At 35.1% G+C, this 72089-nt stretch overlaps 3 protein-coding genes and 1 non-coding gene across 4 annotated transcripts; 1 reads left to right on the forward strand and 3 right to left on the reverse strand.

Annotated features, from left to right (window-relative positions):
* Positions 1-5877: 5877 nt before the first annotated feature.
* On the reverse strand, positions 5878-26710 carry LOC116137521 (replication protein A 32 kDa subunit A-like). Its single transcript, XM_031423224.1, has 9 exons — positions 26584-26710; positions 20695-20822; positions 20467-20564; positions 20199-20240; positions 19984-20061; positions 19581-19620; positions 19111-19173; positions 6610-6719; positions 5878-5890 (listed from the first exon to the last, which is right to left on the reverse strand). Exons 1-9 carry the CDS (start codon positions 26708-26710, stop codon positions 5878-5880), a joined length of 699 nt encoding a protein of 232 aa, XP_031279084.1.
* Positions 26711-31028: 4318 nt separating this feature from the next.
* LOC116137529 (mechanosensitive ion channel protein 10-like) lies at positions 31029-36064 on the forward strand. The gene is made up of 5 exons (XM_031423230.1): positions 31029-32266; positions 34715-34838; positions 34953-35246; positions 35370-35572; positions 35663-36064. The coding sequence occupies exons 1-5, from the start codon at positions 31038-31040 to the stop codon at positions 35916-35918; spliced, it is 2106 nt and encodes a 701-aa protein (XP_031279090.1). The 5' UTR covers positions 31029-31037; the 3' UTR covers positions 35919-36064.
* A 231-nt stretch (positions 36065-36295) lies between these two features.
* LOC116137530 (isoflavone reductase homolog) lies at positions 36296-38331 on the reverse strand. Its single transcript, XM_031423231.1, has 4 exons — positions 37970-38331; positions 36914-37154; positions 36615-36818; positions 36296-36536 (listed from the first exon to the last, which is right to left on the reverse strand). Exons 1-4 carry the CDS (start codon positions 38297-38299, stop codon positions 36367-36369), a joined length of 945 nt encoding a protein of 314 aa, XP_031279091.1. The 5' UTR covers positions 38300-38331; the 3' UTR covers positions 36296-36366.
* Positions 38332-52155: 13824 nt separating this feature from the next.
* Positions 52156-52262, reverse strand: LOC116137536. The gene has a single exon (XR_004129200.1). It is a non-coding gene; the product is annotated as a small nucleolar RNA R71 (small nucleolar RNA).
* Between the last annotated feature and the right edge of the window lie 19827 nt (positions 52263-72089).

Below are 72089 nucleotides of genomic sequence, written 5' to 3' on the forward strand. Positions count from 1 at the left end.
GGTAGCGAAATAAAAGGAGAGACACTTGAAGGAGTCTCCAAACGTGCATAAGATTTCTAATCCTTGAATGGAATAATTTTATTTTGTACAAAAATTTTGTTTTTAACATATAAACAATATAATCAATACCCGGATCTTGGTAAATACGCAATTGTTATATCCTTTAAATTTATTTTTTCACTGCGTTTGGTAGATTGATTCCTTAAAAACACATCCCCAAATACAAATATGCCGACGACTAGTTGGCGACAACGACACCCCAAATATAACCTCAATCGTCCCTTGAGCCAATTCCCCTGAAAATCTACCCAAGATCTAGCCGAAATAGGTTCAATTTCGGCCAAATCTCACCGACGTCAGCAAGGCATTCTAGGCCAAATCTCACCAAAGCTGGCATTGACAACCTTTCCCATCACCCCAAAAATACTCCTCTCTTCCTCTCGACCAAAACCCACCTCACCCCACCCCTGTTAGCCTCACCAACCGTTGGTAATAGCTAATTGTTGCCACTGCCAGATTTTATCGATTTCCAGTCGATTAACTCACCAGAAATCAACTCCGTTACCACCATTGCACTCACCAGCATTTTCTTTTCAAAAGCCCCAACATCTCAATCTTTAATTGTTTATCGATCATCATTCCAAATTCTAGGGTTTTGGGTGAATAGGAAAAATGTAAACCCGACACAGTGAGGCTTCCGAATCTTGATTAAACCGACCAGGCCGAGATGGGTTTTAAAACAATGGTTTTGAGAATGGATTTTTTTTAAATTTAGGGCTTCGAGAATAGATTTTAAAAAAATTAGGGTTTCGAGAATGGATTTTTTTTTTTTAAATTTAGTTTAGGGTTTTGAGCATGGATTTTTTTTTTTTTTTTAATTTAGGGTTTCAAAAATTGATTTTTTACTAATTTTTTTGAAAAAAAAAATCCATTCTCTAAACCCTAAATTTCTTTTTTTTTTAAATCCATTCTTGAAACCCTAAAATTCTTTTAAAAAAATCCATTCTCAAAACTTTAAATTTCTTTAAAAAACTCTATTCTCAAAACCCTAAATTTCTTTTTAAAAAATTCATTCTCTTAACCCTAAATTTCTTTTAAAAAAATCCATTCTCAAAACTCTATATTAAAAAAAAAAAAAAAAATCTATTTTCAAAACCCTATTTTTTTTTTTTCCAAAAAGGGTCATTTTTATATGCTAAATTATTTTGCAAAAGTAGTCATTTTTAAACTGTAAATATTTTTCCAATTATAAAGGCCTAAATATGTTTTGCAAAAATAGCCAATTTTAAAACATTATTTTTTCTTAAAAAAAAAAAAACCTTTTTAAAACCATAAATATATTTGAGGAACCTTAAATAACTTACATATTCATTTTTAAAATCCTAATTATTTTTGAAAAATCAACCATTTTTAAAACACTGATTCGCTTTCTAAAAAATAGTCATGTTTAAGAATAATAATTTAGTGAGACTCATTTGTAATTGTAGTGACTCAACTTCATCACTATAAATTGGTAAAGTTTGTTGAGGTATTAAAGAATTTGCTATTTATAAACCAAAAGCAAATCAAGTTCCTACTTTTGGCACTATACCTTCTGAATCATATTTATTTATTTTTTTTATTTTTTTTTTGAATGGTAAGAATTTTACCTTCTGAATCATCTACAGTAGAAGATTTCAACTCTCAACTTCATCACTATAAGTTGGTAATTTTGTCGAGGTATTAAATAATTTGCTATGTATAAACCAAAAGAAAATCAGTTTCCTATTGTTTTGTAGGTATCATTTAACTTTGCAATTTGTCATCATGTTCACATTAGTATTAGCTTTGAAAATTCACATCTAATTTTCAAAGAAGGGGTTTTTGGGTTTTCAGTGAGTGCTTTATGTTTTATAACTTATTTCTACTTGTCAACATTGTCCTTGAGAATTTTTTTCTAGATGCTATTGCATGGGTTTGTAATTGATCTAACCACTTTGCTTACATTTTTCCATTAGCAAAGGGTCCAATGCATGGAGAAAAATTAACATTTTTGTGAATGTTTTCCTTTTGTGTTTGTTATTAATTTGCTATGTAATTCGTTTGATTGCATTTATTAAAATTCATGTACAATTTTTATTTTTACATGTAGATTAGTATACTACACAATGACATTGCGAGAATCCAACTTGAGTTTATTATGATGATTCAAGAAATTTTTACATCTTCCGAATCACCAATAATAGAAAATTTCAACTCTCAAACTTCCATTATTACAAATTACTAAGTTTTGTTGAGTTTTATATAATTTGCTATTTATAAACCTAAAGAAAATATATTTCCTACTTTTTTAGGGTTTAAAGTTGAGGTTTAGGGTTCCTTTTCGAAAATAAATCATTTTTCAAACTCTAAACAGTTTTTTTGCAAAAATAACCACCTTCAAAACGCTAATTTCTTTGACAAAGATAACCTTTTTTAAACCTATTTGTAAAAATTCATCAAAAGTTAAAAACCCTCAACATTTTCAAACATATCAAAAATTATCAGGCTTTGTTAGGACTTGGAACATTGTTACTTATTTCAAAGACACATTCCATTAATTGTTCAAACGTTTAAGCGTTTGATTAATTGAAATCAACAACCTTTAACCCATGATTACAAAGTTCAACGAATATTATTTTTATTTAAAACTATTGTGTATAAATTCTATATACATCATACCACCAAACAAGACCACAGGGGCCACTCTTGTATACAAAACATACAATTTGAGCACACATACATTAGAGTTGACACTAATACTTGGCTCATATACAAATCCTTGGCCAAACTAATCTAAATTATACGGTAATACCAATTTTGTACTGAAATTCAGTCCAATTAAATCTTATGACAATAACGTAAAGTTTACATAAGACCACTGAAATATTTATCAATATCGTAGAAAACTAAAGACAAAAGAAAGGAGAAATTGGAGATAGTTAAATGATGACTATGTATGATAATGCTTTTTATCTTTTTGTGGGTAGATGCTAGGGAGTCTTCACCATTTTATGAAAGTTGCAAGCACTCTAGATTGTTTAATCTGAAACCTGTTATGAGTTTATAAAATGAAGAGAAAATGCCGATGTAAAAACAATTTATTTGCAATGGCTTTTTAATGCTACTATAAATAGGTGTGACGAGTGAATAGTTTTTTTATAATGAGGAATTCTTATAGCTTTAAACTTGCACCAAATATGGAAGATTTTTTTGTGTAACTTATAAAACAAATGCTTTAATCAAGGAGTGAAAGATTAACATGAAATCAAAATCACTTAAGAAAATGTAGAATTTAAGTTACGACCTTCAAACTTGATCTGCATGTTCTCGAAGATCATGCTACCAACTGCTACAGTTGTTTGTACTAACAATAAAATAAACAAATTTAAATAAAATGTGGAACTATTATATAGTTGCAAGCCTCACATAACGATTTATGGGCCTAAAATCATTAACCAATTAAAAATTGTTAGAATAAATCTGTAATTTCAGTTAGGCAAAGGCCAAATCTGTAATTCTAGTCTGACTAACCAGTTGACTTGTTGACTGGGGTCAGTTTGCTTTTTAACACACTTTTGTAACAGTATTCGTTAGTTACTTTTTGCACAGAAATATTCAGGCTTATTTTCTCTCAGTTTCTCGCGTTTTCTCACACTTTCTTGGAAGTCTCAAATAATCTTCGCTGTTGGCTCACACAATCTTGAGGAACATCTCACTGGTTTGGTTTCTTGCCCAGCTCCTTTCGTTAGAGTTCAATCAGAAACAGAGGTAATCAAGAAACCTAATCCTGAGTATGCTTTGTGGAAGAAAACTGACATGCTCGTAGGGTGGTTTTTGTCTTCGATTTCTGAATCAATTTTACTATAATGCTAAATGTCAACATGCCACTAAAATCTGGACATTAGAAAAGGAATTCCTTACGAATCTAGAGCCAAAAATTACATGTTAAAAGCTTGTTACAGAATACAAGAAGGATAGTTTAGCATGCATGCCTATTTTCTTAAGAGAGAAAGGATTGCAAGAATTGACTGCTAGTGGGGTTAGTGTTACGGATGAGGAATTACTGAATAATATTAGATGGTCTTGACTCAGATTATGACGCTGATGTAGTAATATAACCTCTAGGTTAGAGTCTAGAATAGAACCAATCTCTATTCAAGAAGCTCAAATTATCCTGCAAAAATTTGAGCTAAGATTGGAAAAGACAAATCTGCCCTGAATTCAGTTATCCATATGAGTTCCATGGAGTCTCAGCTAATATTGCCAATCTTGCTATTGACACCAGTAATAAGAAATCTCAATTACCTCAAGATGCTCAAAACCTTGTTGGAAAACTTCAGTATAATACCCTACCTCAAAGTGATCAACTCATAGTTCTCCTTCATCATATGCCCCACCTACTCAAATCAAACCATGTTTAACACCTGGATATGCTCAGAACTCATACATAGTCAACAGTTTCATAATGGTCCTGGTGGTAGAGATAGAGGTAGGATGGAGGAAGAACAGATTTGTTTGCCAAGTTTGTGGAAAAACTGGGCACCTTGCACTAAACTGTTACCATAGGGTGATGTTCACTTTACAGGACAACATTCTCCCTCTCCTGGTTTTACAAACAGTTCACCTAACTTCATACATAACTCTGGTTCTGCTAATATTGCTGGTTTCCAGATCCCATGAGTATAGCCAAAACAACTACTCACCCAGCCCATCATACTTACTCACAGAATGCTAATCGGACCTTCAGTACACTCTCCAGGAAACATTTCCTCAACACACAATAATGTCACATACATCCATCCTAATATTGGTTCTCCATCTAGTATAGGTCCTACAGGAGGGTAGAACCAGGCTTTATAACACAATCACACCCTATTTGCCTACCCCCGTAGCAATCAACTAATAGCTACACCTTCACTGTTCAGGATGCTGCGTGGTATATGGTTTGGAGCTACAGACCATGTGACCTCTGATTTTTGCACAATTGACAGCAAGCTCTAGCTACACTGGTGGTGAGCAGCTCCAAGTGGGTAATGGGAGTTTTATCTATTTCCCATAGGTTCAACTGTTACCTACTGCTTTCCAGTCTTTACACCTTAGGAATGTGTTATGTGTACCCACTATTACCAAAACTTGCTAGTGTGTCTAAGTGACTAGGGATAATCCTGTGTTTGTTGAGTTTTATACTAACTATTGTGGGTTAAGGACATAACCTCCAGGACAATTCTACTTCAAGGGGTAATTAAGGCTGGTCTGTATAACTTCAAGTTCCAGCTCAGTCATCTCTTCATTCCTCTCCAAGCTTGGCTGCCTCTTTTAATCCAAGCTTGCTAATAAACCTGATGTTTCTTTGTCTATCAGCTTACTAAGTCTAATAGTGTTACTTCAAATAATAAATCTGTTTTAGCTCCTATTTCGAATATGTTCATTCAGATTGTAATACTTAGTTTACTCATTTGAATAATGCATGCACTGAAACATTAATGACTAGCAATGTATCCAATTCTGATGCTGTAACTGTAAATAAAGTCATACTTTTGAATCTTTTCCTGTTCAAAAAACTGATATTATGTTATGGCACAATAGATTAGGACATCCTAACATTCAGCTTTTACTAAAATCCTTAAGGACTTGAATCTACCATATTCAGTCACAAATTCTGTTTCTTCGTCTAGCCTGCCAGTATGGTAAATTACACCAGTCCGTGATCCTAGGTCTACTTTTCAGGCCCTTAAGCACTTGATATCGTGTACTCTGACCTTTGGGGACCTTCTCCAGTACCTACACCTGAAGGTTTCAAATAATACATACAATTTGAGTGATCACAGTAGGTTTACATGGATTTTCCATTAAAAGCTAAGTCTGAAACCTATACAGATTTACAACAGTTTCATAAGTTAGTGAATGACAATTTGACACTACTCCAAATGTGATCAAACTGATTGGGGTGGGGAATATAGAAGTCTAGTACCTTACTTTAAAACTCATGGAATCATTTTAGGCACCCCTGTCCTCACACTCATCAACAAAATGGAAGGGTTGAGAGGAAACATAGACAAATTGTAGAACAAGGCTTGACTCTACTTGCCCAAGCTAGTAGCCTCTCAAATTTTGGTGGCATGCTTTCCAAACTGCCCCCAATCTCACAAATAGGCTGCTTCACCAGTGCTGTCTAATCAGTCACCTTTTCAGATATTGTTCATAAGAATCCCAATTATTATGATATTAAAGTGTTTGTTGTGCTGTATATCCCTTTCTTAGGCCATATAGCTCACACAAATTCAACTTCCATACTTCCAATGCACTTTCATTGGCTATAGTCTGCATCATAAAGGATACAAATGCTTAGATGTTTCTGGCAGGATTACATTTGCAAAGGTGCTAAATTGATGAACTTGATTTTCCTTTTAAACATTCCTGCCCTATTATTGTTCCTATTTCTTCTAATAACTCATCAAATCCTCCTCTTTATAATGCTTGGATGTACCTCTTCCATCCTTAAACTCCTCTCACAAACAGCCCACTAAATGTCTGTCCTCTGGTTGTTCGCCATACAATTTCAGTCTAATTCTCAGTCAACATTCTCACCTGAATCCATATCTCATATTTAGGTTCCCTTGCATCCAAAACAGAACACCAAACACAGCCCCAAACAGAGCACCAAACACAGCCCCAAACACAACAGGTCTTAGCTTCCCCTGCATCCAAATAGAACACCAAACACAGCCCCCAACACAGCAGGTCTTACCTTTCTACATCCAAAACAGAGCACCAAACACAGCCCCAAATACAGCCCATACCTTAATGTTTCTCCCATCTCTTCACCAAATCTCTCCCATCAATACTTCATTTGATACTGTTCCACTGGTAGTTGAGTTTATCTATCCTCAGCAGTTGTTCAGCAGAAAACATTCACCCCATGATCCAGGTCAAAGCTAGGGCACACAACACAGCTTTAGTAACCTCCTCCTATGGATTCTAAGGAACCAACTACAGTTACAGAGGCTCTTTCTCATCCATCTTGGAAAGCTGCAATGCAAGCTGAGTTTGATGCCGATGGCTAACCATACCGGGAATTAATTCCAGCCACTTTAGATATGCATACTGTCGGTTGTAAGTGGGTGTTAAGGTTAACATAATCCTGATGGCACTATTCAGAGGTTTAAAGCAAGGCTGGTAGCTAAGGGTTTCAGCAAACACCTGGGTTGATTACCTAGAAACCTTTAGTCCTGTTTTAAAATCCCCTACTATTAGAGTAATCTGGTTTTGGCTGTGAGTATGGTTGGGATATTCAGAAGTGGATGTTGATAATGCATCTCCAATAGAGATCTACGGAGCAAGTGTATATGGTTTAGCCTGAAGGGTTTGCTAGCTCAAAATTTCCCATCATGTATGTCGTTTAACCAAGGCTTTAATGGTCTTAAACAGGCCCCTAGGGCCTGGTTTGATAAGTTGAAAAAGGCATTTCTTGAATGGGGTTTTGTCCTCAATTGCTGATCCTAGCTGTTATTTACCAAAATAAGAACACCATATTGTACGTGTTAGTCTATGTGGGGACATTCTACTTACCGGTAATGATCCTCAATTGGTTCAAGAAACTGTTCAACACCTGAATACTCAGTTTGCCTTGAAAACATTAGGGTCTTTAAAATATTTTCTTGGTTTTGAAGTTTCGCGAGATGAATTTGGTCTCCATAGAGTCAAGAAAGATAGCTAAGGATCTCTGGTTTAAAACCATATGATTGACTGAATCCATGTTCTACACCTATGTCGGTGGTGCTAAACTCTCCTTGGATGATAGTGATCCTATGAAAATCCAGCCCTATACAGGAGCACTGTTGGTGCTCTCCAGTATCTTACTTTGTCCAAACCAGATATATTATGCAGTGAACAAATTGAGCTAATTTTTGAAGGCTCCCACCCAAAGCATTGGCAAGCCTGCAAGAGACTGCTCCGATACATTAAAGGACCATGAATTTTGGTCTCTTTTTTAGCAAAACACAGAGATTTAATTTAGAATGTTTTACGGATGCTGATTGGACCAGCAGTCTGCATGACAGAGATCGACCGGGGTGTGTGTTTTCCTGGGTAATATATACTGCAGTGGACTTCCGAAAACAGAAAGTGGGCTCTTTACCTCCACTGAAGCTGAGTATAGAGCATTGGCTCAAGGAGCTACTGAAATAACTTGGTTCTGCAACCTATTTACTGAAATTGGTCTCCCAATTAGTGAAGTTCCTGTTATATGGTGTGACAACCAAAGTGCAGGATCCTTAGCTCAAATCCTGTTTTTCACGGAAGAACTAAACACATTGAGTTGGATGCCTATGTGCGGGAACAAGTTACAACCAAAACTTAAAGTTCAGTATGTGTTACTGAATATCAGAAGGCTGATATATTTACTAAAGCTTCCCATGTCCAGGTTTGAAAATTTGAGGGATAATCTCACCATTCGAGCTGCTCCTGTCTCTCTTTCAAAATCACCTGCTGATATTTCAAAGTCACCTACTGATATACCTGCTAGGTGAATTGAATACTTTTGCTGATTTCTGGTTGAGCAGAGTTTTTTTAACTGAAGTGCTCATTGTTCTGGTTTGCTGAAGGTGACTGGAGGTGATATATTACTTTGTTTACTGAAAAATATATACTGGTGCTGGTTGTGTTTGACTGGAGGAGAGTAGTTGATATGTTTCTGGTTTGACTGGAGGGAATAATTGATATGTTTCTGATTGAGCGAGTTTTTTTTTAAGAACTGAAGTGCTCATTGTTCTGGTTTGCTGAAGGTGACTGGAGGTTTAATATTACTTTGTATACTGAAAAATATACTGGTGCTGGTTGTGTTTGACTGGAAGAGAGTAGTTGATATGTTTCGGTTTGACTGAGGAGAATAATTGATATGTTTGGTTGAGCAGAATTTTTCTGGTGTGCTGATTGATTTTTTTTATGCTGTTGATTGTTGGTGCTTTGACTGGAGGTGAGTGATTTGTTATTTTTGGTTGAAGTTTTTTTTTAGTTTAAGCGCTGCCTGATGTAGTATAATGGCGGATGAATGTTCTGTGTTGGATGAAAAGTTTGTGTTGTTCTGAGTTTGAGAGCTGCGACTGGTGCTGCTACGCTGGAGCATGAGCTGAATTTTTTTGAGAACTGTTGAATGAATGTTGTTGTGTGCTGCAGAATGAATGTGGCTGAGTGTTCTGGATTGGTGAATAAGTAAATAGAACTGAAGTGCTTATTGTTCTGGTTGCTGGATAAAATCAAATGGGCTGACATATTGTGGCTGGAAAGTTTTCAATGGTATTATGCTGCAGAATGGGTGTTTTGGTTGTTGGTGACAAAGGTTGCTGGTTGCTGAATGAATAAAATTGAGCTGTGGTGTGCTGAAAAAAAAAAAAAAAAAAAATCAAATTGGACTGATGATTATTGTGACTGGAGAGTTTACTGGTATTATGCTGCATGATGAATGTTTTTGGTTGCTCTGGTTTGCTGAATGAATAAATTGGGCTATTGATCATTATGGCTGGAAAGTTTTCAGTGGAGGTTGAGTTTACAAGGGAATGTTAGAATAAATCTGTAATTTCAGTTAGGCAAAGGCCAAATCTGTAATTCTAGTCTGACTAACCAGTTGACTTGTTGACTGGGGTCAGTTTGCTTTTTAACACACTTTTGTAACAGTATTCGTTAGTTACTTTTTGCACAGAAATATTCAGACTTATTTTCTCTCAGTTTCTCGCGTTTTCTCACACTTTCTTGGCACCTTTCTTAGCTACCTTTCTTTCAATTTCAAGCTCTCATTAAAATCAATCAGTATAAAATGAAACACTCACAACTCACATTTTGAAACACATCAAATTGATTAAGTACCCCTAAATCTTACTTCGTCTTCTATGTCTTTATAAATATACATATTTTATCTTCTAATATAATATTAGTGTACTATCTTTGAAGCTTGAACGTAGCACCACACTATCAAACCTAAGCATAACGTGGTCAGTCTACTATTGAATTCCCTTAAGCTAAATGTTTCTTGCCATTATCTTCATTTACCACTTTCGAGGATGACAATCAACTTTAATATAACAAGGTTCTACAAGAATTTATTTTGCTCAATTCTTAGAGTTTAGGTTAAATATTTGTCTGGCTCTTCATATGGGACATTTATCAACCTATTGAATAATTTTCCTTCATTGTTTATTCGTCTTAAATTTTGCCTAGTAGATCCTTCCTTATCTTCTACCATGGTGAGATTTGCTTCTTATATAACCCTATGCAAGAGTCACAGATAAAAAAATTAACTATCCTATTTCCACGCACATGACAAATCGTATCTCCTAAAGATAAATGTGGTAAAAGGAGAGTTTGTAATGTTTCTTGTGCTTTTTTGCCTATGCATTCTAGAAGTTAAATCAAATATTGATTCAAAAATTCAGTATCCATGATTATAAGATATTCAAACCAAGCTATTCCTTCTTTGCTAATAACTAACTCTAAAAATGATGCAATTAACCTAGTGCTAAAAACCATAAATTAAATGCTTTTTTTCCATATTGTTTGTCTTATGATTTTTAAGTGAAGATAAATAACAATAGTCTAAATTTATTTTATAAGAATAAACGTTACTCTATCCCTAGAGTTGACATTAAATAGTTATTGGTCTTCATATGAGACGTTAGTGAGCATATTAAAGGTATGTTCTACCCTGATGGTGCGTTTTCAACTTTGCCTAGTAGGTATTTATCTTCTGCTATAATGATATTTACATCATAGATAAATTAATTTAATAGTCCTAAGTAAAAAATAAATCTAATCTTACCTACAATAAACCTAACTTATTTTCTCTCCTAAAGAAATAATTATAATTTAGAGTAAGTAAGTGTTTATAGACTTTTAAGATAGCCGTCAATCTAAAGTCTTACTAAACTAATTCAAAAAAAAAGTTAACAAGATGCCTAATCGCAAAGCCTAAACATAAGGTGGCTATTCTACTATTGATTTCCCTTAAATTAAATGTTTATTATGTTCACTTACTACCTTTGAGTGATGTTAAATAAATGAAGCATACGACGTCGTTTAATAGGAAACAAAACACTGTCGTTTTGTTCATTATTCCAAATGAATCTCAGCCATCAACGATAAAGAGAATCCAACGGCTCAAATGCATTCAGAAGTCAACAGTATAAAAGGAGACTATTCACTCATTTGAGGGCAATCGAGTTTAGGTATTCGTTTCGTTTTCTCTGTAAAATTCGTTTGGTCTGGGTTAGGGTTTCATACTCATTCTGGGTTTCTTCTCTGTGTGAATCTATCTAGAGTTATATTTGAGGGCAGGGGTTCCTTGAAGGTTATAGAACACTCTAGGGTTTATTAGGATTTGCGGGATATAGGGAAGTGAGTGAGTGTTTGTTTTCTGGGAATATCAGTGAAGAAGATTCTTCTGTAAAGTGTAATCTTTGAGGAGATCAATACTAGTGCAGCGAGCTCCATATTCTGGGGTTCAACGTGGATGTAACTTGTTCTATATATATTATTAGATTTAAGGTTTCATTAGAAGAAACCCTAACCTATTTTCAGCCCTTGTACACACCACCCTCACCCCTTTTTCTCTCAAATTTCTTCACCAAATTCCAAAGGGAAATCATAGGATTTGCTTGGATTTTTTGTAGATTTTCAATCCTAAAGCATCCAAAGGTAAAATTCTAGCACAAGGTGTGTGATTAACATTCAAAGTTTTAAATTCTTATGGTTTTTATATGATATAGGTCCAAGAGGAAGAGACTTTTAGCAAATATCACACATTCAAAGTAAGTAAACCTAATTTTAGCCTTGATTTGAGCAAGACTTATGCAAAATGATTCTTGCATGTTTGTATGTGAGAATTGTTGATTATTTTTTATGTTGAATAATGTGTAATTTCCAACTATAAGAAGTAGTGTATGTATGTGATGAATTGGTAGAATTATAAAAGAATTAGTGATAGAATTTTGAAGTATAGAGAATTGTTGAAAACGGCCAAGTTTAATGCTATAGTTAGGGAGTTTTGCTCAAATTTTGATGGATTTAGAGAGATATGAAAGTGTAGCCAACTTAATAGTTGCATGTGCATATGAATTGTTTGATGAAAATCCAAAGAGAAAATGCATGCATCAGTTAGCTAAACCCTATTAAAGAAATTGTTAGAGAAATACAAGAATTGAGATAGAAAGATTATTTTGGGTTTAACCAAGTGTAAATTTTAATATTCAAAAGCGCATTTTGTTGTGCCAAAATTTAGAATATCACTTGATTATGTTAGTTCAATGAGAGATGGCCCTTAATGTTTGGTTCAAGTTACTTTAACTTTAACTACTTTCTGAATAGCATACTAGTTAAAGTGTTATTTTGATATGACATTGTTGATAATAGAAAATGGTAGAATATGTCATGACATATCAATATATCATAATGAATTCTATCAAAAAATGGGCTTAATCATGCTTATGATTTATTTATATATAACCTTGATTTGGTAAATAAAAATATTAAAGAAAATGTTAGCAAATAATGAGAAAAGAGAATGGTTTATAGATTCTTTTTTAAGCTAACATGCACATTTTATTTTCTCATTTACTAAAGAATGCAAGTGTAGAATTTACATAGCTTGGAAATTTATTTAGAAAAATGTATAGAATCTTACTCTATTCTCTTTCTACATGATATGTTAGAAGGTTGTTGCGATAGAGAACCCGTGAGTGACAGAGATGAAGAAAATTCTCACATGCATGCCACCGTCAAGCGACCTCAACATAGAAAAACAGCATTTGTATAGTCTGTCATCAGTGCATGTAGATGAGGACTGTACCTAGCAGAAAATATATACATGCACATCGCCATCAATGAGCAATCTCAGAACAACAGAACAGAATTAGTACAGTCCCTCAACAGTGCATGTAGATGAAGATTGTACCCAGAAAGAATTTCAAAATACACTCACACAACCAGGGTTTCAAATCTATGCCTCAACCTAATCCGATCGACAAACCAGAATAGAATACAGAAAAGAAAAGAAAGAAGCAGAATAAGAAACAGAAAACAGAAAAGAAAAGAAAGAAATACAACATAAGAGACAAAAAAACAAAAAAGAAAAGAAAGTTTATTCTCAGAAAAGTTTATTATTCTGCATATTTATTATGCTACTTGCATGATTTAGCATTTCTTATGTACTCGAAGATGTACAATTTTATTAATTGTCTTTGCACATTGGTAAGTAGCAAATTATAATATCATAAAAGAATGCAGAATATTAGAAAAGAATGCAACATATCAAAAAAAATTAAGTGAGACAAGGAAAATCAGAATATAAGTAACGGAGGAAAAACAGTAGTGCAATTTGGTTTATTTACTGAACAATTAGTGCTCACTTCATTATTTTACTGTTTTGCAGGTACTAGATGATTTACAGCCGTGTGGAACGTCAAGAAGCAAAGGAGTTTTGGCAGCACTGTCCAAGACTATTTTATACTTATTAAAGTATATCAATTATTTTGTGTATATATTTATATGAATGAAAATTAGAACTTTCAGATTTGACATTATATACCTATATGTATATATGTTTACAAAAATTGTTTAATAGATTTTGTCATATATTTCTCAAAGAATTACTAGCTAGAGAGAATATTACATACATTCTTTAAGTATAGTCAAATATTGATTCTCTAATTCTATATCTATGACTATATGATTTCACGCATGATTGTGACCTTTGGTTTCTATATAATTTATGTAAGATAATCTCTAATGAGATTTTATCTAACGAGTAATCCTACCTCTTAAAGATTAATCTAGCAAAAGGATAGTTTGTCATACTCCCTATGCATTCTTTAAGTGCAATCAAATATTGATTCTCTAATTCTATATCTATGACTATATTATTTCACACATGATTGTGAAGTCTTCTTGTATATTCTAGCAAAAACCTAAGATCAAAAATTTGTAATTGACCTACTTTTTTTAATGATATAGCCAAAGGTGTTGTCTAATCTTTACTAAATCTATCCTATCCTACATTGTATTCCAAACATATAGGATTACCAACAATCTAAAGTCATTCCTCTTACAATATTCAACTAAGTTATTGGTTCATTGCTAGTAACTAAATCTAAAGATGATGCAATTAACCTAGTGCTAAATTCCTATAAACTGAATTTTTTTTTCAATATTGTCTATCATGTGAAATTTAAGTGAAGACAAATACCAATAGCTTAAATTTGTGTTTTATAAAAAAATAATATTACTCTATCCAAAGATTTTAGGTTACATAGTTGTTGATCTTCAAATGAGACATCAGTGAGCCTATTAAAGGTTTCTTCTGCTCTGATAGTTTGTCTTCAACCTTGCCTAGTGGGTCTTTATCTTCTGCTATAATGATATTTGCATATTAGTAGCAAAGCCTAAATATAATATGGTTATTCTATGATCTGATTTCCCTTAAGCTAAATGTTTCATATGTTTACTTACTACCTCTAAATAACAACAATAACCTTTAATCTAAATTGATTCTACATGAATTTGTTTTTATCAATACCTAGTTTTTAAGTTAAATATTAACTTTTTTTTCTTATAAACCGTTTATCAACCTATTCAAGGACTTCACTAGTTATTTTATTAAACATTTTCTGGTAAAGTTTGTCTTAATATTCTACTATGGTGACCTTTGGTTTCTATATAATTTATGTAAGATAATCTTGAATGAGATTTTATCTAACAAATAATCCTACGTCCTAAAGATTAATCTGGGAAAATGATAGTTTGTCATATTCCCTATACATTGTTTAAGTACAATCAAATATTGATTCTCTAATTCTATATCTATGACTATATTATTTCACATTGTGAAGTCTTCTTGTATATTCTAGAAAAAACCTAAGATCAAATATTTGTAATTGACCTACTTTTTTTAATGATATAGCCAAAGGTGTTCTCTAACCTTCTCTAAATCTATCATATCCTACATTGTATTCCAAACTTGTAGGAATTCCTCTTACAGTATTCAAACTAAGCTATTGCTTCTGTGCTGGTAACTAAATCTAAACATAATGCAATTAACCTAGTGCTAAATTCTCATAAACTGAATGTTTTTTTCAACATTGTTTGTCATATGAATTTTAAGTGAAGGTAAATATCAATAGTCTAAATGTGTTTTATAAGAATAAATGTCACTCTATACATAGTTGTTGATCATATGAGACGTCAACAAGCCAATTAAATGTTTCTTCTGCTCTAATGTTTCTTCTAAAACCTTGCCTAGCAGGTCTTCACCTTTTGCAATAATGATATTTACAACCTAGTATCAAAGCCTAATATAATATGGCTATTCTACTATTTGACTTCCCTCAAACTAAATGTTTCTCATGTTCACTAACTATCTTTGATTAACAACAATAACCTTTAATCTAAACCGACTCTACATGAATTTGTTTTTATCAACTCCAAGCTTTTTAAGTTAAATTTTAATTTTTTTTCTTATAAAATGTTTATCAACCTATTCAAGACTTCACCAATTATTTATTAAACTTTTTCCAGTAAATTCATCTCAATATTCTACCATGGTGAACTTTGGTTTCTATATAACTTATGTAAGATAATCTCGAATGAGATTTTAACTAACGAGTAATTCTACCTCCTAAAGATTAATCTGATAAAATGATAATTTATCATATTCCCTATGCATTTTGGCCTATGCATTCTTTAAGTACAATCATATATTGATTCTCTAATTCTAAATCTATGACTATATTATTTCATTCATTATTGTGAAGTCTTCTTATGTATTCTAGTAAAACCTAAGATCAAAAATTTGTAATTGACCTACTTTTCATAATAATATAGCCAAAGGTGTTGTCTAATCTTCTCTAAATCTATCCTATCCTACATTATATTCCAAACTTATAGGATTGCCACCGATCTAAAGTCATTTCTCTTACAATATTTAACTAAGCTATTGCTTCTTTGCTAGTAACTAAATCTAAAGATAATGCAATTAACCTATAAACTGCATGTTTTTTTAAATATTGCCTATCATGTGAATTTTAAGTGAAAACAAATACCAATATCCTAAATTTGTGTTTTATAAAAGACAATGTTACTCTATCCCTATAATTTAGGTTACATAGTTGTTGATCTTCATATGAAGCATTAGTGGGTCTTTATCTTCTGCTATAATGATATTTGCATACTAGTAGCAAAACCCAAATATAATATGGTTATTCTATGAGCTGGTTTCTCTTAAGCGAAATGTTTCTTATGTTCACTTACTACCTCCGAGTAACAACAATAACTTTAATCTAAACTGATTCTACATGAATTTGTTTTTACCAATTCTTAGTTTTTAAGTTATATATTAGTCTTTTTTTTCTTATAAAACATTTATCAACATATTCAAGGACTTCACTAGCTATTTTATTAAACTTTTTCTGGTAAAATTCATCTTAATATTCTACCATGGTGACCTTTGGATTCTATATAATTTATGTAAGATAATCTCGAATGAAATTTTATCTAACAAGTAATCATACCTCCTAAAGATTAATCTAGCAAAAGGATAGTTTGTCTTGTCCCCTATGCATTTTCACCTATGCATTCTTTAAGTACAATCAAATGTTGATTCTCTAATTTTATATCTATGACTATATTATTTCACACCTGATTGTGAAGTCTTCTTGTATATTCTAGCAAAAACCTAAGATCAAAAATTTGTAATTGATTTATTTTTCTTAATGATATAGCCCAAGGTGTTCTCTAATCTTCTCTAAATTTGTCCTACCCTATATTGTTAACTAAACTTTTAGAATTGTCACCAATCTAAAGTCATTTCTTTTACAATATTCAAACTAAGCTATTGTTTCTTTGCTAGTAACTACATCTGAAGATGATGCAATTATTCTAGTGCTAAATTCATATAAACTGAATGCATTTTTTTAATAATGTCTATCATGTGAATTTTAAGTGAAAACAAATACCAATAGCCTAAATTTGTGTTTTACAAAAAGCGATGTTACTCTATCCCTAGATTTTAGGTTACATAGTTGTTGATCTTCATATGAGACATCAATGAGCCTATTTTCTTCATCTATGATGGTTCGTCTTCAACCTTGCCTAGCGGGTCTTTATCTTCTGCTATAATTATATTTGCACACTAGTAGCAAAGCTTAAATATAATATGGTTATTTTACGATCGAATTTCCCTTAAAACTAAATGTTTCTTATGTTCACTTGCTACCTATGAGTAACAACAATATATAACATTTAATCTAAATTGATTCTACATGAATTTGTTTTTACCAATTCCTAGTTTTTAAGTTAAATATTAGTCTTTTTTTTTTCTTATAAAATGCTTATAAACCTATTCAAGGACTTCACCCATTATTTATTAAACTTTTCCCAATAAATTCATCTCAATATTCTACTATAACCTTTGGTTTCTATATAAATTACATAAGATAATCTCAAATAAGAATTTATCTAACACAAGTAATAGTATCTCCTAAAGATTAATCTAGCAAAAGGATAGTTTGTCATTTTCCCTTTACATTTTCACCAATGCATTCTTTAAGTATAATCAAATATTTATTTTCTAATTCTATATCTATGAATATAAGATCTTACACATGATTGTGAAGTCTTCTTGTAGAATCTAGGAAAAACCGAAGATTAAAAATTTGTAATAAGACCTACTTTTCTTAATGTTATGCCAAAGGGGTTCTCAAATCTTCTCTAAATCTATCTTGTCCTAAATTGTATTACAAAATTATAGGATAGCCACCAATCTAAAGTCATTCCTCTTACACTATTCAAACTAAGCTATTGCTTCTTTGTTAGTAACTAAATCTAAACATAATGCAATTAACCTAGTGATAAATTCCCATAACTAAATGTTTTTTTTTTTTTTCAATGTTGTTTTTCATATGAATTATTAAGTGAAGACAAATACCAATAGTCTAAATTTGTTTTTTAAGAATAAATGTTACTCTATCCCTGGATTTTAGATTAAAAAATTGTTGACCTTTATATGAGACCTTAATGAGCCTAATAAAGGTTTCTTCTACTCTGTTCGTCTTCAACTTTGCCTAGTAGGTCTTTATCTTCTGCTATTATGACATTTGCCTACTATATAAATTACTTCGATTGTCCTAAGTAAAATATAAATCTAATCGTACCAAGATAAATAAAACTTATTTTATCTCCTAAAGAAAATAACTATAACCTAAAGTAAGTTTGTGTCTATAGACTTATAAGATAGCTATTATTCTAAAGTCTTACTAAACTATAACATAAATAAGTTAACAAGTTTCCTAGAAGTAAAGCCTAACTATAGTGTTGTTATTCTACTATTGATTTCCGTTAAGCTAAATGTCTCTTCTGTTCGCTTACTACCTTTGAGTGACAATCATAACCTTTAGTCTAAATTGATTCTATATGAATTTGTTTTTCTCAATTCCTAGTTAAGTTAAATATTCATCCTTTTTTCAACGTTCATCAAGCTATCCAAGGAATTCACTTGTTAATTTTCTTAAACTTTGTCCAGTAAATTTGTCTTAATATTCTACAATGGTGACCTTTGGTTCCTATTAACTTACGTAACATAATCTCAATTAAGATTTTAACTAATCCTACTTGCGGTACACATAATTAATCCTACCTCCCAATAATACGGCAAAAGAGCAATTTTTCATTTTTCTTAGGACTTTTCACCTATGCATTCTAGAAGTTTAATCAAATATTGATTTATTAATTCTGCATCTAAGACTGTAGATCTCACAAAACATTTGTGAAGTCTCCTAGTATAATCGATCAAAACCCTAAGATCAAAACTTTGTAATTGACATAATTTTCTTAATGTTACAGCCTAAGGTATTCTCTAATCTACTTTATATCTATATTATCCCAAATCGTATTGCAAGCTTATAGGATTGCCACCAATCTAAAGTCATTTCTCTCACAATATTCAAACTAAGCTATAGCTTCTTTGCTAGTAACTAAATCTAAACATGATGCAATTCACGTATTGTTATGTTCCCATGAACAAAATAAAGACAGCATCAAGAAGAAACAAACCGCAAGAGTTCGAAAGGCATCATACATTCCAAGCATCTGAAAATCACACAGCTCCTCCAGAAACTGGAAGACATAAATGCCAACTTTAGAATATTAAAATGAAAAACGTATTAGTTAAATCTTTATTCTTGAGTGTGAAGGGGCATTTGGATGATTTAAAAAAATGTGACTTTGGTTGCATTTCTATAACGAGTAATAATAAAAACAGAAAAATCAGTAAGAAGTTAAGGAAACTCATATTTGTCTAGATTAAAATTTGAGGAAATGGAAGAGGTTAGAAACATGAAAATCCTGCCTAGTAGCAAGAAGGATACAGAAAGAACATACAAAGTCTCTGGTTCAGTTTATCAGCACGTAGAACCCTTGTTTTAACTGCCATCATAACATATATCCAGGTCAAACACAAACAAAGCAAAAGGGATCCATAATCCAATTCTAAATAACAATAAGGACAGTTTTTCCTCCCTTACCTGATTTGCTTCATAACTCGTAGCCACTAAAAAGATGGAACTGCAGAGAAAAAAGGATAGGCAATGGACATCCGATGCAGAAGAGAAGTATGTGTATCTCTTCCATCAGCATTGATGTATTTCCATCTTTATCATTCCATTGCACATAAAATGTACATCACAGTATAAAGACAACTTTCAAACTGGTTAGTAATCAGTAAAAGCCATCACCAAATTTCCTTGCTTCACTTGAAACATAAAAAATGTAAATTGAAGTAACACAGCTAGTCAAAAGAGTTAATGAGGTATGTGAGGTAATAAACAGCATATTTAATAGAAAAAATTTACAAAAACATTACTACTTGATCAAGAAAACAGTTCAATCACAATATATATACAGAGCCAAACTATTTCATGTCCATACCTCACAGAGAAGGCAACTAACTGCTTTTTGCCTTGAAAGCTTTTTAAGTGCCCATTGAGACGAACATACATTCCATCTCTATTTCAAAGTTGAAAAAAATCAGAAGAGCATTTTGATGTTATAGCATATAATCATGGCATAAATCATAAATAAAACTTGCAAAACTTGACAATATAAAAATAGAAACAGACAAAAAATTAAAGAAAAAGTCTCACTCCACAGCCTCAATTTCCTTTGTGTCGAAAACCTCGCTTGCCCTATTAAAATAATTGAGCATAAATCAAAACTAAAAATACGCATGATTTGAAGTGGAATTAAAATTTTCTGGAATACATATAGGCATTGTTCACTTTGTGTTTTTTCTCCCCTGAAAGCATCAATTACATTGACTTATACTCCAAGAAGAAAAACAGCATTTCAGAAGTTCTAACTAAATAACAAAAGCATACATCAACTACATTTATATTGCAAATCATATATTACCATCTTTTGCATACAATTCGCCCAGTTCCATCATCTAGAGTGAAAGTAACATCAGAAGCCCTTTCTTCTTTGCTGAACACTATTCCAACCAACGTAACCTAGATCAACACTATTATTTAAAAAAAATGATAAATCCCACTATATATCTCCGATATTAAAACTAAATTCTCAAGCGTTTTATATATTCATAATATGTAAAGTGTCATGAGAGGGTCACAGGATTAGTACATTGGTGACCTCTGAGCCGTTGACCACAAAATTTGATTTGTCATCACCCGACTGCGAAGCTTCACTTATAAGCTTCACTGTCAATGGTGATAAAACAGAGGCTACAATTGTGGATGAAGACTCGGAAGCTACAGCTCAGTAATACTCTGGCATGATAGCAAAATATGGAAACAAATCAGTAGTTAAAGGCTTGCGTGATAACAGCCATGATCTGGTGAAATCTTGTAATTAATGTTAGCATGATTATAGCATTGTTTATAGCAGTTTACAATGTAACCATTATTTTGTAAAGATTATAAATACAGAGTATCACAGCCTGTTGTAGGTGTGACGAATTTCCCTACTCCTCTGCTTTTAATTTTTCTTCTTGGTATCAGAGCATAACAATGTCTTCCGCTTCGTTGAATGTTAGTAACTTTGTCACTCTCAGGCTTCGACCTGAAAACTACCCATTATGGCGTGAGCAAGTGCTTGCACTTGCTGAAAGTCAAGAGATTACAGATTTTCTCACAGGAGAAAAACCATGCCCAGTTGCTGTACTTCCAGCACTTGATGGTAACAACCCAACTGCTAATCCAGCATACAAAAACTGGAAAACAGCAGATCGTCTACTCAGAGGGTGGATTATTGGCACTCTTGCAGAAGAGGCACTCAGCCATGTTATTGGTCTTGATACCTCTACACAAGTTTGGGTAGCACTCAAGGAAGCGTATGCCCAGTCTTCTCAAGAAAGACAATTTCAATTGAATCAGCAACTCACGTATATGAAGAAAACTCAGGAAGTGCCTCTCAACGAATATATTCGAAAGTTCAAAGAGGTATGTGACAGCCTTGCTGCCATTGGGCACATGGTTGCTGACAAAAACAAAGTTTTTTCATTGCTTACAGGACTTGGTGCACGCTATGAACCCTTCACTACATCAATGCTTAAACCACCAATGCCATCCTATAATTAGGTAATTCCTTTACTGCAAAGCTATGAAACAAGGCTGAATCTTCACTCTCCTGAATCGTCTCAATATACTACCTTTTATGCTGACAAAAATGTCCCCAAATATGCACCCAAAAATCCCAAACCCACCAACAATTTTTCCTCCAAAGGAAGAGGCTTCATCCTTGCTAATCAGCCCAACAAAAACTTCAGCAATGGCTCTTCTTCAAACGCATCTCGTCGAGAGAATCACAGGGACATCACCTGTCAGATTTGTGGCAAGAAAGGACACCCTGCTATCCGTTGCTGGTATAGGTTCAATCATTCTATTCAACCAGACAACTTGCCTCAAGCATTCACAGCCTTGCAACTTAATTCTGAGGCACACCATGAGGAATGGACATCAGATACTGGCGCATCAGTACATATGACTTCTAATGAAGGTAACCTATATAATCTCAGACCTTATACTAGTAATGATCATGTTATGTTAGGAAATGGGGAATTTCTAAAAGTAACTCATACTGGTGATGCACTACTCGGGTTTGGACAGTCTGCTATTGTTCTAAGAAATGTTCTTCTTGTACCTGAGTTAGAAAGGAGTCTATTATCTATTGGAGAACTCACATCTGATTATTTAGTAACTTGTGAATTTTCTAATAATGATTTTGTGATTAAGGACAAGTTGACACAACAGGTGCTGATGAGGGGGCTTAAAAGGGGTAATTTGTATGCAATTCGAGCACCTCCAGTGGCTTTGTTCTCTTCTAGATTTCGGGTTGCTTCAGAAGACATCTGGCACCAACGTCTCGGGCATGTTCAAGCTGCTGCAGTGGCTCATCTTCGAAACAAAGCATTAATAAGGACTATTTCCAATAAAGACAATTCCATATGTGAGAGTTGTCAATTAGGAAAATTATCTAAATTGTCTTTTTCTTTATCTGAATCAAAAACTTTTGCACCTTTTGAGAAAGTTCATATTGATTTATGGGGACCTGCTCCTCTTACCTCTTTGCATCAGTTTCGGTTTATGCTGCTATAGTTGATGATTTCACAAAGTTTGTATGGTTAATTCCATTAAAGCAAAAATCAAACTTCTATGATCAATTCATTCTCTTTGAAAAGTTTGTACAGAGACAATTTGTTGGCCTTATTAAGATAATTTAGACAGATGGGGGAGGAGAATTTGTTAATCACATATTCAAAACACATCTTCAAAATTCAAGAATCAAACATCAACTATCATGTCCTTATACACCTGAGCAGAATGGTATGGTTGAAAGAAGGCATCGGGTAATTAGAGAACTCAGCATTACTATGTTAATTCATGCCAATGTTCCTAAAATTTTCTGGGTTGAAGCTTTTACCACTGCAATGATTCTAATCAGTCGTGTTCCAACAACCACACTACAATGGGACTCACCCTTCTATCGGTTGTATGGCAAGAATCCTGATTATTCCTCCTTAAGAGTTTTTGGCTCAAGGTGTTTCCCATACATATGGGACTCTAAGAAGGATAAATTTGATAACAAATCACTACCATGCGTGTTTATGGGTTACAGTGATAGACACAAAGGTTACAATTGTTATTCTCCATCAACCAAAAGGTTTTATGTTTCCAGACATGTGATCTTTAATGAATCATCTTTACCTTACAAAAATTTCAATGTTCTCTTTGACACAGCTGCTGGAATACAACCAATAACCTTTCGAGAATTTGACTCATGGTCTATTTCCTCTTGTGAGCACTCAGATCATTTCACTCAACCTACAGAAGAAGCACCACTACTAACACCAAATGCTCAACTCAAAACAACAATCACTATAGGTGATCTTGTGTCGGGTTCACATTCAATCACTGCTGATAATCCCTCTCAGTCCACTGCCACTGAACACTTTGAGGAACCCAATTCTGTTGTTGACAATACTACTTCTGTCTCCACAATTGCTCCAACTTCTCAAAACTCTGGAAGCAATCCTCATTCCATGATTACACGCAGTCAGGTGGGAGTTCGAAAACCAAACTCCAAGTATGCACTTCTCCATGACTTTGATTCAATACCAAAGGAACCAAGGTCTCTTAAATCTGCTCTCTCACACTCTAGATGGAAACAAGCAATGGTTGATGAACTTGCTGCTCTACAACAACAAAAAACATGGAACTTGGTGCCTCGTACAACATCAATGAATGTTGTTGGATCCCGATGGGTTTACAAAGTAAAACTCAAAGCTGATGGCAACGTGGAACGTCTCAAAGCGAGATTAGTTGCTAAAGGGTATAATCAATTACCTGGGATTGATTTTACTGAAACCTATTCACCTATTGTGAAGCCAGGAACTATTCGGTTGATCTTATCCATTACAACTGTAAAAAAGTGGGATATCATACAACTTGATGTAAAAAATGCTTTCTTGCATGGGTTTCTAATCGAGGAGGTATTCATGGAGCAACCCCCAGGTTTTAAAGACTCAAATTTTCCAGATTCAGTTTGTCATTTGAACAAAGCAATCTATGGACTTAAACAAGCTCCAAGAGCTTGGTTTGACAGATTCAGCTCCTACCTTCTACAATACGGTTTTCAATGCAGCACCACTGATCCAAGTCTATTTATTTGCCATTCCGATCAAGGCACTTTGGTTCTCTTACTTTACGTTGATGATATTATATTAATAGGTTCCTCTTTGAGTTTAATACAGGATTTCATCAACAAATTACATGTAGAATTTGCAATGAAAGATCTCGGAGTCCTCCATTATTTTTTGGGAATTCAAGTTTCGACCGTTTCAACTAGGTTGTTTTTACAACAAACCAAGTATGTTGTCGACATCCTGGAACGCAGTGGGATGCATGAATCAAAACCTATCAAAACCCCACTGTGTACCAAAACCAAACCTGACCCTGATTCCCCTTTGCATCCCGATCCTCATGCATATCGATCTCTGGTGGGAGCCCTTCAATACTTAACCTTGACACGGCCAGACCTCTCTTTTAGTGTGAATTATGTCTCCCAATTTATGCATGCGCCTACTAAGTCACATTTTGGTTTGGTAAGATGAATTCTACGCTATGTCAAAGGGATAATTAATCTTGGTCTTCATATACAAGCTTCCAGTTCTCTTGATCTTTATGGATTCTCAGACTCTGATTGGGCTAGGTGCAACGTCACTAGGAGATCAACAATTAGTTATTGTACCTACTTAGGAAGCAACATCATTTCATGGTGCTCAAAGAAGCAAGCAACAGTCTCAAGGTCAAGTTCTGAAGCTGAATATAGAGCACTTGCTCAAGCAGTAGCTGAAATTATGTGGCTCACTTTCATCCTTCATGATCTGGATGTTCCCCTATCTCAAGCTCCAATTCTGTTCTGTGATAATATGAGTTCACTGTTCATGACAATTAATCCAGTATTCCATGCAAGAAGCAAGCATATTGAAGTGGATTACCATTATATCAGGGAACGTGTGTCACTCGGGTTACTTGTTACCAAACACAGTCTCAAATTGCCAATGTCTTCACAAAACCTCAACTAAAACCAGCTTTAGAATTGCTACGTGACAAATTGTGCATTTCAACAATGCTCAATTTGAGGGGGGATGATAAAATAGAGGCTACAATTATGGATGAAGACTTGGAAGCTACAGCTCAGCAATACTCTGGCATGATAGCAAAATATGGAAACAAATCAGTAGATAAAGGCTTGCGTGATAACAGCCATGATCTGGTGAAATCTGGTGAAATCTTGTAATTAATGTTAGCATGATTATAGCATTGTTTATAGCAGTTTACAATGTAACCATTATTTTGTAAAGATTATAAATACATAGTATCACAACCTATTGCAGGTGTGACGAATTTCCCAACTCCTCTGCTTTTAATTGTGGATGAAGACTCTTCCTTTGGAGGAAAAATTGTTGGTGGGTTTGGGATTTTTGGGTGCATATTTGGGGACATTTTTGTCAACATAAAAGGCAGTATATTGAGACGATTCAGGAGAGTGAAGATTCAGCCTTGTTTCATAGCTTTGCAGTAGAGAAATTACCTCATTATAGGATGGCATTGGTGGTTTAAGCATTGATGTAGTGAAGGGTTCATAGCGTGCACCAAGTCCTATAAGCAATGAAAAAACTTTGTTTTTGTCAGCAACCATGTGCCCAATGGCAGCAAGGCTGTCACATACCTCTTTGAACTTTCGAATATATTCGTTGAGAGGCACTTCCTGGGTTTTCTTCATATACGTGAGTTGCTGATTCAATTGAAATTGTCTTTCTTGAGAAGACTGGGCATACGCTTCCTTGAGTGCTGCCCAAACTTATGCAGAGGTATCAAGACCAATAACATGGCTGAGTGCCTCTTCTACAAGAGTGCCAATAATCCACCCTCTGAGTAGACGATCTGCTGTTTTCCAGTTTTTGTATGCTGGATTAGCGGTTGGGTTGTTACCATCAAGTGCTGGAAGTACAGCAGCTGGGCATGGTTTTTCTCCTGTGAGAAAATATGTAAGCTCTTGACTTTCAGCAAGTGCAAGCACTTGCTCACACCATAATGGGTAGTTTTCAGGTCGAAGCCTGAGAGTGACAAAGTTACTAACATTCAACGAAGCGGAAGACATTGTTATGCTCTGATACCAAGAAGAAAAATTAAAAGCAGAGGAGTTAGGAAATTTGTCACACCTGCAACAGGCTGTGATACTCTGTATTTATAATCTTTACAAAATAATGGTTACATTGTAAACTGCAAAAGATCAAACAATAAAAGCTCCATAATTGGTCTATTTCATTACAGTTTATCAGCAATCAGATAATTAAACAAAACCTAAAACATGTAAAGAGAGCCTCGACAAGATCTCTCCTTTGATTAACATATTATCGAGCACTAAATAGTCAACAAGCTATGATTAATTCAATGTTCTCGAATTTCATAAACCAAGCAACAAGTGTAAGAAATAATAAACACAAACACATAATTGAAGAGTAAAAACTTACTCTCGCTGCTGAAGGATTGGAAACCGCTAGCTGAGACTGAGAAGGCATGAATCCGCCGCCGGAGAAGGCGGAGGTCGCGTCAAATTGGATGCTTGAAAACATTCTGAATATCAGAGCACGAAATTCTTTTAGTTTGAGGAATTAAAATTCTTTGATGGTTTTAGGGTTTTTCCCGCCAATTGGCTTTAAATTTCCCGTGTGTGATTTGGGCTGGGCTATAGTTAGTCCAGCCCTTCTTCCTTCATGGGATCTGGTAAATCGTTCCAAATCTAGTACGGGATGGATCTTTTTTATTTTTTATTTAGGTTCAAATTTCATAGTAAATTTATGAACAACTAATAATAAATATTTTTCAGTAAATTCTAAAAATTGTTTCACCATCTTGGATTATTGCGACAAATTTGACTGTCTAATACGGTTCAGTAAAATACCAATTAGATTAAATTAAGGGATATTACTTAATTACCCATAATTTTTACCAAATAGAATGACTAACTTCCACTACCGTAAACCAGATTAACCAACTAATTTAATTTATTACCATCATATCCCTCTTTACATACACTCTACACTTCTCCCTAGGGGTGTGCAAGAATTTAGGGTAGATTCAGTACCCAAGGTTTTGGTTCATACCCACAATCGAGCCTATAAGGGTCGGTTTGGTTCTCAAAAATTAGAACCAGGAATCAAACTAAATTAAATTTTTATAAAAATATGGGGACCATTTGAAAATTTGATGATTCAATTAAACAAGCAAAAAAGGAAAACGCAAAATTCAATCTACGATTTGCAGAAGCCCTAAGTTTAGTTCCATATAAAGAACGCCATTGAGCTTCACGAAGCAAAGCCTCTAACGATTAGATGTGTTCCATGGAGTAAGCAGAAGAATCTGAGGCTCAAATGGGGTTGTTTTTGTTATTAGATGGGGAGGAAGTGGTGCCATGAAGGTTTTGCCATGGTGTCTTTTGATTTGAAACAAAATGAATTCTTTTATGATTTTAGGGTTAGGGTTTAGTGGAAAGTTGTGATTGCAGTTCTTTGTAATTATTGTAAACAATTGGGGGTGTATTTATAATTTTCACATGGGATATTTATCATTTTTCTGATTAATAGGGGTGTATTGTGATTTTCCCATGTACTTGGAACTGGAGCAAACATGTGTTTTAGGTTCCAGTTCCAAACATTCTCGAATGATGACGAAGGAAGTAGCGAATTGTTTGGGGATTAGAGAAGGTTTCTCTCTCTCTCATCTGATCAGATCTTCTCTTTTTGTCTCTCTGGTTCAAAAGCAAATCGAGATAGAAGATGCACCAAATTTGAATTTTAATGTTTGAATTAGAGATAAATGAATTTGAAATTATGAATTTGGTCTAGAAATAAAGCGAGAGAGAAAATCAACCAAATTTAAATTTTGATGTTTGAATTATACATAAATAGATCTGAATCTAGCCCAGAAATAAAGCGGGAGAGAAAATGAACCAAATTTGAATTTTAATGTTTGAATTAGACATAAATAGATCTAAATTGGGTTGACCCGATGCCCATGGGTTGGGCATTAGAGAGAAAGTGAGAAACCTCATTAGTTTGCACTCGCCTACAGTTTGAAAATAACCATTTACATACCTTAAGATTTTACTTAATTATCATTGACTTCCATCTATAATATCACTTACCACATCAATTGATTTACACGTTACTATTTAATTTAGGAAGATAAATGTTTGGATAGCACAAGTTATTTTCCTCCCTTAAAACCACATTGAATATGAGGAATTGTAAAATTCTTATTAATTTATAGTTATTAAGGTTTAGAGTTTAGGATTTATGTATTAAGTTTCAGGGTGAAAAAAAAGGCTTGAAAAAATCTATGATTTTCCCACAATCAATATCTATTACAGGCCAAAAAACGAAAAAACAAAGGTTAAAGCATGCACACTTATATGAGGTTTTTCGCCTTGTTTTTGTTATAGATATTCAAGATTCGAATACGTTATATGGCTCACCTCATAGAATGATAGATGGTAAAGAAAATGCTTAAAAAATAATCTATGATTTTCTCACAATTAAGATTTATTACAGGCCAAAAGAAGGGAAAAATTGAAGGGTGTGCGCACTTGCATTTGCCTTATTTAGTTCAACAATAAATAACATTGTGACTGATATGTTACTAATCAATTGGCGCAACGCCAGTTTAATAGATTAAAGTTGGAATGCAAAGGAAGAAGGATAATACAATTTTTTCAAAAATTCAAGTCGGACCGTGGCTCGGCTTAGGCTCTAGTCTCTACTATGCTGCACCCCTGTTTGTGGAGATGGTGGAGTGGGTGAGGAGTGTTTATATGTTTTTGCGAGGTTTGATGAAGAAGTCTTGAAATGAAGAGATTAGAAAATTTTATTTGTAAAATTATATAAAATTAATAAATAAAGTTAATATACTAAAAATGAAAAATAAAAAGGCAAACTACCATACCTCTAAAAACTTTCGTTTTAATATATTAAAAAGTGATGAAAAATTAAGTATATCATTTATCAGTTAATGTCATATCAAATCTTCATCAATGTCCATCAAGATTGGATCTTTTATTTTAAACTTGAGACCTGGATATATAGTAACCAAAACCCGAACCACCAATCAAAAGTTTTGTTATTGGGCATGTCTTCTAAGTAAAGATGGATCATTTATTGACCCCTAAATTGACTAAAATACGGATTTTAAAAATATTTATTTATAAACATCAACTGTATTAATCTACTTTTTGGAATTCCGTCAAGTAAACAATATGGGTTTTAGCGCTTTGCTAATGGAAAGTAAAGGGGCATATATCCACTTTTTAGTAAAGAAAGAGGGCTACTTCACGACTTGCTACTAATTATTGAACGGGTTCGCAGCGAGTTGAGTCTATAGTGACGGAACATTTCCGCCGGGGTTAATGGGTGCTGGGCCTGGAACTTTTGGGGGCTGGAAGCTGGATATCAAAATGGAGGATGGGGTTTATAAGAAGTTTGTTGGGGTAATGGATACGTGGGCTGTTCATTTTGGGCAGTGGCGGGCTGATTGGTATTGGGCTGGGTAGGGTGTGCTGGGCGTGTGGCGTCTTTTTTGGACAGATGGTATGGGTTCTTTGTATGGGCTGCTTGTGTGGGCCGATTGCACGGGCAGGCTGTGAGGGCTGTTTGCGTGGAGAGAAACGTGGGCCAGCTGCGCCAGGCTTTGTTCCTTTCTGCATGGGCCTCCTTATTTTGCGTGGGCTGTTGGCCTTTAGATTTATTCTTCCTTTGATGGGCTCCCCTTTGGGTTGTGCTGAGTCCTTCTTTGAGACTATAAGGCCTTGTATAAATATTTTTGTTTTTGTTAAGGCTTCTTTTTGGTTGGGCCTTTGTGTAGAGGACTGTAAATCCTAGGCCTTTTTTGATTAGCTTTTCCTATGGGCATGTGCGTGCCCAAGGGCTCAGCGAAAAAGAGAGTTCCCTCTCCTTAGTCCCTCCCGTTAAATTTGAATTTCAATGGGCTTTCTTGGGCCTCTTGAAATTAGGGCACCTTGTTAATTTTAAAATGTTGACATAAATCTTTCATATAAACTGGTATAAAGTTTAGATTTTTATCAATCAATAATAAATTCAAAATTTAATGAGATAAATTTCCTTGAATGTAATTGTTTATGAAGAAATTTAATAATTAAAATTAAAGTTTTTCATATAACTAAATTATAGTCTCTAGCTCTCATAATCCTTTTTTGTTGCCATATGAATAATAAATTAATGGCTCTTGTGACTTGTCTTGTCCTTCTCCATTTTATAATGTGGGTCAAAATCTTTCACTACTAATGCCTTCTGCTTGCAATATTTATGTCATTGTAATTGTATGATTGCGGTCCTCTCCTCCTACTCCCACGCCCACAACAACAATTACGCACATGCAAAATTTGAAATTTCCATACAAGTGTACGATGATGTAGAAAGAATAAACACCAACGTAAAATCAATTATTTACGAACAAACACGTACAGTCGAATATATTAACCATTTGAACATACGTCAATTCATATATAATTTAAGAGATTTAGTATAAAAGAAAATTGTATTGCCGTATAATAATACTTTTATAATTAACTTTTAGGACTGCATTATTTGTATTTCGGACCGGATCATTAAGTATGTCAGTTACAGCGTGACATGACGTAACAGGACAGTACAGACATCTCAGTCTAAGTCTAATCATCACGTTTGCGTCATGAAACGTGGTCCAGATCTCCAGTATCTTCATGCAATCTGCAAATTCTAAGCACGCGCGTTTTACATTTCCTTCTTCTTTAATTCTTGTTCACTCATTCTGTAGAACACAGATTTTCAACCTAAGTGGAGAATCGCTTTAAGAAATTATATATAAGCGTTCAGTCTCGATAGAGAATTCACTAAGCCACCCATTTTGATGGAAAAGCCAAGGTCCGATCACGTCGTTCTCTTCATTGATCAACAAAACCCTAAACCTCCAGCCACGGAAACAGAGCTCAAGGACCAGATAGCCGCAGAGCAGAAGTCCCAGAACTCAGCAAGAACGAAAATTCTTCGCCGCCTCAACTTCTCCAAACCAAAAGCTCGATTACTAGAGTTTAACTATCCGGCAACTGGCCACAAACCAATTCCTGAATCTGACGAAATGGAATCTTTTCTGGAAAAGTACTCTTCGAGCGAAGATGACGACGACGATGAAGATGTCGAGTGGGAGAACGAATTTGATGAAGGCGATGGAGGAATGGGAGAAGATCAGGTAAGAAAGAGAAGGAGGAAAATTAAGTGGAGACTCTTGGTGGAATGGGTATTGTTCATCGTTATTATGACTTGTTTGATTTGTTCTCTCACTATAAAATCAATCAAGAACGAGATCAAATGGGGAATGGAGACATGGAAATGGTGCTTAATGGTGATGGTAACCTTCTGCGGCCGCCTAGTTTCCGGCTGGTTGATGACTTTCATTGTCTTCTTAATCGTCCGCAACTTCATGCTAAGAGAAAAGGTTTTGTATTTCGTCTATGGACTCAGAAAAAGCATTCAAAACTGCCTCTGGTTGGCCCTCGTTCTTATCGCATGGAGCATGTTCAACGGGAAAGTTCGTGAAAATAACAAGATTCTCAAGAAAGTCTTTCAAGCTCTCGTTGCAGTGCTCCTCGGTGCAACGATTTGGCTTATTAAAATCATATTAGTGAAATTATTGGCCTCATCGTTTCACGTTACAACATATTTTGATCGAATGAAAGAGAGTGTGTTTCATCATTATATACTGGATACGCTTTCGGGGCCGCCGATGGACATGGACGGATTGATGAGTAAAGAGAAGCAAGGTCATAATCTGACGGAATCGAAGTCAATGCCGGCGAGATGGAAGGAGGGGAAGTTGAAGGAAGCGAGGAATGCTTACAAATCTAAGAAGTTTGGGTCGAGGAAGATTGACATGGAGAAGCTGAGGAGGTTGAGCACGGAGAGGAGGGCTTCGGCTTGGAGCGTGAAGAAGCTGGTGAATTACATAAGGTCATCAGGTTTATCAACCATTTCTAAGACTGTTGACGAGTTTGGAAACGCTGAATCGGAGATTACTAGCGAATGGGCAGCGAGAAACTCTGCGCAAAGGATCTTCAAGAACGTAGCTAAACCGGGTGCCAAGTAACTAATTTATCTCACTCTAAAATTAATTTAATTAGCGTTCATGATCAGCTATATATTTAGTTAACATGTATTCAAGGAGTTAGATTTAATTTAGTGCTTCAAGCGGCTAATGAAATTAATCGATTCATTGACAAAAAATAAAGAGAACTACAGATCTGAAATTGATAAGTGCGAAACTTGATAGATGTTCATACCGCGCATACATTTATATTGAATTTTTCCATAGTTAGCTTAAGAATTTATAATAAAAATCTTATAATTTATTAAGTATATATGGCTTAGATATGTAATAATTCTTGTACACAAACAGTCATCGATCTTAAGAATTATTGGTAGCTCTAGAATGCAGAGATAGCAACATTAGCCACGCTAGAGTATTAAAATCTTGGCGTTGCATGGCATCATAAAATCAGTATCAGATTAGCTAGCCATTATTCTCACAGTATTGTATAATATATATATTCGTATAAGTTTACTTATTCCTGACATTGCTGGCTAAGCACGCACTATTTATAACCTGAGTGTGTTTTTCATTAGACAGCTAAACAAATTTTTAATTTTTAATATATTTTATAATTATTTCATAAGATGAAGTCTTTAGAAGTGGGATTTCAATGGAGTGGCCAATATGACCATATTTTTACTCTTTTTGTCTTGCCATTTATTTTGACTCACGATACCCACTTGTTTCTGGATTTAGAAAGTGGGGTTTCAGGCAGCCACGAGTGAGAAAAAAAAAAGGCTAGTGCTTTAGGGTGTCCACTTCTCATCAAATTCTTCCCCATATACACAGACACCTGATCGTGACAAATATATATTCTCAGTGTGCATAAGTTTAGTACAAATTAGTGGTGTTCCAAGTAGTGAATTGATCTGTGTTGATGGTGGGGTTCTTTTTCATCCCGTATAGAATGGTCCTGATGTGGTGTTCACTTGTCATTGTAAATGTCTCAAATATTCCCCACTGTGGGCGTGGTCTGCCAGAAAGTCGGACACTGCCCACTTTCTGATCATTAGAGTCTCTATATTCTTCCAGTTAATTAAGTGGAAGAAAATAGTTAAGGGTTTTCTTGGATAGGATTATTTTAGTGTGGGACTCCATATTAATGAATATATATGATCATGGAAATTCATGAATATTCTTGGCCAAGAGTTCTATCAGGTGCAGATTTCCTAATCAAGTTCGGCGTCATTAACAAAATCGTTTTCATGCAGAAATAAATTAAAAAAAACGCGGTCGTTCCATGTTGGGACAGAAACTGAGTGGGATCCTTCCCCTGAGATAAGGGAATGGGAAAACTATTATAAACTCTCTTATTCATGCATGCTTTGCCACCGAATCATAAGATCCAACTATCTTTAAGGTCATCACCATAAAGGCCTTTTAAGACTATCACAACTCTTGTTTTTTTTTTTTTTTTTTTTATATATATATATATATATATATATGTGTGTGTGTGTGTGTGTGTGTGTTGTGTGTGTGTGTGTGAATGCATAATTCGTTAAATAATTTTTTTTTTTAAGTTGATTACCAATTCATATTTTTTTAAAGTGCGAATATTCATGTATGAGAATGCATAAATTGTTGAGTACTTGAGTTATTGTAGAATCAATGGCTGCGTTTGTTTCAGTTTTGGGAATACTACTTTTAGTATTCCCAAAAAGTTAAACAGTAAAATATCCAAAAAGTCATATTTTGAGATAATACTCCCAATATTATTCAACCTTTTTAAACCTCTTAAATTTGATAATTTAATTAAATACCCCTAAATATTTTTTTAAAAATTACAAAAACACCCCAGTAATTCATATTTACCAGATTCCGGCCACCACTGCCAGAAATGGCCGGAATCTGTTAGGATGGCGCACTACCGGCTGAATCTGGCCGGTAGTACGCCGATCTAGCCTTTTCCGGTCAGATCCACGGTGGATATGGCGGAAAAGGCCAGATCTAAGGCCAAAGATCTGGCCGTTGACAGCCAGATCTTTGGCCATAACGGTTTATAACGACGACCAACAAACGGTTGTCGTTGACCATCAACAACGACCGTTTGTTGGTCGTCGTTGACGGCCAGATCTGGCCTTTGTCGGCCAGATCCACGGTGGATCTGGCCGGCAAAGGCCATATCGGTGCACGACCGGCAAGATCCAGTCGGTCATGCGCCAATACGGTGAACCCGGCCACCCTCCGGCGGTGGTGGCCGGCTGTCCGTATTTGACATTGGGTTGGGGGTGTTTTTGTTAACTTTTAAGATTTTATTATAGGGGGTGTTTTGTAAATAAACAAATATAGGGGGTCTTTTATAATTTATAAATCTTACATCGTAATACCCGCCCAATTCAACTTTTTTTTAACTTTTTTCAAAAAACTTTTCTCAAAACCCCCAAATTTTGAACCAAACGGAGCCAATAATACGTACCATTTCTTTTTCATTTTTGTTGTAGGTATATTGAAGAAGAAGATTTAATGAGATTTTTGACACGTGTTGAGATTCACACTATATTTGCACTCTTCGAAGGGGCCCTTGAGACTGGAAGGATCACAAAATCTTCATTTAGAAATTGGGTGGTATGAGTCTTTCCTCATTATTATTGAGTCAATTTCATCACAAATCTCGTTCACTATTACTTAGTATTAACCTCTGCAATATCAAGCTAATTAATGGTGTCTTTTCATCTGCAGGTTCGCGCTTATCTTGAACGAAAAGCTTTAGCACATTCTTTGAATGATACCAAAACGGCAGTTCAACAACTGCACAAATTGGCAAGTGCAATTGTCAGTATAATCATTCTTGTGATGTCTCTCATGGTTATGGAGGTGGCAACATCCAAAGTAATAGTTTTTGTCCTCACCCAATTAGTTCTCGTGGGCTTCATGTTTCGGAACACTTGCAAAATGGTCTTCGAGTCCATCGTCTTCATCTTCATCATGCACCCTTTTGACATTGGAGATCGTTGCGTCATTGATGGCGTTCAGGTTAGTACGAATCTTCTCACCATAATTCTAACTTTTTGGCATCAAACTGTTCTATCTTGAACAAAATTGATTGAACTTTTCTTTTGTAACATTAGTTGATGTTTATTTATGTTGTTTTGATAGATGATTGTGGAAGAAATGAATATATTAACGACGGTATTTCTCCGATATGATATGGAGAAAATTTATTATCCGAATGCGGTCTTGCTCACAAAGCCAATCAGCAATTTCTACAGAAGTCCAGAAATGGCTGATAGTATTAATTTCACAGTTGATATATCTACATCCATGGATTCCATCATTACGCTTAAGAAGGCGATTCAAGCGTAATCAGCTGATCTATTAATCATCTTTTAATTGAATTTCTTGATTTCGTATTAGTAAATTCAATATTTCTTCTATTATTATAAATGCAGATATGTTGAGAGCAAACCCAAGTACTGGAACCCCAGGCACTCAGTGATTGTGAAAGAAATTGACGAACAGAACAAGTTGAAAATGTGCCTATGTGTTCAACATACCATCAATCATCAAAACTATGGGGAGAGGAGTAGTCGGATATCTGAGCTTATCCTTGAGTTGAAAAAGATCCTTGAGAACCTTGGAATCAAGTATAGTCTTCTTCCTCAAGAGGTTCGTCTCAACCACGTCAACCTCGACAATTGGAGCTAAATTTCATGACATTTACTGTCTTAATTTATATATACTAATTATAGTTATTTTTACGTTTAAAATAATTATTCTAAGTGACTTCTGTAATTAATTAATTAAGTTGTGTTACTTTAATTTTAGTAATTAAGGCTGTTGTTATAAGTACGATGGAGATGACTTTAAGTAATTTGTCAAATAAGTTACCTTACTATATATTATTGTTGATTTTGATGGCCGTCTAAGTTAGAAATTAAAAATATATTTTATGAATAGAAAAACTTGCTCACACCAATTGATTCATTTGAGTCTTAAAAGTTAAAACATGTCAATTTGTCTTTCATTTAATTAAATTTTACATCCTTGATAATATTTTATCAGCTTCTTAAATCAAATGTAGAAACAGAAAACTTAGTACATATAGCAATTAAGTCGAAAAATAAAATAATGGATACATATATAATTTTGAGTTCTAGACATAGATTTTCAAATATTGTTCCATCCGAGTGTAATTCACCTCGGGATAAAGCTTTGAAGCTTCTTCATGACCCTCTTCCTTTATATCAAAGTTTGTCAAACATCCCTCGTAAAAAATATGATAAAAATGTCCCAATCCAGCCTTCGCTCCAATATCATCCGTCCCTGCAGTTAATATTTAATTAATACACAATAAATAACAAAATCTCATGCTAATTTATTGAAGTCAATTAATTAATTTACCTTTCAACATAGCTAAAATGTCTTGCCCAGAAATACTTGTCTTTTCTAGTTGTCTTCCAATAAGCTTCTCCCATTTCTCAACTAATTGTCTTTGCGATAGGATGTTTTCAGGTGGTGCCACGTACAATGTTTTGTTTAATGTTCGAGGATCATCTATTGTCTTTATTGTGTATGTCGCCACATCATCTTCGTCCATGAAAATCGCTATATGCCATTAGTACAAAAAGTCAAACATTGAAAAAATAATTCAAAATATTAATACTTACGTAATTAGAATTATATTTACGTAAGTTTTATACCTTTAACGTTGCCATCTCCATAGAGAGTGACTTTAACTCTTGGAGGAACGAGGGTGGCGAACTGAGAGAGATTGCCGGCGAAATAACCACCAAAGCAATTGGCGATGACATAAGTGAAGGGGATATTGGCATCCTCAATAGCTCTTCTAATTACCATTTTTTGATCAAATGTTTCGTTTCCTGGTTCAAGTGCGTGCTCCATTCTTGATGGGTCCATTCCAAACTCCGAAGGTAAGAAACGCTACAAAATGTCCCACAGAATAATTTATTTAGACATTAATTAGCCGTCCGAGCAATTAATAATATTCAACGAAGGATTATTACGATTAATATGATTGAAAAAGACAATTAAATTAAGCTAACGGGGGACAATTAATTGGAATATTTTACCTAATATATCAAAGTTTTATTTTCTTTTTAATTTCCTGATTTTTGTCGTTTTGGATCGTGGAAGCTTACATGATGAAGTGCACTAAGCTTGAAGCAATTAATTAGATTATCCCATCTGAGTTACTCAATTTTTTTTTAAAAAAAACACAGAGAAAGACGAATTTAGAGTTGTTGAGTTTGCTTTCTTATCAAGTCTAATTTATTGCCGGCGGTCATAATAAAGTATAAAGAACAAAAAACAATACATAGAGTCAGAGATTAGTTATATATTTTAACATAAAAGAAATTAAACTAGGTTTGAACGGACATTCACTGTCAAATTAAAGGTAGTTCACCAATTCAAATATAATACATTTAATCGAGCTCTCCAAACAATAAGCAGATTACAACTACAACGAAGAAGAAAAGGTCAAATAATAAATAATCAACAGTAATTTATACATATAATTTAAACTCATTACTCGATTTTAAAAGATTTAACAAAGAATCAAATTTTTATCAAATTTTCATATAATTGACGTAGAAACAAATTTACTTTTCAACCAAGTAATAGAACAAAATTTCAAAATTGCTTCTATTTCAATCAATATAACCCACAGCTAAAGCCAACCACTATTAAGACAAAAACACATATCCATAAATAACACCAAGAAGTAGAAATCCTACCTTAATATTTCCGGCTTCTTTGATCGCCTCAACAAGCTTCAGCTGCAACAAAATGTTGTGGCTCCGAAAATGAACTCCAGACATCGTACAAATCACAACATCAACTTTCTTCACTGCATCCACCAGGCCTTTATGATCGGAAAAGGAGCCCTCGACGAGAATGGCCCCTTCCTTTTTGAAAGATAACAGCATTTGAAGCTTTTCGATGTCGAGTCCGATCTCCGGACGCTGAAGAACATAAGTTGTGTGGCCTTGAGCTAAACTTGCCTTCACAATTCTCCTTCCTATATAACCTGTTGCCCCCACAACAAGAACTTTGCTCTTTCCCATTTTTTGGGTTGAAGATCAGTTGTGAAAGTTTAATAGCAGAGAGATGAATATATAGAGAGATTTGAGACTTGGTCGTGCATGGTTTCTCAAAAAATGAATATAATTAAGCCACGTACTCATTCATGCCTTACAAGTTAATCAACAAGTTTGTTGATTTCAATATAAAAACAATAAAATGGTTGCTTATTTATATTATTATACAAAATTTTAAAATATAAATGAAAATAATATAATCCTGCGAATTAACAACTTATTAATTTTTCAAAAGATAATTAGGGTCATTTTAATATAGAATTTAATAACATTTTTTATTTTAAAAAATGGGTGATAAAATTTTTGTATGAAAAAGCATTAGGTAAAAATGAATCAAACTGTATTTTAAAACAATTTTTGAATACAATAATGAAAACTAATGTAATATCAAAGAACGATTAAAATACGTTTTCATAATTTTCAATACGAAAACAATTTTTGAATATGGACTCAAATTTTTAATTATTAAAAATACAATTAAAAAATTAGATCGAATTTTTATTTTTTGAAACACGTATCACATAGATGGTCTTAATCTCGAAAAAGAAAATATTTTCATAAAAAATACAAGCACCACAGAGACAATTGGCGGTTAAAACAAAAGTGGAAGACTACTTCAAAAGGATAATTAAATTAAATGCGACACAGAGATACAAATTAAAAGGCCTTGTTGCGTGGATTAATAAGAGATTTTGTGAATAAATCGGGTTTATTTTTTTATTTTTTTTTGTGACTGGAGTATCTATATCAGTTTGCACGCACCTCAATTAATCATTAGGATTCTGAAGTTGATAGCCAGATAAATCTCTTTAATGACCGCCCTCATTAGCAACTCATTTTCCAGGATTCTAAAGTTGACAACCAGATAAATCTCTTCGATGGATTAAACTTAGGACCTTTTGAATAATACATTTAAGAGTCCTAATTAACTGTCAAATCACCCAATGATGGTTATAAATTAACAATATTAGTGACCTCAATTTGGACACAAACAATCCGTAAGACGACATTAAAATTAAGGAAAATTCCATATAGAACAAGTTGGTGTAACTGGTTGCAAATTGAATCTAAATATAATACTTATTATTCTATTAGAAATAATTATTTAACCAATATAATTAATTAAGCTAAATGGCACGTCAAGAGATAAAGGGTCAAATTAAGATTGGTGGTTCATTTGTCTCAATTTGATTCTGGTTATATATCCATTCCGCTCACCACTCACTGTTAAAGAGACATTTCTTCGTCTTTACTTGAACTCCATCGGCCAAAGCATTTTAACAATCGGAACTCCATGGGCCCAAGGCATAGTGGTAAGAATAATGGGCCCAGACTCTATGCTAGAAGCCCACTGGGCCTCAAGGAAAAGACCAACACAAAGCTCATAACATTTTGCCTAGCTAAATTAAGAAGACATTTGGTTAAGAGAATATTACCGTAAATGTTATATTAATGGGAATATAGATTACTTTGAAGATTAATGAGAATGTTATATAAAATGTGTTTGGTTAGATTGGAATAAATTGATGGTTATCATGCTATGTTATATTGATATGTTTGGTTGGAATGAATAAATTGGTGGATATGTTATATAGATTACTAAATTGTCTTTCTTTTTAATATTATTATTTAAATGATTAAATCATTTTTAACCCCCAAAGTTTGAGAATTTAGATAAACATCTCCACAATAAAAGTTTACAAACTAACCAAAACACCCCAACACCAAGAGGACAATCAATCGTCGGCCACCATCACTAACTGACAGTTGGAAGTCATCAAAATGGCGCACAACCAATTAGATCTGGCTAGAAATGATCTAGTTGTTAACGGGCAGATCCACTCCATCCATTGATCTAGCCAGAAACAACCAGATGGGCGCATGGCTAGCTAGATCTGACCGATTGTGCACCATTCTGGTGATGTCCACTGGTGGCCCACGGCCGCTGGTGGCCAGATCTGACATTCTTGTAAATTGATTTCAATGCAAGGGTCTTGTCCAAAAGTTTTGTGTATAAGGTTAAAATAGTCTATGAATATTCTTATAAATTGTTTTCAAAACGAGGGCATTCTTGTCCAAAATTTTCAATAGTTAAGGGTAAAATTATAACAAAATTAAGATTATCAAGTAATTTTAAAATACCTAAGAAAATAGTGATAATCAGATTACTACATATATAACCAACCGTCATTACTATGCTTTTTACAAAATTATTGGAATCTTATAGGCTTCGTTTGGTTCGTGATTTAACAGTTTTGAAAATAATTTTCTGAAAAAAGTTGGTGGAGTTGTATTTAATAGTTTTCTGAAAAAGTGTTTGCATTTAAATATACTTGTTTATTTATTATAATTATCAATAGATAATGTCAGAAAAAAGTTGTTTGCATTTAATAATGTCAGATAATGCTGTGCGCCTGAGCCTTGTGTGTCACCTTTATTCCCACGCCACTCGCGCCATCGGTTAGCTGAACGCAGGGGTGTTTTTGATAATTATTGAACTTTTCAATTCNTTAAAAAAACGACGTCGTTTTTGTTTTCTCAGCTTTGTTTTCACCGCAGCAACATCATGAATCCATGATGAATCTAGTCATGCTCAACGGAGGACACGTGCTTTTAGTGGAAGTGGGGCAGACAACCTTGAACGAATTCCACTTCCACTATTGTGTCGTGTTGAGTTGAGTTGAGTTGAGTTGATTTCTTCCTCACTTTCTTAAAAGTAACCACAACTTATATATTAAGTTAGAATAATGCCACCAACAACCCCTACTTTTTATTTCAAATAATATGCTAATTAATTATACATAATAATATTATGTAAAATAATATAATATTTGTTATATATAAATTGGTGAAACATAAATCGAATAAATGATTATATATAAAAAGTTAATTTAATAAATATTTGACAAAAACCAATAAATAATATATCAATTGAAGGGCTATATTACATTAAAGTTTATATTACTATGTTATAAAATAAAACGTGTTAAAATGAAAATTTTGATTTCTTACTTAAAATATATTATATTAGCCATTAAGGGTGCGTTTGGATCGGGGGCATATAAGATAACAGGGGTAATCTTCGTTTATTTTGCAAGATTCTGGTTTTGATTTGCAAATAATAAAATATTATGGGTATCTTTTATTGCAAATAGTGGTTACTATTGGTAATGTTGGGGGTAATCTGATACCCTCCTCTAAGGGTGTTATTAAAAGATTATCGGGTAATATGATTTTTATACCTATTTTGCCCTTAATTAAATGTTATTTCGGACACAATTGCCCTCAAATGTCTACTAAATAACAATTACCCAACCCCCCTACATTTGAGAAATTAGCTAAAACACCCCAATCACAAAAAAGTTTAAAAGTAAACAAAATACTCCCAGCCACCTAAGACCACCATTAGGTGTTACTTACCACCGCCGCCTTCAGTGTCAATCGCCTTTTTCGACCAGATAAGGCTTTTTTATGCCTACATCTTTGGTCGTGAAACGACCATGGATTTGTAATCCATGTGCGGAAATGGCTATGTCGGCGCACAGTCAGCCATATACGGCCAATCGTGCGCCATTTTGTTGATTGCCGGCGGTGGTGGCTGGCTGTCGACAGGGGCTTGAGGTGGGTGGGGTGATTTTACTATAAATTAAAGTTTTATATAGCTGATGTATTTTAGCAAAATTTCAAATATAGGGGGTTAAAAAAAATTATTCAAAAAATAATATTATATTAACATTTAAAAAGGAAGGTAATTTCATAATCTATATAACATACACACCTATTTATCCTGCTAACCAAATATATTATTCAACAATTTATTTAAACTAACCAAATATATTTCATAAATATTCAATAATCTTCAAAGCGATCCATCGATTCCTTAACGTAACATCCCCAATAATAAATCATTCTAGAAGCCAAACGCTATTACACCCATGATAATATGATACGGCGGTGTCTAATCATATTTTTGGCGTCCTCCTAAAATCTTGTGCGGCCAATCTCTGTCTCCATGATAATCAAGAGTTGTTTGAAAATGTTTGTATACATTATTTTTAAGGTACACAAACGTTTAAGAATTTAGTTTTTGTTTGAGATTTGCAATATAGAAATATTTTTACAGAGTAATAATATTTTGTCGCTAAAATAATTACAATTTCAATGGAATCATTTGCAAAATTATAAAGGTGTGTACCAACAATATTATCTCATATTTGTGTGTTAATCTCTTAAAATATTTCCAACAGATATAGTTATTGTTTAATTTTTGATAATTTATTTGAAGTAATATTTTTTATGGCATAACAAAATTATTTTAGAGAAACTTTATGGTATTTTTGATAGTTAAATATTATTTAAAACTAAAAAAATAATAAAAAATTGACCTGTTAACAAACTTCGTGAGACTTCACATATATGGGGTTTATAAATAGATTTAAAATGCCAAAAACTAATTGTTGGATAAAATAAAATTTTGTCCATATCTAATTGACTATTTCATTTATATTATAAGTTATGGATACCTTTGTAGTGGAGATATAAAATATTAGAGGTAGGTATGAATTTAGTCCAGTGTAGGTATTATTAATCATTATCTCGACCTTATTCTAGTCATAACTAGAGAATATTTGTTTGTTTGGCTAATCTATAGTATTTGTTATGTTTAAGATAAGATAAATTATTCAACCTTTGTACATTAGTATTTTAGATACTGAAAAAATAACCATTTATTAAATAAAATAAGGCGGTATATGGTAAAGAATCTAATAGAGCAATGACACTTTCTCACCTTCAGACTTTTAAAATACCACTTTAATATCCAAATATTATATTTCGTTAACAAATTCCATTAAAAATAGTAATATTTACTGTAAAGACGAAAAAACCCTTTACTCTTCCTTCTCTTCTCTTTCCAACGGTCTGTGCTGGGGCGTGTATTGGCATGGTTGGAGCAATTTCACAAACACTTGGCGTGCACCAAGTTGAAAAAGTTGGAATAACCTAGAGAGAAGGTGAAAATGGTTGGGAAAACTCTCAACAACACACCAAACATAACAAGAACCACAAGAAACCCTAGGGTTGGCCGCCGTCAAACGGTGAGTGAGCATGGTTTGGCTTTTGGGGCTTTTGTAGTAGAGAGGTTGGTGAATCTTTTGGCAGTGGTAAATTGGATTTTGGTGGCCGGAGTTGGCTGGAATTGGGTTTGGAAGCGACGATTAAGGGAAGAAAAAAGTGCAAAAACTAGTGAAAATAGGAAATATGGAGGGAAAAGAAGGTGTGGGTTTGTAGAAGAGGTTGTGAGGAGTTTGTAAGTGGTCTTGGAAGTGACTTTGGACGTCGGAATAGGCCGAAAAAAGGGCAAAAACCACCAGCTACAATGTTGCTAATTAATGTGCACTGCCCCTTGCTAACATGTGCCTCTCTTTGTTCAAGCTAGATTCCGGCCGATTTTGGTGGCCAAAATCGCTCTTGTGACCATCTTGCTGTTATTTATAATGGACTTTTGACCATCCTACCCTTCTTCACAACGAAACTTACTAACATAATTGTGCTTTGAGTATTAAAGTAGTATTTTAAAAGTTTGAGGGTGGGAAAGTGTCATTACGCCATTTTTCAGGTGTGAAAAAATTGTTTACTCTTTTCATAGGCAGCGAAATAAAAAACAAAGTGTAAGGTGTGTTAGACAGGTGGCATTGGACTATGTTAATGTTTTTGGATGGAATGGAAATGTAATATAGAAGACTGGATTATATTCTATACTAGATTTGATGCATGATAGTATTTGATAGAATTATATTTTGAAATTCAGGAAGGGAGTCCGATTAACGAATTGGGAGCGAATGTCTATGATATTGTTCTTTTGTTATGTGGTAAATCCACCTACACGGATTCGCTCTACATGTCCTAGGGAGGCATTGTTACCAAACCACATGTCACTCCATTAGAGGGCTACTTCACTTGTAAGTTTACCAAAGGTCTATTAATTGGTAAGCATCAACTTGTGTTGTTAGTGAGGTCGCGTGTCACCTCATAAGGGTTACTTCATATGCAAGTCCATCCCAGGTTGCGCAGGGATGTAGCCAGGATTCTGAGTTAATGGGTTCAAAACATTAAAGTTGGTAAATTTACAATAAAATATATATTGAAGTAACAAGCATAAAAAATGTACTTTTAAAAGTTATATATACCAAATTATCAATTCTACAATTGTTCTCGACGATTTTTCATATTCTCAAAATGTTACATAATTACTTCATTGACAATTCCATCAAATATCTCTCTCTTAATATATGTGATAAGACAATCATTTAACAATTGATCTCTCATTCGATTCTGTAGTCGATTTTTCACAATTTGCATCGTAGAAAATACTTTTTCAACATTTGCAGTTGCAACAGGTAATATCAATGCTAATTTCATGTCTAAAAAGATAATAACACAAAAAAAAAAAAAAAAAAACACCCTCATTTTCTGCACCATACTCCAACCAATTTGCATATTCTCTAAACCAAACGGGATTAAAATGACGCATTGAATTCCCAATTGCTTGCTTTTTTAAATTATGATTGTGTGGTTGGCAAGGTCATTTTTGCAAGTATGCCTTTCTCACTTTGTCTCTACATTAGGATGATATTCTAAAATTTTAATCTTTAATCCAGGATCTGCTGGAAGACTACTCAAGTTAAGCTTAACATATGTTTGTCTTGAACTAGATTTCATAGGCTTATTATGAACAATATCGTGACACCTTATGTTTTGTTCAACTGATGGTTCCTCATTAGAAAACTTTCTTTTGATAAAAAACTTGTCCATAACTAAAAAAATAAAAATAAAATTATTATCATAAATATACTTTATTTGCAATAACAATTAAAAAACAACACAAATTTATCAAAATTCAACTTATAACTTAGGTTTTTTAAACAATTTCTACTAACCCAATAAAATTCAACTCATAAACCCAACAAAACTCATCAAATCTAACTCTAAATATCAAGCAATTAACCAATATATCAAAATTAAACCAAATCCTCAAATCTCTACAACTTAGGGTTTCATCAATTCTTTAAACCATATTCAAAATTAACTCAATAACTAACCACAATTTATCAAACCCAACTTAAAATAGCAATTAATTAACCCATACCTCAACATAAACAAGATTAAATCAAAACTCACATCAAAATCTAAGAATTATTTCAAACTCATTTATTAAACTCAACAAAAACCCGCAACTCATGATCTTTCATTAATTAAGAAAGCTAAAATAAAAGAATTAATTTTAAGTAAAAAAATAAAAATAAAATTAGTAACATCTTACCTTGTAATCCAAAGGAGTAGCCTTTCTTGATTATCCAACCAAAAGAAAAATATAATAGGAGAGCAAAAAAAGGAAATAAAGAAAAAAGAAAAGTTTAAAAAGTATTAGTTAATAATTTATTTTGTGGGGTCAACATGAAGTTAAGTGGGGTTAAAATTGTAAAATCTATAAACTATTAATATTTTTTTGAAAATTTTGAAATATTCAGTGGATTCAATTGAACCCACAAGCCACTATATGGCTACGTGCCTGAGGTCGCGTGTTGCTCTTTGTGAGGGTTATTTCACCAGTAAGTCCACCAAGGTAACAATATATAAAGGGACCTTAAACCCTAATGGGGGGATCTTCTTGTAACAGCCACATTAAGGTAAATTATTTATGCTTTTATGCCTTTAACTCCTTGAGTTTTGCTTATGTTAAGGTGAAAGATTGAAAATTTGGGAAGTGCAGACTTCGCTGCGGCAAAGGAAGTTTGTCGCTGCGACAACAAACTCTCTGCCCAAACCGTGTTCTAGAATTTGCAAGCTTCGCCATGACGAAGAATAAATTTCGTCGCGGTGACATATGCTCTGGAATGCTTCGCTGAGGTGAAGAAGAATTTTCTCCGGGGCAAAGAACTGGTTGGAAATCTTGAGAAGATTCTAGAGAAAATTTCCTTAAGGGAAAAATGACCATTCTACCCCTAATTAGTTGTAAATGTGGAGAGTGAAAAGTAAGGAAATTTCATGGAAAATGCTATGAGGGTGAGAGCATTCCTGTAAATGACTAAAGGGCAAAAATAAAATTTCTAAGAAAGTGTAAGGGCAAAATGGGAAAGTATGCATATTAATATGAGATATTAAGAGTTCAAGAATACAAACCCTATCATTCTCTACTCCCTCACATGCCACTCTCATCTTCAATTCTCTCAATTTGCTTCACCAATTTCAAGGTATTTTAGAGGACTTTTGGAAGAGATTCAATCCTAAGCATCCAAAGGTAAAAATTCTTGTAAAAATGTGAGATTAATTTTTAAAGTGTTGAGTTCTTATAGTTTATATGCTTAGGATTTTAGAGGAAGAGGAAGTCTACCAAAGAGAAAGAGATTCTAGTGGAAGTACTCAAGTTCAAGGTAAGTAAATCCAACCCTAGTCCTTGATTTAAGCAATCATTAAGTAGAGAATTTCCCTATATGTATTTTATATACTTGAGCATTGAGTTTTGTTGATGGAATTGATGATGAGTGTGGTTTGATCTCCACCATGAGAAGTAGTGTTTAGTATGAGATGAATTGGTGGAAGTTTGAAGAAATTATGAAGTTGTTGAAATAGAATTTTGAAGTGTGAATTTCCTGGCCAGGTTTGAGATTAATTGTAGAGAATTGTGTTTCAATTTTGGTAGCTAGAAAAAGAGATAAAAGAGTAACTAATTTAGTGCTTATTTGTGCATACCACTTGTTTGATTAAATTCCAAAGTGAAGTGCATGTATTGTTATGATAGTATAAAAGTTTGAAATGAGTTTGTAGATGGTAGAGAAAGTAGGAAATGACATGTTTACATGCCATATTGCATCTTTGCATTTAACTAAGAATTGAGAAAGAATAATAAGAAGAATCCATCTACATGCATATATGCATACAAGCACACTAAAGAACAGAGAAAAAGAAAGAAAAACACAAAGAACAAAGAGAAAAAAAAATGCTAAAGAAAAGAAAAGAAATGTTGTTGCGATGGGGAACCCGTGGGTGACAAGAAGAAGAATATTCCCACATACACGCCGCCTTCAGTGAGGGGCCTAAGAATAAGAAGAAGAATTTGTACGGCCCGTAAGAGTGCATATGGATGAGGGTTGTACCCAAAAGAATATACCTACATGCACGCCGCTTTTAATGAGTGGCCTAAGAAGAAAAAGAATTCATACAGTCCGTAAGAGTGCATGTAGATGAGGACAATCCATGCGGCAACCAACTCCGATCGGCAAAGAATAAGAAAGAATAGAAAAGAAAAGAAGAGATGAAGAAAGAAAAGAAAAGAAAGAAAGAACAGAAAAGAAGAAAGAAAGAATAGAACAGAAAGAAAGAAAGAAACATAGAAAAGAAACAAGAAAACAGAATAAGAAATAGAAAAGTAGAAAGAAAATGCATTCTTATGCATTTGTGCATTTGGATCATATCTATGCATGATACCATGATTACTACATGGGTAGTGAGAAGTTAGAATAAAGAAAGAATAGAGAGAACTAGAAAGAAAGAACAGTGAGAACTAGAAATAGTGAAAGAAAAGAGAAAGAACAAAGAAAGAACTGAGAAGAAGTGGGATGTAAGGAAAGAATTCAGAATATGAGCAACGAAGATAGAAGAATAGTGTAGTGGATTTACTTACTAAGCAACTAGTGCTCACCTCGTTGTTTCTAAATGTTTTTGCAGGGAATAGGTGAGAAGCGGTTGGATGGACGTCGAGAAGCGAAGAGAAATGGAACTACTATCCACTGTTTTTAAGCTAATGTATATGATACTTTTGTTATGTAAAGAATTTAATATCTAAAGTAAATAAAATTTTCGTTTTCACTTAAATGCATATGTGTTTTTATCATATTATATTTCCCAAGTATATTAGCTAGAAAGAGTTACTACATTTTTGGTATCAGAGCAAAGGTTTTGGGATTGACAGTGTGCCACTCTTGATGCATTAACGTTCCGTAGCCGACCGTTGTAAGTTAATTCTTTCCTTACTTATAGGAGCAAATGAGTATTTGAGTTGATTTAAGTGTGGTTGTCTTGTAGAGGAGACGTTGAACCTGAGCAAGTATTAAGAATGCAATGAGTGCGGGGGAACCTTCCAACCCGCCAGAATCTACTCCCCTACTCTTGATAAGGCGAGAATTCAAAATATTATACAACAAGTGTTAGTAGAGGGTCAAGGAAGAGTTGTACGAGAGAGAGTAGAAACCCCTATTCGTGTACCGATCACCAAGGAAGAAAGAGAAAGATCAGTACCTCCGATAGTGTAGAACCATATTGAGCCTATTTATGGGCTACCAAGCCAACACCAGTCGTCAGAATTTTGAGGTACAACGGACCCATTAGTGGCAGAGGAGTGGTTTAGGTCCCTAGAGCATACGACGACAGTTTTTCCCATGACAAACCGAGAGAAGATCCGGTATGCTAGTTTTCTATTTCGGGGTGATGCCTAGATTTGGTAGGAGTTGATGGAAGATACTCATGAGATAACAGTTATGACCTGGGGAGAGTTCAGGAGATTATTTGAGACTGAGTATAGAACAGTTGATCGGGTTCATGAAAAGATCCAGGAGTTTATTGGTTTGCAGCAAGGCACTGGTACAGTGAAAGAATACTCAGTGAAATTTAATTCCCTCGCAAGGTTTGCGCTAGGTGTAGTGAGTAACCCAAAACTAAGGAGGGATAAGTTTGTGTATGGGTTGAAGCCAGAAATAGCCTGTGATGTAATGGCAGGTGCCGAGCCCCCTTGGACTTATAGTGAGGCTTTGGAGCGAGCCTTACGTGCTGAGATCTTTGTGAACAAGCTCACCCCAGCCGGTCCATCAATAGCGGGATCGAGTGAGCCATCTCTCGCTCCACAGAGAGAGAGAAGTAATGTTTTCAGAAATAGGGAGGTGAGAAATAAGAAGAAATTTCAGCCTAAGAAGAATAGAAGAGACTAGCAAAGTAAACAGCCAAGGACTATTGAGTGTTCCCCATGTCCAAAGTGTGGGAAAATGCACCCAGGGGAGTGTTTAAGGGAGTTAGGCCGGAATGTATGCTATAGGTGCCAACAGCTGGGGCACTTGATGAAAATTGTAAAGCCCCTCTTGCACGTGCAGCACAGATTTCTAGAGGTACCAATGCTCAAGTGTTTACAATGGCATAGAGTGAAGCCGAGGCTAACCCATCCGCAGTTACCGGTCAGTTACTATTTCATTCAGTTCCTCTTTATGCATTGATTGATTCTAGAGCTACTCACTCTTTTATTACTTATGGGATGATAGAAAGATTAGGTTTGAAACCTATTAGAGTGAGTCAACCTATTAAGATAGAATTACCTGATGGTGTTAATGTGGTGACCCATGAGATGCTACTAGGGGAGTCCGTAATGATCCATGGAAGAGAGTTACTAGTTGATTTGATAGTATTTGATATGCCCGACTTTGATGTTATTTTGGGCATGGATTTCTTAGGGAGGTATGGAGTAGAAATTGAATGTCGGAAAAAGAAAGCAAGATTTAATCTTGATGACAGAGATAAATTTAGTTTTGGAGATGGCCATCAACTGAGTATGTTAATAAGTAGTATAAAGGCTAGAAAGATGTTAAGAAAAGGGTGTTCTGGGTATATTGCCCATGTGGTGCAAAGTAGTGACGTCCCACAACCAGAGATTCAGAATGTGCCAGTAGTCCGGGAGTTTTTAAATGTATTTCCGGAAGATTTGTTGGGTTTACCCTCGGAAAGAGAAGTAGATTTCAACATTGAACTGGCCCTAGGGACAACATTGATTTCCAAAGCCCCTTACCGGATGGCCCTGATAATCCTAGGATTATACTGTTTTATCTAGGCTTTTTGGCCGAATTTTGGATACTTCTTATTTTGTTTGTGCCTGAATTGCAACTTAATTTCATATATTTTATGTTTTAGGCCAAAACGTGCAGTTAGAGCAAATATTGAGCGAAATTGAGTTTCTGGACCCAGAAGCAAGCGAATCTCAGGATTCAAGGAAGTTCTAAAGCGGATTTGAAGCACTATGAGCTTGTTCCTATTGGAGAACACCAAAGATTGAAGATTCAAGCAAGGAAGCAAGCAGAGGGCAGTTTCATGATTTCAGAATTGTTCAGAAAAGTTCGCCGTGGCGATAAACTCTCAGGACAGATAAAGAATTGTAAACCAACTCGTTGCCGTCTGCAAGTTTCAGTTTTTATTAAAACTGTGCGTTTTAATTTAGGCGAGTTTTAGGTTTTTTTGGACCGACTATATAAGTGAGACTTAGTCATTTTAGTTGGAGTTCGACTTTGTTTGGGAGAAAGAGGAGAAGATTGGAGATTGAAACTCTTTGGATTCATCAAATAGGGAAGATTTTGTTCTCTTTTCTTTATTTCATCACGTTGAATGCATTGTTTACATCTTTTATTTCGATTTGTGTTAATTTTTGTATGAACTAACTCACTTTTGGGTTAGGGTTTTGATGTAATTAGGATTTTATTGTTTAATCAATAAATTGATGTTTCTTTTACATTCTATTGCATGGATTGTGTGATTACTCTTGTTTTTATTGAAATTACTTGTTGGGCATGATGAGACTGAGAAGTGAATCATGTATTAGCTTCTTAGGGTAATTGCCATTGTTGTATTGAACTCTAGAGATAGGCTTGAGAATCAATGAAATCAATTTAGGATTCCATTTAGCTTAATGAACTTGGAACTATTAACCTTCAATTTGTTGGGTGCGGAAGCTTAATAGGGATAAGTAGGAAAACATAGCCTGAGAAGGTATGTTTTACACAATAGGGTGTCCAATTTATAATCTGTGCATGTGAGTGTAGAAGTAACATTATTCGTAGATTAATTCATAAAATCCTAGTGAAGTCAAAACCCTAACCGCTTTGTTTTAATTGATATTTCTCTTGAATTAACATTGTTGTCATTAATTAGCTTTTAAAGTACGTAGTAAATTTTGTTTTAACTTTAGCTTGTTTTTCTCATGCAAATCCAAACATTTTTCGATTTCTCCAACTTGATAAACAATTAGGAAAAATCAGTGCTTAACAAACAATCCTCGTGGGAACGATACTCTACTTATCACTTTATTGCTTTTAGCGACTAATGCACTTGCTACACATTGCATGTTGTAAAATCAATGCATCAAGTTTTTGGCGCCATTGCCGGTGATTGATTTTGTGTTAACATTGAACTTTTCTTGTGTTAGCTAGATTGGAGTTTAATTTTAATTTTAATTGTTTTCTAGTTTAATTGTGTTGTTCTTTTTTGTTAGCTTGTGATCTCAGGCTTTCTTTCTTTCTGTGTAGTTTATACGAAGAGCTAGACATCATCCAGTGGTTCCTATTGATCCAAAGATTGAAAGAACCGCAAGAAGACTTAACAGAGAAAGAAGAGAACGAGAGGCTATAGTCATTGAGATGGCGAAAAACAGAACATTGAGGGAATTTTCAATACCTACGGTTGATGGTAGTGGTCCAAGGATAACTAGGCCACCAGTGCAAGCCAACAACTTTGAAATAAAGCCGGCAATCATCCAGATGATCCAACAGTCGGTTTAATTTAAGGGAGATCTGAAGGAAGATCCAAATTCACACATTGCAAACTTCGTAGAGATTTGCGACACCTTCAAGTCAAATGGAGTGTCAGATGACGCCATCAGATTAAGATTGTTTCCTTTTTCATTAAGGGATAAAGCAAAAGGACGGTTAATGGCACTACCACCAGGAACAATCACAACTTGGAATGAATTGGCATAGAAGTTCCTGACTAAATACTTCCTTCTAGCGAAATTTGCAAAGATGAGAAATGATATCACATCGTTTCTACAGGAAGAGACTGAATCACTGTATGAAGCTTGGGAAAGATATAAGGAACTGCTGAGAAAGCGTCCGCACCATGGTTTGCCAGTTTGGATGCAAGTCCAAACGTTCTATAATGGGTTGATGGTTAATGTGCAAACAATGGTGGATGCAGCATCTGGAGGAGCATTGCAAAACAAGACACCTGAAGAAGCTTATGAGTTGCTTGAAGTCTTGGCAAGTAACAACTATCAGAGACCCAATGAGAGAATGTAGCCGAAGAAGTCTATAGGGATTCATGAAGTTGATGCTTACAAGGCCATTTCAGCCCAACTTACAACACTTCGGAAGCAATTAGGAGGTATGCAAGTGAATTCTATTCAAACACCTCAACTGACATGTGATTTTTGTGCAGGTAACCATGTGAGCAATGAATGTCAAGTGGGGAACACCTTTGCTTCAGCTTCATCATCATCGAAACAAGTCAACTATTTGGCAGGAAATCAGAGACAACACAACAATCCTTTCTCCAACACATACAATCTGGTTGGAGAAATCATCCAAACTTGTCTTGGGGCAATCAGAATCAGCAAAAAAACCAATGGAATCAAAAAACAGTGCCAAACAATCAAGTGAGGGTGAATAATCAACTAGGGGATCAAAGATTGTCAAAATTGGAGGCTATGTTCGGGAAATTCATGTAAGAGACCACAGGTTTCATGAGTGAGACGAGGGCAACTTTCAGAAACCAAGGGGCATCCATTCGAAACATGGAGGTACAGGTGGGGCAAATAGCAGAAAAACTGAATGAGAGACCACGGGGTTCCCTACCAAGCAACATAGTGACAAATCCACGTGAACAAGCGAATGTAATAACTCTTCGGAGTGGAACAGTCTTGGAAGAGGTGGAACAAACAGAAAAAGAAGAGAGCCCACCAAAAGACAAGGAAGATTCTGATGAAAAAGTCGACGAAGAGATCATTATTAAAGAGAAACCAACAAGTCCCAGGGAAGAGGAACCAAAGAGGGAAGAGAGGCCAAGGCAAAAGAAAGAAAAATTGTCATTTCCTAAGATACCACCAGAGTTGGCATATCACACCCCTCCTGCGTCTTTTCCTCAAAGGCTCAGAAAGAAAAATCAGGATAAGCAGTTTATGAAATTCATTGAGATATTTAAAAAACTGCATATTAACATTCCTTTTGCAGATGCCTTATAGCAGATGCCGAGCTACGCAAAATTCCTCAAAGAAATTCTGTCATACAAAAGGAAGTTGGAAGAGGAGGAAACAGTGATGCTTACGGAGGAATGTAATGCCATTCTATAAAAGAAGCTACCACCAAAACTCAAGGATCCAAGGAGTTTTACTATCCCTTGTGTTATAAGAGATATTACATTTGATAGAGTTTTATGTGATCTAGGTGCAAGCATAAATCTAATGCTTTTTTCTATTTTCAGGAGACTAGGGATTGGTGAAGTGAAGCCAACAACCATATATTTTCAGCTTGCAAATAGATCCATCAAGCATCCGAGGGGCATAGTGGAAGATGTATTGGTTAAGGTGGACAAAGTCATATTTCCCGCAAACTTTGTCGTGTTGGATATCGAAGAGGACAAGGAAATGCCTCTCATCTTGGGGCGACCAATTCTTGCCACTGGAAAAGCCTTAATTGATGTGTAAGAAGGAAAATTACTTTTAAGGGTCCAAGATGAAACGGTGACATTCAATGTTTTTGAGGCCATGAAATTTCCATTAGAGTCAGATTCTTGCTTTAGTGTAGACTTGGTGGACAGACTAGTAGCAGATGCTATTTAAGAGAACACCCCTCAGCTACCTTTAGAAGCTTGCATTGCCCAATAAAAAACAACAGAGGTAGATGAGCCGGCAAAGAATGAGTGTGCTAGACTTTTGGAAGCACTTCAACCGATAAACGCAAGCCAAGATCCAGAATTTGAAGAGTTTGACATCGAAAAAGAGAAGAAAAAGGCAAGAACGGAAGAACCTCCAAAACTTGAACTGAAGCCTTTACCTTCTCACCTCAAATATGAGTATCTTGGTGAATCAGAAACCTTTCCAGTGATCATCAATGCAAGGCTGAGTAAATTGGAGGAAGAGTGGTTGATTCGGGTGTTAAGGGAGCATAAATCAGCAATTGGATGGACCATATCGGGCATTAGAGGAATATCTCCATCTTTTTGTATGCACAAGATACTCATGGAAGATGATGTCAAGCCTAGGGTGCAGCTACAATGGAGATTGAATCCTTCTATGAAGGAAGTGGTGAGAAAGGAAGTGGTGAAACTTTTAGATGCACGCATAATCTACCCTGTTTCAGATATTCCATGGGCGAGCCTAGTACAAGTGATTCCAAAGAAGGGAGGTATCATGGTAATAAAGAATGACAACAATGAATTGATACCAACTAGGACAGTCACGGGCTGGAGGGTGTGCATTGATTACAGGAAACTGAATGAAGCAATAACAAAGTTTTAGACTCAGCCCAAACCTATAGAACACTTTCTCCATCCTGCCGTCAAGAATTGTTACTGCGTTTCCAGTTCCTTTCAGACCTAGATACAACTCAGCTCATATCTCCCATTTCGTCGTCAACACCTCAGATTCGGCATTTGGACCTAATTGAAAATCTTTCAGTTCTTCTTCTCAGGTTAGTGATCTCTTTGTTTTTTTACCGTAGTTTCCTATCTCTGTCTTTCTTTTCAATCAGTAATAGTCTTTATAAGTTGACCAGTTCATATCTCCCATTTGATGCGAGCTTGACACCTTACCAGTTCTTTGAATTTCTGCCATTGAAGAATTAATTAACTGAGGCAATTGAGAGTACTTTTTGCTTGAACTAATTACTTTATAGCTAGGGTGAAAATTAATTAGGATGTAGTGGGGGTAGGGGTCGGACTTTGCTATGTGTGTGTAAGCCTATGGAATATATTTAGATTATTTTTATAATTTTTTATATTGGTGAAATTGAGACAGTTTTTATTGTTTATGATGCATAGAATTACTGCATAAAATGCATTTGGACCATGTTGGTTGATTCAATGAAAGTTGCATTTAAGAGATTATTAATTAGCTATGGCGAAGTTGATATATAGACTGAGGAAAAACTCAATTTACATTATCAGTAGTTGGTTTGAATTTTGTACCTCAATTGTTCTAAGTTTTTAATTTCCATATTTGGATTTCAGTAGTGTCTGGTGTGTATTAATTTGGTGAGATGGTCTCACATACTGGAATGAAACATATCCTGGTAGTTAGAATGATTAGAGGATAGGAAGCCACATATTGAAATTAATGAATATCTCAGGAATTCAAAAAATGATATTGCAGTTCTTGAAGTATCCTTTAATTAATATATACAATAGTAGGTTTTACTATCTGTCCTTAGAGAAACTATTACCTCACAATGTCCATTATGGTCATTAGCACTTTGTTTAAATCTTCAGATTTTGCCATTCACAACTAAAGTTATTGAGTATGTACTGGATCTTTTAATGGCTAAATTTATGCTTGAAGTGGAAACTTTTCTGTGTAGAATGACTGCATTTAGCATTTTTAGGGCTTATTGTTGAGTGGAAAATATCTTTTAATGCCTGATCATTGTGTTGTCTTATTTTGTGATTTATTTAGCATCTGAATATTAATCTCTGAGTTGTCTGAGATTTGTATTACACTTTTGGATTGTGATACGTTGACAGATTCTTCTTACTATGTTTTTGGGCTCATTTTGCAGGTATCGTATACAGAGTGATAGAAAAGTTGTTGTGTGTAGTGTACATCCATCTGAGCAGGTTTTCCATTGCTTGATGAAGCTCTATTCAACCCCCATCATGCACTATTTTCTTATTCATTCCAGCAAACTAATCAATGGTTTGAAGAGGTGATGATTTGTCTAACTTATGTATTAATCATTTTGTAGGTTGATAACTGCAAGTTCATCGCAATAGCTACTTACAATGCCATGAACAAATGTACATGTCACTCAGCACACCATCGCAGAATTGATCATTACTTTCAACGCCAGAAGACAGTTCGATGTTTATTCGGAATTGGGGTACACAGAAGACCTTGTTGGTCTACCTTGACCGTCGTGCCCCCTGTACTTTCTGTTGAAAGCAATGTTGGGTCAAACAAGGTAATATTTTCTATATGTTTTGTTTACAATGTTATATGTTGCATATGTTCATATTGATATGTATCCTAATTGTTACAATATTTCAATCATGATTGTTGTTCTCACCCTACTATTATTAGATGAGTGAGTCTGTTCAATGGACTGCTGAACTCAACCATAGGTTTTTAGAACTGTTGGCTGAGCGGGTGAAAACAACCCACGGTACTGTAATAAGAGCTTCTGACCATAGGAGGATTAGTGAACAATTACAAAATGTAGCGCAGAAGAAACTGGAAGTGCAACAGTTGGCTTTTAAGTACCAACGCTTGCGATCGACATACAGGTCTTGGCATATGCTAATAGAACATACGGGGTTTGGTTGGGATCATGAGTCCCAAAATCCAACATGTCCTAAAGAGATATGGGAAGAATATATAAAGGTAAACAACATTTTCTTTTTTTTCAATTCTTATAACGCAGTAGTCGGTATGCACTTTTTGTTTTGGGAAAATATAAATTAATGTATGTTTATTTTTTAATAACAGCAAAACCCTGGTGCGCAGCAACTCCTACATAAAGGACTTGTTGATAGAGAGTTATATGAGGTCATATTCCAGAAGAAAAATGCAACTAGCAGATTTGCTTTCACATCTGCATCTGAACCTGCGGCATCCACCATGTGTTTTTCCGATCCTATCGAGGCAGACATGAATCAAGATGACTTTGATCCTGATCCAGATAGATCAACTGGAGAAAAACGATCTAATAGGTCTGGAGATAGCAGATCCATAAATAGGAGGAGGAGAAGGAGAGACGGGGAGGGAAACCCATTTTTGGGTGTGATGACTCAGTTGGCGGAAGCTATTTTCAATAAGACTATGGGATCTGTGGCATCAACTCGCGGTGGTGGTGATGGGACCCAAGAGAACACAAGTGGTAGGATGGATCGATATTCCCTGAAAAATTGTCAGGCAATTTTGGAAAGTATGCAACTTCCACCGCAAGTATATTTGGATGCTGTGAAGTACTTAACTGCTAACCCAAAGTGGCGTCAGCTTATGGTGAACATGTCACATGCGAACAGGGAATTTTGGGTTTATAATGATATCCGTCGTACGTAGATATTTTATATTTACTTTCTTCGTATTACAGACTTAACTTGCTTTGTTCTAAGAACCGATACACCATCTATTGTTGTGCAATGATTCATATATTTAAAATTGAATGTTATTTATATTTTGGTTAGTATTAAAAAAGTATGAACTAATGGAAGCAATTATTACAATGGACAGGTTTAGATGGCGTCGTCTAGCCATACAAACCATAATCAAGATAATGAGAGCGAAGAAGTACAGTTATATATATACGCTACAGCCGCATTGTGTGGGGTTATTACATATGAAATGGAGTTTAGCATGCAACCAAGCCAACCTATAAATATATCTTCATTAAATGGTCACGATTATATGGTGGAACTGCTAAATGGTCATCCTAGAAGAATATACATAAGTGTTGCATGAGCAAAAGATGTTTTCAAACCTTATGTTATATATTGGCACAACGAGGCAAACTGCGAGTAACCAGACACGTGAGTATTGAAGAACAAGTAATGATATTTTTGACAACAGTTGGGAAAAATGCGTCAAATCGTGATTGTGGGGAGGATTACTAGCATTCCAGTGAGATAATCTGTAGATATGTCCATGCAGTTTGTGATGCGATATTGGAGTTGAGGTCAGTCTTTATCAAGTCACCTGACTTCACTGATGTTCCATTGGAGATATCGACCAACCCAAACTTCTACCCATTCTTTAAGGTACTTAATTATTTTTAATTAGTTGATAGTTAAGTTCATTGTTTCATAATTGTTGTTCATCTTCACATATTACTAAAATGCAATTTTGTCAACATGACTATCTTGGAGCGATTGACGGTACACATATATGTGGGTCGAAGCCAGTTGAGGTAGCTGATACGTATCGAAATCGTAAATGGGGCATTGTCGTAGAATGTGATGGCCGTCTACGACTTCAATATGTTGTTCACATATGTCGTCACTGGCTAGGAAGGATCTACCCATGACGCAAGGGTTCTAAATTTAGTTCTAGATGATCTTGGTTCGGGTTTCCCGCATCCTCCTATAGGTATAACTAACTTGTTTATGTACTATAGCTAAACTATAAATATTTTTTTTTTTATGATTCTTCAAATAACATTCAGTTATTCATTATAGGCAAATATTACTTAGTAGATGCAGGTTATGCGAATAAAGGTGGGTTCCTCGCCCCACATAGACAGGTTCCTTATCATGTTTCTGATGCGCGTCGTAACCTTTATGGACTTATGGAGTTGTTTAATTACAGACATGCATCGCTTCGGAATGTTGTGGAGAGGACCTTTGGTGTTTTTAAAAAAAGGTTCCGCATTCTTGATGGCATGAATAATTACCCGTTGCAGAAGAAAGCTAACATTGTTATGGCATGTTGTGTAATTCATAATTTTATCAAAAGGTTTGATACGAACGACCCTATCTTCCAAAGGTTTAATGGCAATGGAGTTTGTGAGGAAGGAAATGGGACGGGTTCAAATCAACTGACTCAGCGTAATACATACGACATGGGAAGGGTTAGAGATAGCATAACTACTGCTCTGTGGGCAGAACATGAGTCCAGCTCGTATTGATAACTGAATATTGGGGTACAAAGAATTTTGAGGGATGATTATTAGTAGCTTCGTATTATTAATTTAGATATGTATTAATGCCGTGTTTTTAAATGATATATTAGTAGTCGAACTTATTATGGAGAAATTGTTTTTAATTAAGCCCTTAAAAAATTACCAAACAACTAATTAATATTATTTAAATGTGAATTGAAAAGTTCAATAATCAAATAATATAAATTTGAAATAAAATGTATCAAAATATTATCTTAAAATCCTTTTTAAAAAAATACATAAAACAATTATTCATTAATTTATTTAATTCAAATATAATATTCAAATAATTAACCAAACTGAACAAGTGATTTGAATAGATATTTCACCTGAATTACCAAAAATACCCCTGTGTTCAGCTAACTTACTGATGGCGCGAGTGGCGTGGGAGTTCATAAAGGTAATACACAACACTAGGCGCAAGCGCACAACATTATCTGACATTATTAAATGCAAACAACATTTTTCTGACATTATCTATTGATAATTCTAATAAATAAACAACATTTTTAAATGCAAACACTTTTTTTTCAGAAAACTATTAAATACAACTCAATTCAACTCAACCCAACTTTTTTCAAAAAACTATTCTCAAAAGTGTAAAATAACGAACCAAACGGAGCCTTAAGAATTTATTAGTATCTGCACCCATTATTGCAGTTCCCAATTGGGAACTACCTTTTGAATTGATGTGTGATGCTAGTGATTTTGCATTAGGAGTAGTTTTAGGGAAAAGGAAGAACAAAGTTTTGCATGTAATTTAGTATGCTAGCAAGACACTAACCGATGCACAGTTGAATTACACCACTACTGAAAAAGAGCTGTTAGCCGTTGTTTTTGCATTTGACAAATTTCGCTCTTATTTGCTAGGTGCTAAGGTGATAGTCTACACAGATCATTTAGCACTCAAGCATCTGTTGGCAAAGCAAGAAGCAAAACCAAGCCTGATAAGATGGATCCTACTACTACAAGAGTTTGAATTGGAGATCCGAGACAAAAAGGGATCAAAAAATGTAGTGGCAGATCATCTATCAAGGATTGAACGACCAACCCAGGAAAGTGAAGAGGAAACTCAAATCAAGGAGACGTTCCCGGATGAGAAATTGATGAGAGTTGAAGAAACACCTAGGTATGCAGATATTGCAAATTATTTATCATCGAAAGTGCTCCCAAATGGCATGACCTTCCCGCAGAAGAGGAAATTTTTCTCTGACTTAAAGTTTTATTTCTTGGAAGAACCATTTCTGTATAAACACTGTGCAGATCAGATGATATGTAGGTGTGTCCCGTAAGAGGAGATGGAAAGTATTTTAAGGCATTGCCATGAGAAGGAAATGGGTGGTCATTTTGGAGGGATTAGGATAGCAGCCAAGGTCCTTCAATCTGGATTTTATTGGCCAACCCTATTCAAGGATGCTTTCTGGGTAGTTCAAGAAAGTGATCAATGTTAATAGAGTGGAAATATTTCAAGGAGAGATGAGATGTCGTTGAATAACATTCTGGTTGTTGAACTATTTGATGTGTGGGGAATTGACTTCATGGGTCCTTTCCCAAATTCTTATGGAAATATGTACATTTTGGTGGTTGTGGACTATGTGTCGAAATGGGTGGAAGCAGTTGCATTACCATCCACTAATGCCAAAGTGGTGGTTAACTTTGTGAGGAAGAACATTTTCTCAAGATTTGGAGTACCACCGGCAATTATCAGTGATGAGGGATCTTATTTTTGCAATAGGCAATTTGATGCTCTCCTGGGAAAATATGGAGTGAAACATAGAGTGGCCACACCATGCCACCCTCAGACCAGCAGGCAAGTGGAACTGTTGAATAGAGAGCTAAAAAGAATTTTAGAGAAGATAGTTAACGCGTCTAGGGAAGACTAGTCACGGAAGTAAGATGATGCATTATGGGCATACCGCACTGCATTCAAGACTCCAATTGGTATGTCTCTGTTCCGGTTGGTATATGGGAAGGCATGTCACTCGCCGGTGGAACTCGAGCATAAGGCATATTGGGCACTCATGCAGCTAAACATGGATTTACAAGCTGATGGGGAGGAAAGGATGCTAAAATTGAATGAACTTGATGAGTTTCATCATGAAGCATATGAGAATGCCCAGATTTACAAAGAAAAGACAAAGATGTGGCATGACAAGCATATCACGAAGAAAAACTTTGAAGTGGGTCAGAAAGTTTTGTTGTACAATTCTAGACTTAGGCTCTTTCTTGGAAAACTTAAGTTTAGATGGTCCGGACCCTTCATAGTTACAGAAGTCTACCCATATGGAGCTGTGGAGATTTCACATGAAGAAAATGGGACATTTAAGGTCAATGGACATCGATTGAAGCCATACATTGATAGGGCGATGAGTTGCAAGTCACTACCCGTCAAACTCGACATCCCGGAATGAGGACTTGAGTAAGTCGAGCTTCCGACTATAAACAAGCGCTTCTTGGGAGGCAACCCAAGTGTTCTCATTTTTTTTGTTTGTTGCTTTGAATTTGTTTAGTTATTCTATGACTTAGGAAATAATTTAATTTCGTTTGTTTTTGGTGTTTCAGGTGAATGATCAAAAAGTGGAAAATTTGGAATTCTCCAGATTTCGCCGCGGCGAAGTTTATTCTTCGTCGCAGCGTTATACACACTGCCCAAAAATTGGATTAAGGGAATTCCAGAGTTTGCCGCGTGGCATCGACTGTATCGCGCAAATGAATTAAGAACTTCGTCACGGCGAAGTCTGTTTTCTATAAATAATCATTATGACTTTTCATTTTTGCGAAAAACCTCCAAGACCATCCAAGAGCCAAACACTTTCACCTTCAATCCAGAGAGTTTCCAGTGAATTTTCTTCCCACTACTCCACTCCTTAACCCTCATAAACACTAAAGCACCTCACTTTGTCAAAGATTTTTGCAAACTATTGAAGAAAAGTTTGGAAACCCTAGGTTTTCCAAAATTTGAGGATCTTGCAATTTGGGCAGAAATTGGTGAGATTGGTGGTGCATTCGTCATGGGAGTGGTACGATTTCAAGTTCTATATCCTTAAATTTGATCAATTGCGATTGTTAATGCTTTAAGTTTGAGAAATTGATTGAATCTGTTGAGTTGTGGATTTTGATGCAATTTATGGATTGATTTTAACTTAAGAAGTGTTGAGTTTGATTTGTTTTGTGTTAAGGAAGTTGGGTTTTCGATTTTGAACTGGTTTGATTGAGTTTGGAAGAGTGGTGATTTTGTGGGTGTAAGTGCAATTTTTGAACCCTTTGTGTGCATTGAGGAGTGATTGTGGTTTGTAGAAAGTGTGCTTTAGTGTTGAATTGTCGAGTTGAATCACTAAGTTTGGGGGTAGATTTGGGTGATCACTGTTGAAAACTGAAATGCCGCTCAAAACGGTTCCCAAGGGTAAAGGAAAACAAGTCGATAATAGATTTATTAATGAGAAGGCTAGGCAGCATTATGAAGGCGCAATTAAAAGGAAAGACAAGGGGTTTATTGCTGAGAGAAGATTAACCACCGCCCATAGAGAAGATTGGAATCGAGGGAGAGGTTGGGATATCTTTATGCATGAACTGTAACACTTAGCCATAGAGCCAATTGTAAGAGAATTTTATGCCAACTTCCCTGAGTGTGAGCCCGAGCATGTTTATGTGAAGGGTATCAATGTGCCAATCAATGCGAAGATTATCAACGATTTCTACAGAATTGATCCAATTGACTGTGATGAGTATTTGGAATTTAAGAAGAAACAGATTAATGAGGAGGAGATTCTTAAGGTCATAGCAAAGCCAGGTACCTTTTGGGAAATTTCGAAGAAGGGAAGAAGAAGCATAAAAGGAACAAATTTGATTCCCATGGCTAGATTGTGGCAGTATTTTGTCTGTGCGTGGATGGTCCCAGAAACCCATTGCAGTACAGTGGCTTTTGAGCGAGCAATGTTACTTTATTCCATTGCCACTGGAAAGAAAATGGATGTGGGGAATATAATAATGTAGAGTATACAACATGCAGCTAAACCAGGGCAAGGGAGCTTCGCCTTCCCCCATCTCATCACCGAGCTTTGCACTCGAGCAGGAGTAAAGAAGGCAGATGATGAACCATTTCTTCATCATGCCCCACCCCTCGATCACACCTATTATTACAAGCTCCTAGATCGTCCTCCCAGTGAAGGACCCAGCTCCGGATCGAAAAGACAAAGAACCACAACAACGGCCACAACATCTAGTTCAACATCCATAACAAAGGAGCTGTTGCAACAAATTTTGGACAAGGTGAACAGGATGGAACAATGTCAAGATTGGATGGCAGGGCAGACCCGAATGCTATACGAGATGCAATACAACTGCTACACTAATCTGGGTGTTGATGTTTCAAAATTCCAATGGCAAAATTGGCAAGAAGAGGAAGAAGATGATGATAACGCCGAAGGAGAAAAAGAAGACAACGAATGAAGCCTGAAACACTTGTTCTTATATTTTCTATTTTCATTTGTTCTTGTTTCTGTTTTGTACATTGGAACTAATTTTCTTTTCTTTTTAGATTGTTAATTGTTGTTTGAATTTTCTAGTTTAGTTTGTAAGGGTGAGATTAGATTGTAAATTTTTCATATTATTCCATGGAAATTTCTAACACAGTGGGCACCATAGAATTGCATTTGTTTTACAGATGATGATGATGAGGAAGCCAACGAATGGGTGTGCATGATGTTGAACGAAAATCAGCCTTCACGAATTAATTAGGGAACTATCTCGTACCTTTTTAATTATGTTTTTTCTATTCCTGGGATGTGCATGATGTGACACTGGGGACAATGTCATTTTTAGTTTGGGGGTAGGAAAATTTGAAATTTTGTTTTGTGTTTAGTTGTTTTTATGTTTTGTATTGTTGTTGCCAATGATGAATTGCATAAGTCTATAATGAGAATAGGATTGTTGAGATTTTATTTTTGGAAAATGTTAAGCATTGCTTCAAGTCTAGATTAGTTGATTAATTTTTCCTTTCTAGAGGTTTGTTAAGTGTTTCAACCACCATTTTCATTATTTCGGCATGTTTAGAAACATTTTATATGGTTAGGTGAAGTCTTGATAATGTTTGTGGGCTCTAGAACCTAGTTGAGAAGTGCTTGAGGCGAAATTTTAGGAATAGACATTATTGAGGAAGTGATTTAGGTAGTTTTTTGGAACGTTTGAGCCTTTCCAACCGACCATGAAAATTTTTCCCTAGTCACCCATTTGAGCCTTATGAGATTATCACTATCTTATTTTTCTTGTATAACCAAAAATGCCCAAACATTTCACCCTAAACACATGTCACAACCTTTAAGAGAATTCTGAACCTAATGTAGACATAAAAGAGTTTGGAGAGTTGTGTGAGAATTTGACAAACCAAAATAATAAGTTTGGGGGTCGCAAGAAGGGCAAGAAGAAGGGGTAATTGACCTCAATAAATTGATGTTTTAATTATAATAAAAAATTAAATAAAGATAAAAAGAAATAGAAATTTGAGAGTTTCATCTCAGAATTAAAAATAAGAATTGCACATGTTTGAGGCTTATAAAATGGTTGACACCTTGATCGGTGGTTGAGAAAGAAAGCGGAGATTGATGTAGCTCTTAGTGTTTGCTTAAAGGAAATTGAGCTCTCTTACTTTGTTTATCTTATCCTTTTATTTGAAGCCCACTAACCGAGCCTAACGTTACAAGCCTGTAAAGACCTTTTGATCCTTAGTGATGTCTAGTCCTTATTAGTGGAGAGTAGTTCGATACTTAGGCTTATGGAGTCTACCACCATTTGATAAACTTTACATTTCTGCATAAAATAATCCGGGAATTCGAAAGGTGGACTGATGTGAGGATTACCTACTCAGGAGGCTGATAGAGAAAAATAGTCAATCAACTTATTACTTCTTGGAATGTTAAGCATTTTCTAGTAATAATGTTTCGACAATTTTTTAGACTTGTATAAATTCTAGGCAGTTCTTTGTGTTTGATTTTGATTCAAATTTCTCTCATTTCATTTTCAATTTTGTTGTCTTTTTCTGTTTGTTAGTTGTTCTTTTTTAGTCAAATTTTGTACCTGATGCTCGGGTTGAGCATGTCTTAAGTTTGGGGGTATTTGATAATCCTAGGATTATACTATTTTATCTAGGCTTTTTGGCCGAATTTTGGATACTTCTTATTTCGTTTGTACCCGAATTGCAACTTAATTTCATATATTTTATGTTTCGGGCCAAAACGTGCAGTTAGAGCAAATACTAAGCGAAATTGAGTTTCTGGACCCAGAAGCAAGCGAATCTCAGGATTCGGGGAAGTTCTGAAGCAAATTTGAAGCACTATGAAGCTTGTTCCTATTGGAGAGCACCAAAGATTGAAGATTCAAACAAGGAAGCAAGCGGAGGGCAGTTTCATAATTTCAGAATTGTTCAGAAAAGTTTGCCGCAGCAAAGTTCTTTCTTCGCCGCGGCAATAAACTCTCGGGACAAATAAAGAATTGTAAACCAACTCATTGCCGCGGCAAAGTTTATTCTTCGCCATGGTGAAGTCTGCAAGTTTCAGTTTTTATTAAAACTATGCGTTTTAATTTTAGGCGAGTTTTAGGTTTTTTTGGACAAACTATATAAGTGAGACTTAGTCATTTTAGTTGGAGTTCGACTTTGTTTGGGAGAAAGAGGAGAAGATTGGAGATTGAAACTCTTTGGATTCATCAAATAGGGAAGATTTTGTTCTATTTTCTTTATTCCATCAGGTTGAATGCATTGTTGACATCTTTTATTTCGATTTGTGTTAATTTTAGTATGAACTAACTCACTTTTGGGTTAGGGTTTTGATGTAATTGGGATTTTATTGTTTAATCAATAAATTGATGTTGCTTTTACATTCTATTGCATGGATTGTGTGATTACTCTTGTTTTTATTGAAATTACTTGTTGGGCATGATGAGACTGAGAAGTGAATCATGTATTAGCTTCTTAGGGTAATTGCCATTGTTGCATTGAACGCTAGAGACAGGTTTGAGAATCAATGAAATCAATTTAGGATTCCATTTAGCTTAATGAACTTGGAACTATTAACCTTCAATTTGTTGGGTGCGGAAGTTTAATAGGGATAAGTAAGAAAATATAGCATGAGAAGGTATGTTTTACACATTAGGGTGTCCGATTTATAATCCGTGCATGTGAGTGTAGAAGTAGCATAATTCGTAGATTAATTCATAAAATCCTAATGAAGTCAAAACCCTAACCACTTTGTTTTAATTGATATTTCTCTTGAATTAACCTTGCTGTCATTAATTAGCTTTTAAAGTATGTAGTAAATTTTGTTTTAACTTTAGCTTGTTTTTCTCCCGCAAATCCAAACATTTTTTGATTTCTCCAACTTGATAAACAATTAGGAAAAGTCAGTGGTTAACAAGCAATCCTCGTGGGAACGATACTCTACTTATCACTTTATTACTTTTTGCGACTAGTGCACTTGCTACACATTGCATGTTGTAAAATCAACGCATCAGGCCCCAACCGAACTTCAAGAATTGAAGAAGTAGCTCCAAGAACTCTCAGACAAGGGTTTTATATGACCCAGCCATTCTCCCTGGGGAGCCTCAATTTTGTTTGTGAAGAAGAAAGACAGGTCACTACGAATGTGTATAGATTATAGAGAATTGAATAGAGTGACGGTGAAGAATAAGTACTCGTTGCCTCATATAGATGACTTATTTGATCAACTGAAAGGAGCAGCATTGTTTTCTAAGATTGATTTGAGGTCGGGTTATCATCAAGTAAGAGTAGCAGAACAAGATATTGCCAAGACTGCTTTTCGAACTAGATATGGGCATTATGAGTTTATGGTGATGCCTTTTGGGTTAACCAATGCCCCAGTAGTCTTTATGGACTTAATGAACCGGGTGTTTCATGATTGCCTCGATCAATTTATAGTGATGTTTATTGATGACATCCTAGTTTATTCTAAGTCAAGAGAAGAGCATGAGGAACACTTAAGATTTGTGCTACAACGATTAAGAGATAAGAAACTGTTTGCCAAATTTTCTAAATGTGAGTTTTGGCTGGATTAAGTTATCTTTCTGGGCCATACTGTTTCTAAAGAAGGTATATCAGTGGATCCTAGCAAAGTGAAGGCAATTCTTGAATGGCAAAAGCCAAAGACAGTAAAAGAAGTTAGAAGTTTCTTGGGACTAGCAGGCTATTATCGGCGGTTTATAGCAGGATTTGCCCAGTTGGCTAAGCCGCTAACAGCTCTTACTAAATAGAGAACTTCTTTTGTATGGTTGGACGCCTATGAAGAAAGTTTTCAAGAGTAAAGAAAAGATTAACCTCTTCTCTCATTTTGGTGTTACCTCAGGATGGTGTAGATTACAACATTTATACAAATGCCTCACTACAGGGACTTGGTGCTGTGTTGATGCAATTAGGTAGGGTAATAGCTTATGCTTCTCGACAATTGAAAGAGTACGAGACGAGATACCCTACACATGATTTAGAGTTGGCAACTGTAGTCTTTGCATTAAAGATATGAAGGCATTACCTATATGGTGCAAAGAGTAATATCTACACCGATCACAAGAGTTTAAAGTATTTCTTCACTCAAAGGGAGCTGAACATGAGACAAAGAAGATGGTTAGAGCTAGTGAAAGATTATGATTGTGAGATTAAATATCAGCCTAGGAAAGCCAACGTAGTAGCTGATGCTTTGAGCAGAAAAACCTATTTGTCCCGACTCATAAGGCAGAAAGAATTATTATAAGAATTGTGCAGAGAACAGATTGATACCGGGAAGAATTGCTAGATTAGAAATCCAGTCCACTTTACTGGAAGAGATTAAAGAAAAGCAAGTTGCCGATGAGTGGTGTCAGAAAATATTTCAGCAAGTGCTTGAGAGCAAGATATCAGACTTCCACCTGTTAGATGGTGTCCTTCGTTTCAGGAATCGCTTATGCATTCCCCAAGATGTTGAGTTAAAGAAAAGAATTCTTACAGAGGCTCATGACACACCATACATTGCTCATCCTGGAGAGATGTATCAAGACTTAAAGAAGAGTTATTGGTGGCTAGGTATAAAGAAAGATATTGGTGATTTTGTGGCTAAGTGCCTAGTTTGTCAACAGGTGAAAGCAGAACATCAAAGGCCATCAGGATTGTTTCAATCACTCAGCATTCCTGAATGGAAATGGGAGAGTATATCAATGGATTTTATTTTAGGCCTTCCTAGAGTTCAGAAAGGGTTTAATGCGATATGGGTGATAGTAGATAGATTAACTAAATCAACTTATTTTCTTCCAGTAAAGGAGAGTACTACCTCGGATCAATTGGCCCAGATTTATATTAAAGAGATAGTTAGACTTCATGGAGTGCCTAAGACAATAGTATCAGATAAAGATTCCAGATTTGTTTCAGCTTTTTGGACCAGTTTACAGAGAAACTTGGGTACCAGATTGGCATTTAATACAACCTACCATCCTCAGACAGATGGCCAGACGGAGAGAACAAATCAAATACTTGAGGATATGTTGAGGGCATGTTGCATGGATTATAGAATGTCCTGGCATGAGATGTTACCCTTGGTGGAGTTTGCCTATAACAATAGTTATTAGTCTACAATTAAAATGGCTCCCTATGAAGCCTTGTATGGTAGACTGTGTAGATCTCCACTATAGTGGGATGAGATAAACGAGAAAGATGGTTTGCATACTGGTCTTGGGTCGGAAATAACACAGAAAATGATCGAAGATGTCAAGTTGATCAGAAATTGAATGAAGCAAGCCCAAGATAGACAGAAAAGTTATGCAAATTTGAAGCGAAAAGATGTTGAGTTCGAAGTGGGTGATAAAATGTTTCTGAAAGTTTCCCCCTATAAGCGGGTAATGCGTTTTGGTGGCAAGGGAAAGTTGGTACCGAGATACGTTGGTCCATTTGAAGTGTTACAACGAGTGGGAAAAGTAGCTTATAAGTTGGCGCTACCACCGAGTATGGACAGGGTTCATAATGTGTTCCATATCTCCATGCTTCGAAAGTATGTGAGCAACTCCTCCCATATACTGGAAATAGAGGACGTAGACTTATAAGAGAATCTCATTTATGAGGAGCGTCCAATACATATATTAGACAGAAAGGTTAAAGAACTCCGAAATAAGAGTATCCCTTTAGTGAAAGTCCTATGGAGGAATCATAAAGTTGAAGAAACTACATGGGAGGTAGAGCAAGATATGCAGAACCGTTACCTAGAGTTGTTCATTTGAATTTCGGGGACGAAATTCTTTTAGGGGGGGGGGGGGGGGGGAAGAAAATTGTAACACCCACATTAAGGTAAGTTATTTATGCTTTTATGCCTTTAATTCCTTGAGTTTTGCTTGTGTTAAGGTGAAAATTGAAAATTTGGGAAATGCAGACTTCGCCATGGCAAAAGAAGTTTGTCGCCGCAGCAACAAACTCTCTGCCCAAACCGTGTTCTACAATTTGCAAGCTTCGCCACGACGAAGAATAAATTTCACCGCGACAAAGAACTAGTTGGAAATCTTGAGAAAATTCTAGAGAAAATTTCCTTAAGTGAAAAATGACCATTCTACCCCTAATTAGTTGTAAACGTGGGGAGTGAAAAGTAAGGAAATTTCATGGAAAATGCAATGAAGGTGAAATCATTCTTGTAAATGACTAAAGGGCAAAGATGGAATTTCTAAGAAAGTATAAGGGCAAAATGGGAAAGTATGCATATTACTATGAGATATTAAGAGTTCAAGAATACAAACCCTATCATTCTCTACTCCCTCACACGCCACTTTCATCTTCAATTCTCTCAATTTGCTTCACCAATTTCAAGGTATTTTAAGGGACTTTTGGTTGGATTTTTGGTAGAGATTCAATCTTAAGCATCCAAAGGTAAGAATTCTTGTAAAAGATGTGAGATTAATTTTTAAAGTGTTGAGTTCTTATAGTTTATATGCTTAGGATTTTAGAGGAAAAGGAAGTCTACCAAAGAGAAAGAGATTCTAGTGGAAGTACTCAAGTTCAGGGTAAGTAAATCCAACCCTAGCCTTGATTTAAGCAATCCTTGAGTAGAGAATTTCCCTATATGTATTTTATATACTTGAGTGTTGAGTTTTGTTGATGGAATTGATGATGAGTGTGGTTTGAACTCCACCATGAGAAGTAGTGTTTAGTATGAGATGAATTGGTGGAAGTTTGAAGAAATTATGAACAAGTTGAAATAGAATTTTGAAGTGTGAATTTCCTGGCCAGGTTTGAGATTAATTGTAGAGAATTGTGTTTCAATTTTGGTAGCTAGAAAAAGAGATAGAAGAGTAGCTAATTTAGTGCTTATTTGTGCATACCACTTGTTTGATGAAATTTCAAAATGAAGTGCATGTATAGTTATGATAGTATAATAGTTTGAAATGAGTTTGTAGATGGTAGAGAAAGTAGGAAATGACATGTTTACATGCCATATTGCATCTTTGCATTTAACTAAGAATTGAGAAAGAATAATAAGAAGAATCCATCTATATGCATACATGCATACAAGCACACTAAAGAACAAAGAAAAAGAAAGAAAAGAATAAAGAACAAAGAGAAAGAAAAAAAAGTGCTAAAGAAAAGAAAAGAAAGGTTGTTGCGATAGGGAACCCTTGGGGGACAAGAAGAAGAATATTCCCATATGCACGCCGCTTTCAGTGAAGGGCCTAAAAATAAGAAAAAGAATTTGTACGGCCCGTAAGAGTGCATGTGGATAAGGGTTGTACCCAGAAGAATATACCTACATGCATGCCGCTTTTAATGAGTGGCCTAAGAAGAAAAAGAATTCATACAGTCTGTAACAGCGCATGTAGATGAGGATTGTACTCACTCACACGTGTGACCGTTGCCTGTGCAGTCAGCTTTTCTTTAATGCAGTTTTCCTTTTCTTCTTCACTTTTTTTTTTTTCTGTCTTGACTGCTTCACCGTCACAACATCTTCCTCTCATTGAACAAATCCAGTTTTCCTTTTCTTCTTCACTTTTTTTTCTGTCTTGATTGCTTCACCGTCAAACATCTTCCTCTCATTGAACTAATCCAGTTTTCCTTTTCTTCTTCATTTTTTTTTTCTGTCTTGACTGCTTTATCGTCACAACATCTTCCTCTCATTGAACTAATCCACTGTGAAACCATCTTACTTTTAATTCGAACAACACAAAACCAGGGGACAGTTGCCCAACCTTCCACCTGCAAATACCACCCAAACACATTATTCCACCATATTCACAACATAAATGCACAGCCTCCACCCATCACCATTTGTTTTCCCAAATCCATCGTGCAGTTTTAATCTTCCTCTCAATTCCAACAACACAAAACCACCTCACATCGACCAACCTTCCACCTACAAATACCACCCAAACACATTATTCCACCATCCTCATAACAGAAACACAAAAAGACCACCCATTACCATCTGCTTTTATCATTACAAAACAGTTCCCAGCGTGAGAAACCATCTTCAGATTTTTCCAACAACACAAAACCACCTCACATTGTCTACCACCTTAGAGATCATCGTGTTTTCAGCCATAAAGATCTGTTGTCATCGTCGATATGCCGCAAAGATCTCCCGTCGTCGCTGATCTGCCACGAAGACCTCCTATCATCTCTGATTTGTCGCGTAGATTTCCCGTCGTCGTCGATCTACCATGAAGACCTCGCGTCGTCATTGATCTGCCGTTAAAACTTGTCGTCGATGCCGATCTGCCAAGAAGCAAAGATCATCGTTGCCAATCTGCGCCGAACGCCCACCGTCGTCGCCTCAATGTGAATCGACTCCCACGAAGAAATCCAACCACCCATCACCACGCAAATGTAATGACCTATTTGCTTTCATAATTTGCATCCATATATGTAAATATATAAAGCTAAAAAAAGTAAAAAAAAGTTTTTTTTTTTTTGTTGGTATTCTTTTTAACGTGTCAATAAAAAAAATATATGGATAAATCGTGAAAGGGACAAACAATAAAAAGAATATATCGGTAATGGATGAATTTTGGGAGTTAAACATTGTTGGATTAGTGGAAATATTTTTTTCGGATTTTTTCTAATTGATATATTTGTTTTGCAG

This window comes from Pistacia vera, unplaced genomic scaffold, assembly GCF_008641045.1.
Source record: "Pistacia vera cultivar Batoury unplaced genomic scaffold, PisVer_v2 Contig329, whole genome shotgun sequence".
Classification (NCBI taxonomy): domain Eukaryota; kingdom Viridiplantae; phylum Streptophyta; class Magnoliopsida; order Sapindales; family Anacardiaceae; genus Pistacia; species Pistacia vera.

Bases quoted from the DNA above. Each gene is read 5' to 3' on its own strand.
- LOC116137529 (XM_031423230.1), top strand. From the start codon at position 31,038: ATGGAAAAGCCAAGGTCCGATCACGTCGTTCTCTTCATTGATCAACAA. The intron at 35,247-35,369 runs GTTAGTACGAAT...TTGTTTTGATAG, and splicing joins GCGTCATTGATGGCGTTCAG to ATGATTGTGGAAGAAATGAA. The intron at 35,573-35,662 runs GTAATCAGCTGA...TTATAAATGCAG, and splicing joins CTTAAGAAGGCGATTCAAGC to ATATGTTGAGAGCAAACCCA.
- LOC116137521 (XM_031423224.1), bottom strand. From the start codon at position 26,710: ATGTTTTCAAGCATCCAATTTGACGCGACCTCCGCCTTCTCCGGCGGC. The intron at 20,823-26,583 runs GTTTGTGTTTAT...ACTGAGCTGTAG, and splicing joins TTTTTACTCTTCAATTATGT to CTTCCGAGTCTTCATCCACA. The intron at 20,241-20,466 runs GTAATATATGAT...TTATTTTAATAG, and splicing joins CGAATTGTATGCAAAAGATG to GGCAAGCGAGGTTTTCGACA.
- LOC116137530 (XM_031423231.1), bottom strand. From the start codon at position 38,299: ATGGGAAAGAGCAAAGTTCTTGTTGTGGGGGCAACAGGTTATATAGGA. The intron at 37,155-37,969 runs GTAGGATTTCTA...GACATTTTGTAG, and splicing joins AAGAAGCCGGAAATATTAAG to CGTTTCTTACCTTCGGAGTT. The intron at 36,537-36,614 runs GTAAATTAATTA...TATTAACTGCAG, and splicing joins CATTTTAGCTATGTTGAAAG to GGACGGATGATATTGGAGCG.